At 43.7% G+C, this 72,089-nt stretch overlaps 1 protein-coding gene across 1 annotated transcript; it reads left to right on the forward strand.

The window, feature by feature from the left end:
- Window positions 1-20,106: 20,106 nt before the first annotated feature.
- LOC139202986 (uncharacterized) lies at window positions 20,107-28,673 on the forward strand. The gene is made up of 12 exons (XM_070832613.1): window positions 20,107-20,115; window positions 20,486-20,566; window positions 21,992-22,098; window positions 25,550-25,641; window positions 25,744-25,847; window positions 25,939-26,211; window positions 26,351-26,444; window positions 26,567-26,634; window positions 26,754-26,969; window positions 27,084-27,230; window positions 28,274-28,395; window positions 28,667-28,673. Exons 1-12 carry the CDS (start codon window positions 20,107-20,109, stop codon window positions 28,671-28,673), a joined length of 1,320 nt encoding a protein of 439 aa, XP_070688714.1.
- The last annotated feature ends 43,416 nt before the right edge of the window (window positions 28,674-72,089 follow it).

Genomic DNA, 72,089 nt, shown 5'->3' on the forward strand with positions numbered 1-72,089 from the left:
AATAATAATAATAATAATCCACACAGTTTCAACTATGTTTCGAGCCCCCTGGTTGGCTGGTTTTTTGCCATGTCGCGTATTTTTTCGAGGCCTACCTGCTCGGGGACTGTGAGGTCCGTACACCTCTTGGTTCTTGGGTACTTGCACGTTTCCTCCCTTTTCCCCCACGCAGTTACAATAGGGTCCTCGCACCGCTTGGTGCTCGGGCCCTAATAATAATAATAATCCACACAGTTTCAACTATGTTTCGAGCCCCCTGGTTGGCTGGTTTTTTGCCATGTCGCGTATTTTTTCGAGGCCTACCTGCTCGGGGACTGTGAGGTCCGTACACCTCTTGGTTCTTGGGTACTTGCACGTTTCCTCCCTTTTCCCCCACGCAGTTACAATAGGGTCCTCGCACCGCTTGGTGCTCGGGCCCTAATTAAAGCTGCAAGCAGCGTTGAAGGGCCCTCGCACCTCCACGCGCGTCGGGGCGTGCGGCGGCCCTGTCCCGTTGTTGGACTCCGACCCTTCCATGCGCTTTCAGAACGTTCATGTAGTTTGGACAGCGCGTGAAGGACTTACACGTCACTTCCTGCGTCCCCTATGTGGCGCTAGAGAACAGTCACTAATCACATCCTGTATTCCAGTATATGAAGTGTTGACTACACTGAAAATTTCATGCAAATCAAATGATCATTGCCATAGACGTGTTACTTCCTGTTGCCACCAGGTGGCGCAATGACTGTGGTCACTAATTGGCATCTAGATGTCTTCAGGCCGGGACTCTTATTAAGCGTGACAAGTTTGAAAGAGATTGGATAATGTACACTGAAGTTACAGCAATTTCCTGTTCCATGGCGAACAGCGTTGCCATGGTGACAGCGTCTGAGAATACGTCAAGAGCTTCATAACTTTGCATCATCCATGTAGTGGGAATGTTTGGATCAAATTTGAGGTGTCTGTGATCAACCTGCTGAGAGAGAAACGTCTGAGAATAAAACATGCACTTCCTCTTGCCACTAGGTGGCGCTATGACTTTGAATGAATATTGACATGTAGACGTCTTCAGGGCGGGACTCTCATCAGACATGTCAAGATTGGTGCTGATTGGATCACGTACAGTCAAGTTATTAACAATTTCCTGTTTGATGGCGAGTCATGGCGAGACACTGAACTTTACCAGCTCGCCACGCCCAAACCGTTAAAGATTATATCAAACCTTTGATAACTTTTCATCCTTGATATTGTTTGTACCAGCTGACCAAGTTTGAAGTCGATCGCTTGAACCCCCTCGGACTAGTTCGTTCATTTACGTCCCCTGTAAATCGCCAAAAATGTGTGAAAAATCCAATATGGCCGACGTCCTGTTGGGTTTAGGTCAATGCTCCAAGAGGCTTTTTTGTAGGTCCTATGGTCTCGCATATGTATACCGAATTTGGTACATGTAGGTAAAACGTAGACCCGGGGCTAGTTCGTCAAAGTTTTGTAGGGGGCGCCATAGAGCCATTTTGGCCCACCGAAACCCGTGAACTAAATAAGATTACTCATTTTAGGCCTCCTGACGTGCATGCCAAATTTGGTGAGTGTGCACGCATGCATAAGCTTTTAAATGATGTTCGATTTTCATGGCGAACAAGGCGTCGCCACGGTGACAGCGTTTGGCGAAACCTCAAGCCCTTCATAACTTTGCATCAACCACGTCTTGAGAATGTTTGGCTAAAATTTGAAGTGTCTGTGGTTAACCTGCTGAGAGAGAGACGTCCGAGAAAGAAGACATGTACCTCCTCTAGCCAGTAGGTGGCGCTATGACTATGGTTCAAAATGGCCACGTACATGTCTTCAGAGCCGGACAGTCATCAAACTGTATGAATTTGGTGAAGATAGGACCTTGTACAGTGGAGTTACAGCACTTTCAATTTTGATGCCGTAAAAAAAATTTCAATCGACAGTGTCTGCGTCGCCACGGCAACAGCTTTTGACGGAGACTCACGGCGTTCGCTCCAGACCAACACCAATATCTTCTGGCTTTCCTGACCAAATTTGAAGTGGATCCGATCAACTGGCTGGTCTTGAGCCATCATAGCGTAAAACATAAAGTTTCCTGTCACCACCAGGTGGCGCTGTGACTTACAATGAATATTGACACGTAGACGTGTTCAGGGCGGGACTCTCATCAGACATGTCAAGTTTGGTGCTGATTGGATCACGTACAGTCAAGTTATTAACAATTTCCTGTTTGATGGCGAGTCATGGCGAGACACTGAACTTTGCCAGCTCGCCACGCCCAAACCGTTAAAGTAATAACAAGACTTTTAATAACTTTTCATCATTGAGGCCTTCTCTACCAGCTGACCAAGTTTGAAGTCGATCGCTTGAACCCCCTCGGACGAGTTCGTTCATTTACGTCCCCTGTAAATCGCCAAAAATGCGTGAAAAATCCAATATGGCCGACTTCCTGTTGGTTTTAGGTCATTGGTCCAAATTAGTTTTTTGTGCGTCTTGAAGAGATACACGAACCCACCGAATTGCATACACGTGAAAAAATCGCAGTTCTGGGGCAGTGGGTTGAGGGCGCTATAGAGCCATTTTGCCACGCCCATTTGCGAAACCTTTAAAATACGTAATTTTTCACCACGACTGATGCGTGTGCAAATTTTGGTGAGTTTTCGTGCATGTTCAGGCCCCCAAATTAGCAATTCATTGTGGATAAGAATAATAATAATAATAATAATAATAATAATAATAATAATTCCTTCAGTTTCAACTATGTTTTCGGCCCCCTGGTCGGCTGGTTTTTTTCATTTGACGTATTTTTTCGAGGCCTACCTGCTCGGGGCCTGTGAGGTCCGTACACCTCTTGGTTCTTGGGTACTTGCACGTTTTCCTCCCTTGCTCGTTTTCCCCCACACAGTTACAATAGGGTCCTCGCACCGCTTGGTGCTCGGGCCCTAATTAAAGCTGCAAGCAGCGTTGGAGGGCCCTCGCACCTCCGCGCTCGTCGGGGGGTGCGGCGGCTCCGTCCCGCCGCCGGACTCCGACCCTTCCACGCGGCTCAGAACGTGCGTGTAGTTTGGACAGCGCGTGAAGGAGTTACACGTCACTTCCCGCGTCCCGTATGTTGCGCTAGAAAACGGCCACTAATGATGTCCTGTATTCCAGTATATGAAGTGTTGACTACACTGTGAAGGTCTTGAGGCTTTTCAGAGAAAACATGAGAAGTGTGAAACACACTGGAGAATCTACAGTCAACTTAGAAGAACTTTCGGTGCCATGGCGGGACACTGAACTTTGACAGCACGCCACGCCCAAACCGTAAAAGATTATATAAAGCTTTTGATAACTTTTCATCTTGAATAGTGTTTCCACCAGCTGACCGAGTTTGAAGTCGATCGCTTCGACCCCCTCGGACTAGTTCGCTCATTTACGACCCCTATAAATGGCTGAAATTTTGACACTTAATTCAAAATGGTCGACTTCCTGTTGGGTTTAGGTCAATGCTCCAAGAGGCTTTTTTGCAGGTCCGATCGTCCCGCATAAGCATCCCGAATTTGGTAGATGTAGGTAAAACGTAGCCCGGGGGCTAGTTCGTCAAAGTTTTGTAGGGGGCGCCGTAGAGCCATTTTGGCCCACCCAAACCTGTTAACCCAATAAGATTATTCATTTTAGGCCTCCTGACGTGTATGCCAAATTTGGTGAGTGTGCACGTATGCGTAAGTGTGGAAATTAAATTCGTGTTTCATGGCGAACAGGGCGTCGCCATGGCGACAGCGTTTGGCAAAACCTCAAGCCCTTCATAACTTTGCATCAACCACACCTTCAGAATGTTTGGCTCAAATTTGAGGTGTCTGCGGTTAACCTGCTGAGAGAGAGACGTGCGAGAAAGAAGACATGTACCTCCTCACGCCAGTAGGTGGCGCTATGACTATGGTTCAAAATGGCCACATACATGTCTTCAGAGCTGGACAGTCATCAAACTGTATGAATTTGGTGAAGATAGGACCTTGTACAGTGGAGTTACAGCACTTTTAATTCTGATGGCGAAAATAAAATTTCACTTGACAGTGTCTGCGTCGCCACAGCAACAGCTTTTGACGGAGACTCACGGCGTTCGCTCCAGACCAACATCAACATCTTCTGGCTTTCCTGACCAAATTTGAAGTGGATCCGATCAACTGGCTGGTCTTGAGCCATAATAGCGTAAAACATAATGTTTCCCGTCACCACCAGGTGGCGCTGTGACTTAGAATGAATATTGACACGTACACCTGTTCGGGGCGGGACTCTCATCAGACATGTGAAGTTTGGTGCATATTGGATCACGTGCAGTCAAGTTATTAACAACTTCCTGTTTGACGGCAAGGCTCAGAATTTTGAGAGCTCACCACGCCCAAACCGTTAAAGATTATACAAAACCTTTGATAACTTTTCATCCTTGATATTGTTTCTATCACCTGACCAAGTTTGAAGTTGATAGCTTCAACCACCTCGGACGAGTTCGTTCATTTACGACCCCTACTTTTCGCCATAAAATCCAAAATGGCTGACTTCCTGTTGGTTTTAAGGCATACCTCCAAGAGACTTTTCTATGCGTCTTGAAACCATACATATACCCTACAACTTTCGTACATGTACATTATACGCAGTTCCGGGGCTGAGTTTTGGTGGCGCTATAGAGCCATTTTTTCACGCCCGTTTACGAAACCCATGAAATACGAAAATTTTTCATGTGCTTGAATTTTGTGCAAATTTTCCTGAGTTTTCGTGCATGTTCAGGCACCCAAATTAGCCTTTGTAAATACACAAGAAAAATAATAATAATAATAATAATAATAATAATAATAATAATTCCTTCAGTTTCAACTATGTTTTCGGCCCCCTGGTCACCTGGTTTTTTCCATTTGACATATTTTTCCGAGGCCTACCTGCTCGAGGACTGTGAGGTCCGTACACCTCTCGGTTCTTGGGTTCTCGCCCGTTTTCCTCCCTTGCACGTTTTCCCCCTCGGGTTTCAATAGGGTCCTCGCACCGCTTGGTGCTCGGGCCCTAATTAAAGCTGCAAGCAGCGTTGAAGGGCCCTCGCACCTCCGCGCGCGTCGGGGCGTGCGGCAGCTCCGTCCCGTTGTTGGACTCCGACCCTTCCATGCGCTTTCAGAACGTTCATGTAGTTTGGACAGCGCGTGAAGGACTTACATGTCACTTCCTGTGTCCCCTATGTGGCGCTAGAGAACAGTCACTAATCACATCCTGTATTCCAGTATATGAAGTGTTGACTACACTGTGAAAATTTCATGCAAATCAAATGATCATTGCCATAGACGTGTTACTTCCTGTTGCCACCAGGTGGCGCAATGACTGTGGTCACTAATTGGCATCTAGATGTCTTCAGGCCGGGACTCTTATTAAGCGTGACAAGTTTGAAAGAGATTGGATAATGTACACTGAAGTTACAGCAATTTCCTGTTCCATGGCGAACAGCGTTGCCATGGTGACAGCGTCTGACAAAACATCAAGAGCTTCATAACTTTGCATCATCCATGTAGTGGGAATGTTTGGATCAAATTTGAGGTGTCTGTGATCAACCTGCTGAGAGAGAAACGTCTGAGAATAAAACATGCACTTCCTCTTGCCACTAGGTGGCGCTATGACTTTGAATGAATATTGACATGTAGACGTCTTCAGGGCGGGACTCTCATCAGACATGTCAAGATTGGTGCTGATTGGATCACGTACAGTCAAGTTATTAACAATTTCCTGTTTGATGGCGAGTCATGGCGACACACTGAACTTTACCAGCTCGCCACGCCCAAACCGTTAAAGATTATATCAAACCTTTGATAACTTTTCATCCTTGATATTGTTTGTACCAGCTGAACAACTTTGAAGTCGATCGCTTGAACCCCCTCGGACTAGTTCGTTCATTTACGTCCCCTGTAAATCGCCAAAAATGTGTGAAAAATCCAATATGGCCGACGTCCTGTTGGGTTTAGGTCAATGCTCCAAGAGGCTTTTTTGTAGGTCCTATGGTCTCGCATATGTATACCGAATTTGGTACATGTAGGTAAAACGTAGACCGGGGGCTAGTTCGTCAAAGTTTTGTAGGGGGCGCCATAGAGCCATTTTGGCCCACCGAAACCCGTGAACTAAATAAGATTACTCATTTTAGGCCTCCTGACGTGCATGCCAAATTTGGTGAGTGTGCACGCATGCATAAGCTTCAAAATTACGTTCGATTTTCATGGCGAACAAGGCGTCGCCACGGTGACAGCGTTTGGCGAAACCTCAAGCCCTTCATAACTTTGCATCAACCACGTTTTGAGAATGTTTGGCTAAAATTTGAAGTGTCTGTGGTTAACCTGCTGAGAGAGAGACGTCCGAGAAAGAAGACATGTACCTCCTCTAGCCAGTAGGTGGCGCTATGACTATGGTTCAAAATGGCCACGTACATGTCTTCAGAGCCGGACAGTCATCAAACTGTATGAATTTGGTGAAGATAGGACCTTGTACAGTGGAGTTACAGCACTTTCAATTTTGATGGCGTAAAAAAAATTTCAATCGACAGTGTCTGCGTCGCCACGGCAACAGCTTTTGACGGAGACTCACGGCGTTCGCTCCAGACCAACACCAACATCTTCTGGCTTTCCTGACCAAATTTGAAGTGGATCCGATCAACTGACTGGTCTTGAGCCATCATAGCGTAAAACATAAAGTTTCCTGTCACCACCAGGTGGCGCTGTGACTTAGAATGAATATTGACACGTAGACGTGTTCGGGGCGGGACTCTCATCAGACATGTCAAGTTTGGTGCTGATTGGATCACGTACAGTCAAGTTATTAACAATTTCCTGTTTGATGGCGAGTCATGGCGAGACACTGAACTTTGCCAGCTCGCCACACCCAAACCGTTAAAGATTATATCAAACCTTTGATAACTTTTCATCGTTGAGGCCTTCTCTACCAGCTGACCAAGTTTGAAGTCAATCGCTTGAACCCCCTCGGACTAGTTCGTTCATTTACGTCCCCTGTAAATCGCCAAAAATGCCTGAAAAATCCAATATGGCTGACTTCCTGTTGGGTTTAGGTCATCGCTCCAAGAGACTTTTTTGTTTGTCCTGAAGAGATACACGAACCCACCGAATTTGGTACATGTACATAAAACGCAGTTCCGGGGCTGAGTTTAGGTGGCGCTACAGAGCCATTTTGCCACGGCCATTTGCGAAACCTTTAAAATACGTAATTTTTCGCCATGTCTGAATTTTGTGCAAATTTTGGTGAGTTTTCGTGCATGTTCAGGCCCCCAAATTAGCGATTCATTGTTTATAAAAAGGAGAAGAAGAATAATAATAATTAAAGCTGCAAGCAGCGTTGGAGGGCCCTCGCACCTCCGCGCTCGTCGGGGGGTGCGGCGGCTCCGTCCCGCCGCCGGACTCCGACCCTTCCACGCGGCTCAGAACGTGCGTGTAGTTTGGACAGCGCGTGAAGGAGTTACACGTCACTTCCCGCGTCCCGTATGTTGCGCTAGAAAACGGCCACTAATGATGTCCTGTATTCCAGTATATGAAGTGTTGACTACACTGTGAAGGTCTTGAGGCTTTTCAGAGAAAACATGAGAAGTGTGAAACACACTGGAGAATCTACAGTCAACTTAGAAGAACTTTCGGTGCCATGGCGGGACACTGAACTTTGACAGCACGCCACGCCCAAACCGTAAAAGATTATATAAAGCTTTTGATAACTTTTCATCTTGAATAGTGTTTCCACCAGCTGACCGAGTTTGAAGTCGATCGCTTCGACCCCCTCGGACTAGTTCGCTCATTTACGACCCCTATAAATGGCTGAAATTTTGACACTTAATTCAAAATGGCCGACTTCCTGTTGGGTTTAGGTCAACGCTCCGAGAGGCTTTTTTGTAGGTCCTATCGTCCCTCATAAGTATACCGACTTTGGTAGATGTAGGTGAAACGTAGCCCGGGGGCTAGTTCGTCAAAGTTTTGTAGGGGGCGCCGTAGAGCCATTTTGGTCCACCCAAACCTGTTAACCCAATAACATTATTCATTGTAGGCCTCCTGACGTGTATGCCAAATTTGGTGAGTGTGCACGTATGCGTAAGTGTGGAAATTAAATTCGTGTTTCATGGCGAACAGGGCGTCGCCATGGCGACAGCGTTTGGCAAAACCTCAAGCCCTTCATAACTTTGCATCAACCACATCTTCAGAATGTTTGGCTCAAATTTGAGGTGTCTGCGGTTAACCTGCTGAGAGAGAGACGTGCGAGAAAGAAGACATGTACCTCCTCACGCCAGTAGGTGGCGCTATGACTATGGTTCAAAATGGCCACATACATGTCTTCAGAGCTGGACAGTCATCAAACTGTATGAATTTGGTGAAGATAGGACCTTGTACAGTGGAGTTACAGCACTTTTAATTCTGATGGCGAAAATAAAATTTCACTTGACAGTGTCTGCGTCGCCACAGCAACAGCTTTTGACGGAGACTCACGGCGTTCGCTCCAGACCAACATCAACATCTTCTGGCTTTCCTGACCAAATTTGAAGTGGATCCGATCAACTGGCTGGTCTTGAGCCATAATAGCGTAAAACATAATGTTTCCCGTCACCACCAGGTGGCGCTGTGACTTAGAATGAATATTGACACGTACACCTGTTCGGGGCGGGACTCTCATCAGACATGTGAAGTTTGGTGCATATTGGATCACGTGCAGTCAAGTTATTAACAACTTCCTGTTTGACGGCAAGGCTCAGAATTTTGAGAGCTCACCACGCCCAAACCGTTAAAGATTATACAAAACCTTTGATAACTTTTCATCCTTGATATTGTTTCTATCACCTGACCAAGTTTGAAGTTGATAGCTTCAACCACCTCGGACGAGTTCATTCATTTACGACCCCTACTTTTCGCCATAAAATCCAAAATGGCTGACTTCCTGTTGGTTTTAAGGCATACCTCCAAGAGACTTTTCTATGCGTCTTGAAACCATACATATACCCTACAACTTTCGTACATGTACATTATACGCAGTTCCGGGGCTGAGTTTTGGTGGCGCTATAGAGCCATTTTTTCACGCCCGTTTACGAAACCCATGAAATAGGAAAATTTTTGATGTGCTTGAATTTTGTGCAAATTTTCCTGAGTTTTCGTGCATGTTCAGGCACCCAAATTAGCCTTTGTAAATACACAAGAAAAATAATAATAATAATAATAATAATAATAATAATAATAATTCCTTCAGTTTCAACTATGTTTTCGGCTCCCTGGTCACCTGGTTTTTTCCATTTGACATATTTTTCCGAGGCCTACCTGCTCGAGGACTGTGAGGTCCGTACACCTCTCGGTTCTTGGGTTCTCGCCCGTTTTCCTCCCTTGCACGTTTTCCCCCTCGGGTTTCAATAGGGTCCTCGCACCGCTTGGTGCTCGGGCCCTAATTAAAGCTGCAAGCAGCGTTGGAGGGCCCTCGCACCTCCGTGCGCGTCGGGGCGTGCGGAGGCTTCGTCCCGTTGCTGGACTCCGACCCTTCCCTGCGCTTTCAGAACGTTCATGTAGTTTGGACAGCGCGTGAAGGACTTACATGTCACTTCCTGTGTCCCCTATGTGGCGCTAGAGAACAGTCACTAATCACATCCTGTATTCCACTATATGAAGTGTTGACTACACTGTGAAAATTTCGTGCAAATCAAATGATCATTGCCATAGACGTGTTACTTCCTGTTTCCACCAGGTGGCGCAATGACTGTGGTCACTAATTGGCATCTAGATGTCTTCAGGTTGGGACTCTTATTAAGCGTGACAAGTTTGAAAGAGATTGGATAATGTACACTGAAGTTACAGCAATTTCCTGTTCCATGGCGAACAGCGTTGCCATGGTGATAGCGTCTGACGAAACGTCACGAACTTCATAAATTTGCATCATCTACGTCTTGGGAATGTTTGGATGAAATTTGAGGTGTCTGTGATCAACCTGCTGAGAGAGAAACGTCCGAGAATAAAACATGCAATTCCTCTTGCCACTAGGTGGCGCTATGACTTTGAATGAATATTGACAAGTAGACGTCTTCAGGGCGGGACTCTCATCAGACATGTGAAGTGTGGTGCATATTGGATCACGTAAAGTCAACTTATTAACAACTTCCTGTTTGACGGTGAGGGACTGAATTTTGACAGCTCGCCACGCCCAAACCGTTAAAGTTTTGTAGAAACCTTTGATAACTTTTCATCCTTGATATTGTTTCTACCAGCTGACCAAGTTTGAACTCAATCGCTTCATTCCCCTCGGACTAGTTCGTTCATTTACAACCCCTATTTTTCACAAATTTTTGACACGCAATTCAAAATGGCCAACTTCCTGTTTGGCTTAGGGCAACGCTCCAAGAGACTTTTTTGTAGATCTCATCGTCCTGCATATATGTACCAAATTCTGTACATGTAGGTGAAACGCAGTCCCGGGGCTAGTCCGCTGAAATTTGCAGGGGGCGCTGTAGAGCCATTTTGCCACACCCATTTATGAGACCCATAAAATACGAAATTTTTCGCCAGGCCTGATGCGTGTGCAAATTTTCCTGCCTCTGCGTACATGTTAAGGCCCCCAAATTTACTTTTGTTCACGGAGAATAATAATAATAATAATAATAATAATAATAATAATAATTCCTTCAGTTTCAACTATGTTTTCGGCCCCCTGGTCACCTGGTTTTTTCCATTTGACATATTTTTCCCAGGCCTACCTGCTCGAGGACTGTGAGGTCCGTACACCTCTTGGTTCTTGGGTACTGGCCCGTTTTCCTCCCTTGCACGTTTTCCCCCACGCAGTTTCAATAGGGTCCTCGCACCGCTTGGTGCTCGGGCCCTAATAATAATTCCTTCAGTTTCAACTATGTTTTGGGCCCCCTGGTCGCCTGGTTTTTTTCATTTGACGTATTTTTTCGAGGCCTACCTGCTCGGGGACTGTGAACTCCGTACACTTCTTGGTTCTTGGGTACTTGCACGTTTTCCTCCCTTGCTCGTTTTCCCCCACACAGTTACAATAGGGTCCTCGCACCGCTTGGTGCTCGGGCCCTAATAATAATTAAAGCTGCAAGCAGCGTTGGAGGGCCCTCGCACCTCGGCGCGCGTCGGGGCGTGCGGCGGCCCCGTCCCGTTGTTGGACTCCGACCCTTCCATGCGCTTTCAGAACGTTCATGTAGTTTGGACAGCGCATGAAGGACTTACACGTCACTTCCTGCGTCCCCTATGTGGCGCTAGAGAACAGTCACTAATCACATCCTGTATTCCAGTATATGAAGTGTTGACTACACTGTGAAAATTTCATGCAAATCAAATGATCATTGCCATAGACGTGTTACTTCCTGTTGCCACCAGGTGGCGCAATGACTGTGGTCACTAATTGGAATCTAGATGTCTTCAGGCCGGGACTCTTATTAAGCGTGACAAGTTTGAAAGAGATTGGATAATGTACACTGAAGTTACAGCAATTTCCTGTTCCATGGCGAACAGCGTTGCCATGGTGACAGCGTCTGACAAAACGTCAAGAGCTTCATAACTTTGCATCATCCATGTAGTGGGAATGTTTGGATCAAATTTGAGGTGTCTGTGATCAACCTGCTGAGAGAGAAACGTCTGAGAATAAAACATGCACTTCCTCTTGCCACTAGGTGGCGCTATGACTTTGAATGAATATTGACATGTAGACGTCTTCAGGGCGGGACTCTCATCAGACATGTCAAGATTGGTGCTGATTGGATCACGTACAGTCAAGTTATTAACAATTTCCTGTTTGATGGCGAGTCATGGCGAGACACTGAACTTTACCAGCTCGCCACGCCCAAACCGTTAAAGATTATATCAAACCTTTGATAACTTTTCATCCTTGATATTGTTTGTACCAGCTGACCAAGTTTGAAGTCGATCGCTTGAACCCCCTCGGACTAGTTCGTTCATTTACATCCCCTGTAAATCGCCAAAAATGTGTGAAAAATCCAATATGGCCGACGTCCTGTTGGGTTTAGGTCAATGCTCCAAGAGGCTTTTTTGTAGGTCCTATGGTCTCGCATATGTATACCGAATTTGGTACATGTAGGTAAAACGTAGACCGGGGGCTAGTTCGTCAAAGTTTTGTAGGGGGCGCCATAGAGCCATTTTGGCCCACCGAAACCCGTGAACTAAATAAGATTACTCATTTTAGGCCTCCTGACGTGCATGCCAAATTTGGTGAGTGTGCACGCATGCATAAGCTTCAAAATTACGTTCGATTTTCATGGCGAACAAGGCGTCGCCACGGTGACAGCGTTTGGCGAAACCTCAAGCCCTTCATAACTTTGCATCAACCACGTTTTGAGAATGTTTGGCTAAAATTTGAAGTGTCTGTGGTTAACCTGCTGAGAGAGAGACGTCCGAGAAAGAAGACATGTACCTCCTCTAGCCAGTAGGTGGCGCTATGACTATGGTTCAAAATGGCCACGTACATGTCTTCAGAGCCGGACAGTCATCAAACTGTATGAATTTGGTGAAGATAGGACCTTGTACAGTGGAGTTACAGCACTTTCAATTTTGATGGCGTAAAAAAAATTTCAATCGACAGTGTCTGCGTCGCCACGGCAACAGCTTTTGACGGAGACTCACGGCGTTCGCTCCAGACCAACACCAACATCTTCTGGCTTTCCTGACCAAATTTGAAGTGGATCCGATCAACTGACTGGTCTTGAGCCATCATAGCGTAAAACATAAAGTTTCCTGTCACCACCAGGTGGCGCTGTGACTTAGAATGAATATTGACACGTAGACGTGTTCGGGGCGGGACTCTCATCAGACATGTCAAGTTTGGTGCTGATTGGATCACGTACAGTCAAGTTATTAACAATTTCCTGTTTGATGGCGAGTCATGGCGAGACACTGAACTTTGCCAGCTCGCCACACCCAAACCGTTAAAGATTATATCAAACCTTTGATAACTTTTCATCGTTGAGGCCTTCTCTACCAGCTGACCAAGTTTGAAGTCAATCGCTTGAACCCCCTCGGACTAGTTCGTTCATTTACGTCCCCTGTAAATCGCCAAAAATGCCTGAAAAATCCAATATGGCTGACTTCCTGTTGGGTTTAGGTCATCGCTCCAAGAGACTTTTTTGTTTGTCCTGAAGAGATACACGAACCCACCGAATTTGGTACATGTACATAAAACGCAGTTCCGGGGCTGAGTTTAGGTGGCGCTACAGAGCCATTTTGCCACGGCCATTTGCGAAACCTTTAAAATACGTAATTTTTCGCCATGTCTGAATTTTGTGCAAATTTTGGTGAGTTTTCGTGCATGTTCAGGCCCCCAAATTAGCGATTCATTGTTTATAAAAAGGAGAATAATAATAATAATAATAATAATAATAATAATAATAATAATTCCTTCAGTTTCAACTATGTTTTTGGCCCCCTGGTCGCCTGGTTTTTTTCATTTGACGTATTTTTTCAAGGCCTACCTGCTCGGGGCCTGTGAGGTCCGTACACCTCTTGGTTCTTGGGTACTTGCACGTTTTCCTCCCTTGCTCGTTTTCCCCCACACAGTTACAATAGGGTCCTCGCACCGCTTGGTGCTCGGGCCCTAATAATAATAATAATAATCCACACAGTTTCAACTATGTTTCGAGCCCCCTGGTTGGCTGGTTTTTTGCCATGTCGCGTATTTTTTCGAGGCCTACCTGCTCGGGGACTGTGAGGTCCGTACACCTCTTGGTTCTTGGGTACTGGCCCGTTTTCCTCCCTTGCACGTTTTTCCCCCACGCAGTTTCAATAGGGTCCTCGCACCGCTTGGTGCTCGGGCCCTAATTAAAGCTGCAAGCAGCGTTGAAGGGCCCTCGCACCTCCGCGCGCGTCGGGGCGTGCGGCGGCCCCGTCCCGTTGTTGGACTTTTACCCTTCCATGCGCTTTCAGAACGTTCATGTAGTTTGGACAGCGCGTGAAGGACTTACACGTCACTTCCTGCGTCCCCTATGTGGCGCTAGAGAACAGTCACTAATCACATCCTGTATTCCAGTATATGAAGTGTTGACTACACTGTGAAAATTTCATGCAAATCAAATGATCATTGCCATAAACGTGTTACTTCCTGTTGCCACCAGGTGGCGCAATGACTGTGGTCACTAATTGGCATCTAGATGTCTTCAGGCCGGGACTCTTATTAAGCGTGACAAGTTTGAAAGAGATTGGATAATGTACACTGAAGTTACAGCAATTTCCTGTTCCATGGCGAACAGCGTTGCCATGGTGACAGCGTCTGAGAATACGTCAAGAGCTTCATAACTTTGCATCATCCATGTAGTGGGAATGTTTGGATCAAATTTGAGGTGTCTGTGATCAACCTGCTGAGAGAGAAACGTCTGAGAATAAAACATGCACTTCCTCTTGCCACTAGGTGGCGCTATGACTTTGAATGAATATTAACATGTAGACGTCTTCAGGGCGGGACTCTCATCAGACATGTCAAGATTGGTGCTGATTGGATCACGTACAGTCAAGTTATTAACAATTTCCTGTTTGATGGCGAGTCATGGCGAGACACTGAACTTTACCAGCTCGCCACGCCCAAACCGTTAAAGATTATATCAAACCTTTGATAACTTTTCATCCTTGATATTGTTTGTACCAGCTGACCAAGTTTGAAGTCGATCGCTTGAACCCCCTCGGACTAGTTCGTTCATTTACGTCCCCTGTAAATCGCCAAAAATGTGTGAAAAATCCAATATGGCCGACGTCCTGTTGGGTTTTGGTCAATGCTCCAAGAGGCTTTTTTGTAGGTCCTATGGTCCCGCATATGTATACCGAATTTGGTACATGTAGGTAAAACGTAGACCGGGGGCTAGTTCGTCAAAGTTTTGTAGGGGGCGCCATAGAGCCATTTTGGCCCACCGAAACCCGTGAACTAAATAAGATTACTCATTTTAGGCCTCCTGACGTGCATGCCAAATTTGGTGAGTGTGCACGTATGCATAAGCTTCGAAATTACGTTCGATTTTCATGGCGAACAAGGCGTCGCCACGGTGACAGCGTTTGGCGAAACCTCAAGCCCTTCATAACTTTGCATCAACCACGTTTTGAGAATGTTTGGCTAAAATTTGAAGTGTCTGTGGTTAACCTGCTGAGAGAGAGACGTCCGAGAAAGAAGACATGTACCTCCTCTAGCCAGTAGGTGGCGCTATGACTATGGTTCAAAATGGCCACGTACATGTCTTCAGAGCCGGACAGTCATCAAACTGTATGAATTTGGTTAAGATAGGACCTTGTACAGTGGAGTTACAGCACTTTCAATTTTGATGGCCTAAAAAAAATTTCAATCGACAGTGTCTGCGTCGCCACGGCAACAGCTTTTGACGGAGACTCACGGCGTTCGCTCCAGACCAACACCAACATGTTCTGGCTTTCCTGACCAAATTTGAAGTGGATCCGATCAACTGGCTGGTCTTGAGCCATCATAGCGTAAAACATAAAGTTTCCTGTCAGCACCAGGTGGCGCTGTGACTTAAAATAAATATTGACATGTAGATGTGTTCGGGGCGGGACTCTCATCAGACATGTGAAATTTGGTGCATATTGGATCACGTACAGTCAAGTTATTAACAACTTCCTGTTTGACGGCGAGGCACAAACTTTTGACAGCTCGCCACGTCCAAACCGTTAAAGATTATACCAAACCTTTAATAACTTTTCATCCTTGATATTATTTCTAACAGCTGACCAAGTTTGAAGTCGATCGCTTCAACCCCCTCAAACTAGTTCGTTCATTTACGAACCCTACTTTTTAACATAAAATCCAAAATGGCCGACTTCCTGTTGGGTTTAGGTCATTGGTCCAAATTACTTTTTTGTGCGTCTTTAAGTGCTACATGAACCCACCAAATTGCGTACACGTACATAAATTGCAGTTCCGGGGGTAGGGGTTTTAGTGTTAGGGGGCGCTATAGAGCCATTATGCCACGCCCATTTGTGAGACCCATTAAATACGAAATTTTTCGCCAGGCCTGATGCGTGTGCAAATTTTCCTGACTTTTCGTGCATGTTCAGGCCCTCAAATTTGCGTTTGTTTTGACACCAGAAGAATAATAATAATAATTAAAGCTGCAAGCAGCGTTGGAGGGCCCTCGCACCTCCGTCCCATCGCCGGACTCCGACCCTTCCACGCGACTCAGAACGTTCATGTAGTTTGGACAGCGCGTGAAGGACTTGCACGTCACTTCCCGCGTCCCCTATGTTGCGCCAGAAAACGCCCGCTAATGACGTCCTATATTCCAGTATATGAAGTGTTGACTACACTGTGAAGGTCTTGAGGCTTCTCAGACAAAACATGAGAAGTGTGAAACACACTGGATAATCTACAGTGAACTTAGAAGAACTTTCGGTGCCATGGCGGGACACTGAACTTTGAAAGCTCGCCACGCCCAAACCGTAAAAGATTATATAAAGCTTTTGATAACTTTTCATCTTGAATAGTGTTTCCACCAGCTGACCGAGTTTGAAGTCGATCGCTTCGACACCCTCGGACTAGTTCGCTCATTTACGACCCCTATAAATGGCTGAAATTTTGACACTTAATTCAAAATGGTCGACTTCCTGTTGGGTTTAGGTCAATGCTCCAAGAGGCTTTTTTGCAGGTCCGATCGTCCCGCATAAGCATCCCGAATTTGGTAGATGTAGGTAAAACGTAGCCCGGGGGCTAGTTCGTCAAAGTTTTGTAGGGGGCGCCGTAGAGCCATTTTGGCCCACCCAAACCTGTTAACCCAATAAGATTATTCATTTTAGGCCTCCTGACGTGTATGCCAAATTTGGTGAGTGTGCACGTATGCGTAAGCGTGGAAATTAAATTCGTGTTTCATGGCGAACAGGGCGTCGCCATGGCGACAGCGTTTGGCAAAACCTCAAGCCCTTCATAACTTTGCATCAACCACATCTTCAGAATGTTTGGCTCAAATTTGAGGTGTCTGCGGTTAACCTGCTGAGAGAGAGACGTGCGAGAAAGAAGACATGTACCTCCTCACGCCAGTAGGTGGCGCTATGACTATGGTTCAAAATGGCCACATACATGTCTTCAGAGCTGGACAGTCATCAAACTGTATGAATTTGGTGAAGATAGGACCTTGTACAGTGGAGTTACAGCACTTTTAATTCTGATGGCGAAAATAAAATTTCACTTGACAGTGTCTGCGTCGCCACAGCAACAGCTTTTGACGGAGACTCACGGCGTTCGCTCCAGACCAACATCAACATCTTCTGGCTTTCCTGACCAAATTTGAAGTGGATCCGATCAACTGGCTGGTCTTGAGCCATAATAGCGTAAAACATAATGTTTCCCGTCACCACCAGGTGGCGCTGTGACTTAGAATGAATATTGACACGTACACCTGTTCGGGGCGGGACTCTCATCAGACATGTGAAGTTTGGTGCATATTGGATCACGTGCAGTCAAGTTATTAACAACTTCCTGTTTGACGGCAAGGCTCAGAATTTTGAGAGCTCACCACGCCCAAACCGTTAAAGATTATACAAAACCTTTGATAACTTTTCATCCTTGATATTGTTTCTATCACCTGACCAAGTTTGAAGTTGATAGCTTCAACCACCTCGGACGAGTTCGTTCATTTACGACCCCTACTTTTCGCCATAAAATCCAAAATGGCTGACTTCCTGTTGGTTTTAAGGCATACCTCCAAGAGACTTTTCTATGCGTCTTGAAACCATACATATACCCTACAACTTTCGTACATGTACATTATACGCAGTTCCGGGGCTGAGTTTTGGTGGCGCTATAGAGCCATTTTTTCACGCCCGTTTACGAAACCCATGAAATACGAAAATTTTTGATGTGCTTGAATTTTGTGCAAATTTTCCTGAGTTTTCGTGCATGTTCAGGCACCCAAATTAGCCTTTGTAAATACACAAGAAAAATAATAATAATAATAATAATAATAATAATAATAATAATAATAATAATAATAATTCCTTCAGTTTCAACTATGTTTTCGGCCCCCTGGTCACCTGGTTTTTTCCATTTGACATATTTTTCCGAGGCCTACCTGCTCGAGGACTGTGAGGTCCGTACACCTCTCGGTTCTTGGGTTCTCGCCCGTTTTCCTCCCTTGCACGTTTTCCCCCTCGGGTTTCAATAGGGTCCTCGCACCGCTTGGTGCTCGGGCCCTAATTAAAGCTGCAAGCAGCGTTGGAGGGCCCTCGCACCTGTGTGCTTGTTGGGGCGTGCTGCGGCTTTGTCCCGCTGCCGGACTTTGAGCCTTCCACGGGGGTCAGAACGTGCATGTAGTTTGAACAGCGCGTGAAGGACTTACACGTCAATTCCTGCGTCCCCTATGTTGCGCTAGAAAACGGCAGCTAATGATGTCCTGTATTCCAGTATATTAAGTGTTGACTACACTGTGAAGGTCTTGAGGCTTTTCTGACAAAACATGTGAAGTGTGAAACACAGTGGAGAGTGTACAGTGAACTTGGAAGAACTTTCGGTGTCATGGCGAGACACTGAACTGTGACAGCTTGCCATGGGCAAAATGTAAAAGATTATAGAAAGTTTTTGATAACTTTTCATCTTGAATACTGCTTCTACCAGCTGACCGAGTTTGAAGTCAATGGCTTGAACCCCCTCGGACAATTTCACTCATTTACGAGCCCTATAAGTTGGTGAAATATTGATATTTAATTCAAAATGGTTGACTTCCTGTTGGTTTTAGGTCAACGTTCCAAGATGCTCTTTTGTAGGTCCTATGGTCCTGTATTAGTATTTTGAATTCGAAGTGGTTGTTGCTAACCTGCTGGGATGGACACTGAAAGAATAGGTCTTCTCATATAAAGTTAGTCTTTCCTCATGAGAGGGAACGGAATATGTCAATCTGACCTCCACAGACGTGGCTTCTCCTGTATTGTTTTGTGAAGCAGGTAGACAGAATGCACCAGACAGACCTTGATTGTAGTGCTTTTGTTGTGCAAAACACATTCTGAAGTTTGATTATAGATACATGCCTTACAACCAACTTCCAACTGTTAGATTACCATAACATCACTACATGAACGTGCTATCTGTGACGCATGAACCTAAACAGTTAATCAGAAATGGTTACGTATTTTATGATATTCAACAAGCATTTAAACATGAGATGTTTGGAAACAGAGACGGGACAGGACACACCAGAGGGACACACACACGAGAGGGGGCTCCTTTGATTGGGCCTTTGGGGTTTGTCATGAGTCCAGTGATGTGAGTACTTTACCTGTGACCTGTGACCAGAATAAACTGTTTGTGAGACCAAACTGAAAAACCTCCGTTGAGTTCTTGAGCTGCCAATATAAGAACCTAACATGATCACACATGTTGAAGTTGTTAAAGATTGCACCTTGTTTGTATAATTCTATAAGGGCTGAATATGTTTAAGTTGCTTTATTTTGTGGCATAGTTGTAATATTTTATTTATTTTCTTTTATTTTTGTTTGTTGATACTACAATAAATATATAGTTTTGAAGAATACTTTCATGTTGAATTATTCTTGAAGGTATTTCCTCTAGTTTTAGGATTTATTTTTAGCTTTGTATTCTTGTACGGCTACTTTGATGGACTAAAGTGGAAGTTAGATCAGGTGTTCTGTGGTTATATAAAAGTGGATCACTGCCACTTTTCACCTGATACCATATTTGGTATTTATAGTTGAACATGCAAACCTGTATACAGGTAGGATATTGATATAGGATATCATAGGATATCGTATTCATAATTTTGAACAATGCTATAATTACTATGATTACTTTTAATAACATTATTTAAAACATTTGAACAGGCTGAGGGGTCAATTCTGCAAGGCAAGTTGCAAAGGAGTGTAAATGAGAGAGAGGTATAGAATAATAGAATATATATACAATAGAAATACTTTTATTGATTCCCTGAGGGAAATTACTCTTGTTACAGCTGCAAAAAAATGCAAAAGTGAGTAAAAGTGACCACCACCATGAACATAATCAACAAATAAACAAGCAGAGGAAAAGATACAAATGTGGGTAACAAAGTCATTTGGGTGCTGGTTCAGAGTTCTTGCCACAGTGGAGCGGATGGTGTCCATAGCAACACCAGCATCAGCAATAAGAATGGCGGAGGTGAACTCTCCAGGCAGGTAAAATGGGCCTCCTCCCAGCAGCAGTTCAATGTTAGGGCTATAGAGACGTGTCTCCCCCCCCTCCCCCCCCATCTGATCAGCTCGTGTTGTTTACTTCAAACAGCTGGTTCTACGAATCGGATCGTTCGCAACCGACACTTCACTAGTCCCGGCGTCATGACATCACGGCAGCGCAATGTAAATTTTGAGGAGGGTGGGACAACCTCAGTTCGGGACTTTGGCTTTTTGAGGTAAGCATGATTATTGAATTCATGTCTTTCGGTCTCAGTGTTAATTGTGTGGTTTTGCTGATTATTTAATAGTGTGAATGGTGTTAGTTGTAACTGAGTGTGTATTCTGTTGCTTTTCAGAAAATGACGAGTCCTTCTAAGCTCCCCAGGTTGGACAATGCTGTGGTAGAGGATGTCAGGAGAGATTGTCAGCTGCTCTGTGTAAGTTGTTTGTATAAGTTTGTATATGATTGATTGTAATTAGTATTTATAGCCACGTTTCATGCTTTTGTTTCATTTTGCACATGTTTGACTTTGTCACGGACAAATGGCTAAGCTAAAAGTGTTAGCTAGTAGAGTGTGCGCAGAAGTTACGGTTAGCTAGCGGTGTGAGTGCCAAATTTACGTAAGCTAGCAGAGTTAGCGTGAAAGTGATGGAGGAAAGAGTCTGCCATGATGGTGGACAGATGTGCAGCAGGTAGAGCTGGCTGAGTAGTATGAGCTCAGCCAGTAATGACACCATTATTGCAGCTAAAGTGTGTGTTTTAGTTTTACAATGGAATCGTTTGCAGCTGTAATTTATTTGTGTTTCATGTATAAAAATCAGCCATAGTCATTTGTCATGTGTATTAATAGTGTATAGAAGAGCTGTTTTGGAATATGATAATTGAATATCAGTTGAATGTAGTATTAATTGCCACATTGTAGTTTGAGTTTTTTTTCGCTAGATATTGTGTTTCCTCTTAACCTTGTGTGTACTATATATTAGTTTCAAGATGTTACACATACATATATATATATATATATGTATATATATGTGTGTGTGTGTGTGTATATATATATATATATATATAGTATTGTAGTATGTTTAATTTTGGGTTATTGTCTTGTATTTGCAGTATGCTTGTAATGATGAAGTTGTGCCGCGGGCACAACTTTATAAACAAGCTACAGAGACAGCTACAAAGACGGTTGGTTCCCTGGTTAGAGAGACCAGGAAGAGGAGGGCATCTGACCAAAGGGCCAATGTTCTTCAGGCAGAGGTCCAGAAATGGAAAAAGATTGCTCAGGATGCCCTCCAGAGGGTGGAGGAGCTGGAAGGCATAGTGTGCTTTCTGACTGATGGTAAGTTTGGTAGTCATGGTGTGTGTGTTGATAAAGAGATGCTAGATATTTTATTCATGTGTAATAATTTTAATGTGACATTGGTACTTTTTTTTTGCAGTAAAGCAAGGGTAGACATATAAATGTTAAATTTTGTATAGAGTCAGTTCATGAGACATGAATTTACATCGTTGGATGGAGTTTTGTCATGTTATTTCACATGTTGGTTTTCTATTATAATTGAAAAGGATATGAGATCATACCAGATACAAGTTAGTTTGCTCAAAGTAAGCATAATCATGTCATTGATTTGCTGTTTCATCATGGGTTAGGAATAATAACAGATAACAGCACAAAGATCTTGTTAGTAGAAATGGACATTATGGCTATAAGTCTGTATTCTCTTTAATTTTTGACCAGAATTAGCACATTGACTGTGTTAAGTGTCAGCGTAAGATTTATTATTGATGACAGTGTAATAGAATTTGTATATGAAAAAGGCATATAACATTATTGTGTTTGTTTTTATGATGTGTTTTGCAGAGATGGCACATGGTGATCCTGCTTCATGTGAAGCTGAAGCTGGATGTCAACTTGAAGGTGCAGGGCAAGCTGTACCAGGAGGAAAAGATGAAGCCGAACTTCAAGTTGTAGCTGGAGGAGAACCTGTGTCTGAAGGCCACGTTGTAGCTGGAGGAGACGGTGATTCTGAATGTCAAGTTGAAGATGGAGGAGAAGTTGATTCTGGAGGAGAAGCTGACGCTTTAAGCTTTAAGCTTTAATTACAGCAATATATTTCAGTTTTTGTACTTGTTTTATTATTAATAAATGTTCTATATTTTATTGGTATTGTGTTTGATTGGTTTTTATTTATATTTTTTATTATATGAATACATTTTTGTATGATAGATACATCCAATACATACATATAATAGATTATATAGAGAGAACAATATTAAACACTGAAATGTGTTTGGTAGCTTTTTCTGCTGGCATCATCATGAAATAAAGAATACAAAAAAGTAAAAAAAGAACACATAAAGGGAAAAATGCAACATTTATTAATTGCTGTTCAATTTAGTATTTTTGTATTTAATCACTGATTTTGGTTCAGAACATTTGTGTTATTTTTAAGGAAACAGTTTAATATAAATTACATTGGTTTTAATTAACGGCATTATTACATTGTGTATATTAATGTTTGTGATTATGTATACTGAAACGCATGATGACTTTTATTTTGATAAGTTCCGTTTTAGGGTTACTGGTACTTTCCATGAAACGCATGCGCGCTATATTAAGTTTTGCCATTGCGGTCCACAGGTATCTAGGTCTGAACTATTTTATGTTTTTATAGTGTTGGGAAATGCTATGTTATGATTTTTAGTAAAAGAAAAAAAAAAAAGGAAAAAGTAATGGATAAATATAATAAATTATTTTTGTTTTAAATCACAGAATAAACATTACATAAATGGCACTAAATAATAGCGTCAAATGTTTAATGAAGCATTTTGTTTTTGTGTTGTTTGTGCATGCCTTAGTATCGTCCCTCTTGTGCTGCGCTCTGATTGAGACATAGATTGTGAAGGACGCTGGGTATAAATTTCGAAGTTCAAATGGTCAATCTGTGTGTTTGTTTTTCGGAGCAAAGTCACTCTGACGTGTATTTGATTTTCCGGAGATTTCAATCGATTTTAAAGGAATATTTTTCTACAACACAATAGCAACTTGCAGTGCTTGTTTCATTGTGTCACTGGGTGAGTTAATTCAGCTTTATTTACTTTTAAATATATTTGGACCACATTGTCATCTGGGTTTGTGTTTAGTTTCTGCAGTTATGTATTAAAACCTCAATTATATTCTATCTGCACAAGTAAACCGGATTTATTACTTGTAAAGCTAGCGTTCATGAGTGTTCAAGTTCCATTGAGTGTTTATTTTATTTTGGTAACTTCCGTTTTAACGTTTCACGAGTGTGTTGAATTCACGCGAGTTTTTTGCCGCTGTACGTAACACTATGTAACCATAGTTATATCCAAGTATACATGGATTGTAGATTTATTGTGTAAAAGCGCATGCACAGTTATCACAATTGATTTGATGTTAGATTGATATTTTATTTTGGAACTTCCGTTTTAGAGTTACCAGATGTCTGTGTGAACCCACGCGAGATTCAGTGCTGGCGTGCGTCCTAACATGACGTGACTATTACTAACGTAATAGTAGGTTAATCATTGGTTTTTTGTAATCAATGCTACAAAACCATAATTATATGTAAGTAGTGATACAAAACAATAATTATATGTAAATATGCAAGGATTGTTGATTTTACTTTGTAAAAGCGTAACCAAATTTATTGGAAGTGTTTGTTAATTACAATAGTATTTTATTTTGTAACTTCCGTTTTTAGGTTACCGGAAGTCGGTGTGAATTCACGCGAGTTTGTTTTGCCCCGCCTATGGTAACGTGAACAGGTGAGGTTTATAAGACGGTGTACCGGCCAGATGATTCAGTTCTTCTTCTCGGAGAGGAACTTTCTGCTTTTTCGTTGAGGATTTCACGACTTGAGGACCAGTCTTCAAGAATCACTTTTCTTCAACGCTAGAGCAGTTCCACGTGTTTCCTCTGTGTTCTCTGGTAAGTAACTTGAACTTTATTCCTTTCTCTTTGTTTACAACGAAGCTGTTTGCGTCTCGCCGTGTTAAACAGCGTGTAGATGGTTAGCCCACCGTTAAGTTTGTAGTTGTTATGATAGTGTAGCCAAATTATTGTGAGTATATTGTGGTGTAGTCATGAAGTGTATTTATAAGTTTTGTCAGAAAGTTTCGGTTTGGAGATATTAGCGTTTTGTAATCACATACGTTTACTGTTAGCACGGCAGCATGCTAACCGGCCGGCTTTATTCGCTCACGTGGTTTTCTGGCATGGAAGACCATAACTGAGATGAGAGTTAAGATGATTGTATTTTAGATGTGAGTGTATTTGGTTAGCGGTCTGGATTTTGAAGATAGTACTGCTGACTGTTGTTAGAAAGTGGATTTAGAAATTAGAAATTATTAGCAAGCGATTTACTGTTGGCCCGGTAACCGGCGCCATTTTGTGTTGTTCACATCAGCTGGTTTTCCGGCGGTTTGTGAGACAAGAACTGAGATGATTTTAGTTCAGACTTTAATGAGCTGTTATATTATATTTATATAGTATTTATTTGGTCGGCTGGTTTCTATTTGTGAGAAATGTGTGTGTGTGTGAAAATGTACCGTGCTTTTGTTAGTCGCGGTGTATAGTTTCAGTCCAGGTATTCATTGTTTGATTTCGCGCGCTTTCTCATTGCTTTGTTTTGTGTGTGACCGGCACGTTCATGTCCACGGTCACTGTAGCCTATATGCATACACATGTTTAGAAAACGTGTTAGTTAGGCACAATAGGAAATTAATATCTTCAAGGTGCTTTGTTTTGACCGCGTGTCTTGCTCGGTTTCTTGTATTGTAATACAATAACATACATCGTGTTTGAACTGTGTGTGTGTGGACCGGGGATGGGGGGCGTTGTGTGTTTACATCACGTGGGTTTCCGCTCTCTCTTTCCGAAGACAATAACTTCTATGGTTGTAGTTTCGATGTGAGTTTATATGGTCAGTGTGATGGATATCCAAGATAGTAAAGATGACTGTTGGTGGAAAGTGTGCGTGTCTGTGTGTATCTTAAGGTGCTTCGTTTTGGACCGCGTGTCCTGATTGGCTTGTTTGTCATTTATTTGAACATATATACAAGCATATGGTGTGTGTAGAGAGGGTATGGGGGGCTTGTGTGTGGGTGAACGTGTCACTGTGAGTGTGTGAGAAAACTGATGTAGTTAAAGTTATCATTCAAGGATTAATGTTTGTTTTGGACATTAAAGGATGTCTATTTTTTCTTTTTCAGTTGAGCTTATCAACTGGGAAGCTAAACAGCGACACATTAGAAAGATCTGTACAACACCGTCCCTTATTGTAAACACAGTGAGTATATAAAATGTTTTATGTGTTGAAATCATATGGTTTCAGTGAGTAATGTCTCTAATGACACAATGTCAATGTTGTGTATTTTAGATGCCCCGTGGCAGGTCATACCGTCGCTCTGTGGCGGCCAAGCGCAGACTGGCTGAGCGAGTGACAGTGGATGTGACTTTCCAGCAGCCTGACGCAACTTCTGCACGTATGTAGCTGTCCTAGTTTTTCTCATGCATGTTTACATGTTGACAATTTTATAGTGTTGAAGTTATTAAATGTAATGTATTATGTCATTGATTGTAAACAGGCAGGGGTACAGGAAAGCGTCAACGTCCAAAGAAATGGCCAACTTCATTCCTGACTGGGCGCAGTCATAAGTTGGTCATTCCACCGGAGGTGCCAGGCAATAAGGTATTTACAATGTACATTTGTTGCAACAGGAATTTACTGTATGATTTTTTTACTGTCAATTAGTATTATAACATGTTTTCTGTTCTTGCAGTTTGTTCTTGTTGTTGGCGACTCCCATCTGCGAGCGATTGCGGATGGAATTGTGCCAATCCCAGGGAAGGACATGTCCTTCGGGATCATGTCTACACCTGGTGGTGCTGCACGTGACCTGAGGAAGGAGCTGGTCCACGCTGCTCTTCCTCGGTGTCCTGACGCTGTGTGTCTCCTGGCTCCCAGCAACAACCTCACGGCCAGCAAGACGGTGACTGAGGCTGGGGCTGACTTTGCAGACCTCATTGCTAGTGCCTGCAGTCGTTGGCCAAAGGTAAACTGATCGTTTATGTATTTTGGAATTATATTTGTATTGATACCATTGAAATATGACTTTGCATTGATTGTGTTTTATGAAACTGTATGTATTTCAGTTTTGTGCTTCTGGTGATGAAAGTGTACTATATTGTCAGGTGTTTGTGCTGGACTTTCCTCCGCGTCTGACCACAGAGCCTGCGCTGCAGGAAGTTCTCAGGAATGAGTTTTGTTCTGTGGCAAGACGAATGGGTATGTGTTCATGAAGATGCAGAAGGTTTTTTTTATAGCCACTTGCATATACAAATACTACAATGTAAAGTATACCTTCATGGCATGTTTATGTCTCATAGCATATTTACTTTTTTCTAAAGGTGTGAAGTACTTCTCTGCAGCTGAGCACTTTCCGTTGACCCATCTGAACATGTGGAGCAGAGATGGTGTAAGTTAAAAATAACGTTGCAATACTATGAGTGGTTGTTAATGCAAAGCTGTATTTATGTTATGTGCAATGAACGAAGAAGTTGATGTTAAGATGTATGTGATATTTTGTTTTGACAGGTCCACCTGAGCGACGATGTTGGGATGCCCATCCTGGCACAGCTGATGTGGTGGTCATCCTACACCACCCTTGATGAGACCTCATCGAAGCCAGTGACTCCTCCAAAGCCATGGGTGCCCAAGTTTTCTCCAAAGGTGGTTGTGAGGGGAGAGAAGCCTGCAGCACGTCCACCAGCTGACCCATTTGCGTGGACGATAGTTGGACGTGGCGAAAAGGTAAATGGAGAAATATGTGATGTTTTGTAGTTGAGATTGTGTAACTGAGTCGTGTATATTTATGATGTTTCTTGATATTGTTGCTTAATGAGTCATTCATGCTTGTTATTTCAGAGGTGTGAGCGTGGATCTCCTGTGGAGTCCTTCATCCCATCATCTCCTGTGTTGTTTTCTGCTGACATGTTGGACGCGATGGATGTGCTTGTTCCAGCAGACTGCACTTCTGCTGAGTCAGTGGACTCTGTTTCTTTTGCCACAAAGGTATGTTCAATATAAAATGTATTGGTTGTTTAAGTGATTTCTGTATGTAGTCATGAATGATAAGAGTGTCTTGATTTTAAAAGTTGGTTTTTGTTTTGTAGAAACTTAAGAGGGTCAAGCAGCAGAGATCAGCGGCGTCCAAGAAACGGCTTGCTAAGCAGCAGGTTTGCGTTTTTATTAATTTGATGTTTGAATAGAAACCCAACATTTTCCTAATGTGAATATTTTTGTAACATTTAGAGGATTTGTTAAATGTTGCAGTTCATGATTAGCTTGCGAACATTTATAAAGTGTGTGTGTGTGAACACATTTGATTGACTTTAGGTTAAAATAACTGATTTGTGTTGTAGGTGGAGGATTCAGTGGTCCATCCCAGACCACGAAGGCGTCCAGTTGTTTCAAAGGTTGTTACTCGGGGACGTGAGGAGGCTCCACATCCCCTAGCTGACATCTTTGAGTGGCCAGTAGTTGGACAAGATTTGAAGGTAAATTAATGGTGCTTTAATTGTGCAGTATAGATTTTTTTAAATGTGTTTTACATTGTCGATGTGTATAAGGTTGCTTTTCAGTTATATATATAATTTATGCTATTTTTTACAGAGGCCTGACCCTGCACCAACTCAGCTGCCTGCTGTTGTTTCTGAGAAGGAAGTGCTCACGGCACAGGTTTGTTGTTTTTTCAGCTATCATCTAATAACACACAATCTGCTAAGCAGCAAGTTTGTGTTTTATATTTTTGTTTGTTTGTAACTATATAATAGTTTGAGTAATTAACAGAAATTTCATATGAAATGCTGAATTCTATATATGCTAGAAATAAACAGTTGTGTTAAAATAACAAATTATGAACGGTTTTCTTTATTTTTAGATGGAGGCAGCAGTGCGTCTTTCCACTCAGGTGTCTTTTGGGAGTGGTGAGAGTCTTGCTGGATGCATAGAGGTTTGTTTGAAATATCCATAACTAAGTTGTCATTGCATCATATAAAAGTACTCTTTGCAAAGTCTTTGTTTATCCTAATAATTCAATTGTTCATTGTTTTCAGGTGGATGGAGCATCAGATGCTGTGGAGGCGCCTGCAGAGTTGTCCCCTGCGAGTCCTGCTGACATTGCTGTGGATGAGGATGCTTCCAACATGCAGTCTGCTCCTGTATCCACCGCAGCAGAGTCAGATGACAGTGTTTCTTGTATGGTTTGTATGAATGTAAGTGGTTCATATCACCAGGGTAAGGTTGACATATTTAGAAATCCAGGAGTTCAGTGCATGGCAGTAGGTCTGGCTAGTATAGCTGAACATTCACGTAACAGTGTATTCTGTTGGAAGACTAGAGATTTAGATAGAGCTCTGTATTTGGGTGACCAGCTGTACACGGATATTAAAAGTAGCAAGAGTATTCATGAATCTGGTCTGTTGAGTGTTCCTGATCTTCCTGAGCAGGCAGTAATTGATGGACAAACCTATCAGTTTAAGTTTGGTGACACTGCAAGTGGGTTTGCTAAGGGTGCTGATGAGAGGTTAATCAAAGCAGGTGTTCTTTATGATGTTGAAGGTGGACTCAATTACATCTTTAACAGATGTAACACATGCTTGTTTACTGTTAGTGAGAACACTTGTGCCATTATTCATCAAAATGGCCAGTTTGCAGTGGTGGACTCTCATTCACGTAATGCTGTTGGAATGTCAGTTGTTGGTGGAACTAGTGTTGTTGTATACTTGAGCTGTATTGAGGATTTAAAGGATCATCTTTCTACATTGATTGACTCACTTGATGGAAGTTATTCAATGTTTGAGATGTCTGCTGTTAGTGTTATAGGCTCACTTGAAAGCAGCAACAAATCTTCTTGTACAGGAGAGGGAAGCAGTGTAGACCCTGATAAGATGTGTCGATCCAGTGCTGTGGTTTTTGACTTAGTGGATAGCACGTTGAAAGGCTTTGAAGGTAGTGAGGGAGACATTTCTTTTGGGAGTTCTGACTCTGAGATGTTTGATACAAACGAGGTGATTGAAGATAATGCTGATGTTGTGTTTGTCAGTGACATGGTTACAAGACCGTTACAGTTTAATCCGATTAGTAAAGAAGTTGCACAGGTTTTATGTAGACAGTTAAATTTTGAGTGTGAGAAATTGGATTCACCCATGTCTGAAGTAGTTGGTTTATTGGGACATCCTTGTAAGAAAGAGAATATAGTGGCTGATGGTAACTGTTTCTTTCGGGCACTTTCTCAAGCTGTGAGTGGTACACAGAAGAACCACAGGAAAGTAAGGCTTGCTGTGGTTAAACAAATAGAAAACAATGCAGTAGATTATCAGAGTTTTTTGAGAAGTGAGTATTCCTCAGTGGTAGAGTACATTACCAAATCAAGAATGCGATATGTTGGCAGTTGGGCCACTGAGGTTGAAATACAAGCAGCAGCAGAGTGTTTAGGACTGAGTATTTATACGTATTGTGATGATCGTTGGCTGGAATATAGCAGCAAGGACAGATGTTTGACAAAACAGGGGATCTATTTACACAATTGTAATGGTAACCATTATGAAACCGTTGTTTGTGTTGTTCAGCCTGAACTGCAGAGGTGTTATGGTTATTGTAAAGGGAATACACTGTATTCTACAGCATACAATATTAGACAGCAAAGTGTAGAGAAAAGGACAGTTTCAAATTCAGGTTTAGTGAGTAATGGAGTATTTTGTATTGGTGATGTATCAGATGGACAAACACTGAGTAAAGCAAATGTTAGTAATTACTGTTTTTCTAAGTATTTGAAAAGGAAACTGAACTTCCAATTGAAAATGAGATATCTCACTGTGTGCCATAGGGAAACAATTAAAGCAATGGCAAAAAAGAAATATCAGGAGAATGTGTTAGTTAGGGAAAGGGTTAAAAAAATGGAGAGACAGAAATATCAGGAGAATGTATTAGTTAGGGAAAGGGTTAAAAAAATGAAGAGACAGAAATATCAGGAGAATGTATTAGTTAGGGAAAGGGTTAAAAAAATGAAGAGACAGAAATATCAGGAGAATGTATTAGTTAGGGAAAGAGTTAAAGAAATAAGAAAAAGGACATATTGGGAAAATGTGTTTCATAGACAGATGCGTAAGGAAACTAGTGCAATAAAATACCAGAGTAATGTGTTGCATAAGCAGAAAGTGAAGGAAATGAGTAAAATGAAATACCAGAGTAATGTGTTGCATAAGCAGAAAGTGAAGGAAATGAGTAAAATGAAATACCAGAGTAATGTGTTGCATAAGCAGAAAGTGAAGGAAATAAGTAAAATGAAATACCAGAGTAATGTGTTGCATAAGCAGAAAGTGAAGGAAATGAGTAAAATGAAATACCAGAGTAATGTGTTGCATAAGCAGAAAGTGAAGGAAATGAGTAAAATGAAATACCAGAGTAATGTGTTGCATAAGCAGAAAGTGAAGGAAATGAGTAAAATGAAATACCAGAGTAATGTGTTGCATAAGCAGAAAGTGAAGGAAATGAGTAAAATGAAATACCAGAGTAATGTGTTGCATAAGCAGAAAGTGAAGGAAATGAGTAAAAATAAATACCAGAGTAATGTGTTGCATAAGCTGAAAGTTAAAGAAATGAGTAAAAAGAAATATCATGGAAATCCACAGCTTAAGAAGCAGGTTCAAGTAGGTAACAAGTTAAAGATGCAACAAAGGAAAGAACAGTCACAGCAGTTTGATTTTGTAATGGAGCAGTTTTTGGATCAAGTAAAAGATGGGCCAGATTTTGTGTGTTGTGTTTGCCATCGACTGTTGTTTAGACATCAGGTTTTGAATTGTAAAAGGGGTGATTATTACCAGAGGAAACAAGTAGCTTTAGTGGCAAATAAGTGTATTACTGAGGAGTATTTACACAAATGTAGTGATGACTGTGTAATGCCGTGTCAGTGGTTGGAGTCAGCTAGAGGTCAGTTGTGGATTTGCTACACATGTCATTATAAGATCAATAGAGGTGAACTGCCACCAGAGTCTGCAGTGAATTTGGGAGTTGATTCCATCCCACCAGAACTGGCAAGTCTTAATAGCTTAGAACAGCATTTGATAGCTTTAAACATTCCGTTCATGAAAATGTTAGCATTACCTAAAGGTGGACAAAATGGAGTGCATGGGCCAGTGACGTGTGTGCCAGCAAATATTGTTCAAACTAATAATCTGCTGCCTCGTTCCAATATGGAAGGGTCTTTGTTGCGTGTTAAGTTAAAACGTAAGTTAACTTATAAAGGGCATTATGAATATCAGTTTGTAGACACCATGCATGTTAGGCAAGCATTGAAGTATTTGAAACAGAGAAATTTACACTATAAAGATGTACAATTTAATGAGGGTTGGCTGAATGAATTTTGTAGGGAACAGAATGAACAGGTTTTAGTGAAGGACAGTGATAGTAGTGTAACTGGTGAGGCTTCTACTGATGTTGTTGATGATGAGCTTCTCCATGACAGACAGCAGCATTGCATGTTCCAGGATACATGTTTAATGCCTGTTGACATTGGTCAGGAAGCTCTAGATCAATATTTTGATGGGATTTTGAATGTGGCACCAGCTGAAGGGAACAATCCTGTTAGACTCCTTGCTGATCCAACAAATGAAGCTAAATGCTTCCCTGTGTTGTTCCCACAGGGTCGGTTCACTTATCACAGTAGTCGACCAAATCGTCTGACGCTGTCACGGTACTTTAATAACAGGGTTCTACATGCTGATGGCAGGTTTGCTCAGAATGTAGAGTATATATTTTATGCACAGTATATGTCAGAGATAGAACAGGTGAAGTCAAGTGTATCGATAGCTTTAAGGAAAGGGAAAGGAGGTCATGCATCCCAAAAGTTCAGTGATAACTTGTTGACAGATGACCACTCTTTGAACCAGTTGTTAGAGTTTGACGATGGCTATCGTTTTTTGAAACCTGTTAGAGGGACTCCTGCTTTTTGGCAGACAGCACAACGTGACCTGTTGGCTTGTGTTCGTCAGCTTGGTGTTCCTACGTGGTTTTGTTCTTTTTCTTCAGCTGACATGAGGTGGACCAATCTCCTTCATAGTGTTTTGAAACAGGAAGGTAGGACTCAAACAGTTGAAGACCTGGAGTGGGCAGAGAGGTGTGAGTTGTTGCGTAGAAATCCTGTCACAGCAGCCAGAATGTTTGATTATCGATGGCATTGTTTTTTGAGGCTGGTGCTGATGTCTCCGTATAATCCCATTGGTAAAATTAAGGACTACTTTTATCGGGTTGAGTTTCAGCAGCGTGGTTCACCTCATGTACATTGTTTGTTTTGGGTAGAGAATGCTCCGCTGATTGATAAAAACACAGATGAGGAGGTTGTTGAGTTTATAGATCGGTATATCACTTGTGAATTGCCATCACAAGATGAGTCATTGTTGGATATTGTTTCATCTGTGCAGCAGCATTCTAAGCGTCACTCAAAAACGTGTAAAAAGAAAAAGACCGTTTGTCGCTTTAACTTTCCAAGGCCAGCGTCAGCTCGAACATTTATTTGTCGTGGTAAAAGTGATGAGGATAGAAAAGAGGTGTGTAAGTGTCAGGGAAATAAAAAAGAAAAGGTGATAAAGTGTACATGTGTAAATAGAGGTCAGACAGACTCCAGTATAATGAGGGCAGAGTATGCAGGACACATTCTGACAATGATAAAGAACGCTCTGTCAAATGAGGAGACTAGCTATGATAGTGTGGAACATTTATTTGAAAGTTTAGGGATCAATCAGGTTGTATTTGAGGCAGCTTATAGAAGTGTTGCTCGTAGTACTCATGTTGTGTTGAAAAGGCAGGTTAGTGAGGTCTGGGTAAACCAGTACAGTAAGTCTCTATTGAAGTGCTGGAATGCCAATATGGACATCCAATATGTTGTAGATGCGTACGCATGTGTTGTCTACATTATTTCTTACATTTCAAAGGCAGAGAGGGAGATAGGATTGTTGTTAGGAAATGCACAGAGAGAAGCCTCTAAAGACAAAAATGTTAGTGCTAAAGATGCTTTGAAACAGTTGGGCAGTGTGTATTTGCATAACAGAGATGTTAGTGCTCAAGAGGCAGTTTATAGGTTAACAAACATGCATTTAAAGGAGTGTTCCAGGAAAGTTGTGTTTGTGCCAACAGGGGACAATGTAGTTAGGATGAGTTTACCTCTGAATGTCTTGAGGCAGAAGGCAGCATCCACTGATCTTACTGCAGAAGACATGTGGATGACTAGTTCTGTAGATAGGTATAAGAACAGGCCAAATGATAGTACTTTTGATGACATGTGTTTGGCTACATTTGCTTCAGAATATCGTGTTTTGAGTAAAAATGAAAAATCCAGGAATCCAATCAAATTAAACCAGGATTGTGGTTTTGTGACTAAAAGAACACGAACACAACCAGCAGTTGTTCGTTATGCGCGATTTTCTGAGACAAAATGTCCAGAACAGTTTTATCAGAGTATTCTGCAGTTGTTTTGTCCTTATCGTTTGGATTTTCAGCTTAAACCTCAGAACTGTGAAACGTTTGAACAGTTTTATAAAAATGGTGAAGTTGTGCTTAGTGATGGAACAAGCCATTTAGTGAAGTCAGTAGTTGATTTGAACAGGAGTAAGTTTGAAATAGAAGCTGATGAATTGGATAATATTCAGAATGAGATTGATGATAACGGTGTACTTGAAGATGCCTGGTGTGAGCTGTGCCCAGAGCAGGAGTTGGAGCGCTTAGAATGTGTAAAAGAACGTAAAGAGACAGAACAGGTAGTGGAAGGACAGGAGGAAGACATTCCTGATTTAGCTGTTAGTAGTGCATGTGTAGAAAAGAGAGCTAATGTGATGAGTAGAAGTGATGGTTTGGGTTTAATTAGGTCTCTGAATGAGACACAGCTGTCTGTCTTCTATCAGGTTAGACAATGGTGTCTGGATAAGGTAGCAGGAAGAAAGGCAGAACCATTACATGTGTTTGTTACAGGTGGTGCAGGAACAGGAAAGAGCCATTTAATAAAGGCTATTCAATACGAGGCAGTGAGGTTGTTGTCAACAGTTTGTCGACAACCTGATAATATCTGTGTGTTGTTAACTGCTCCTACAGGGATTGCTGCATACAATTTGCATGCATCAACTATTCACAATACATTTAGCATTGGCACAGATGTCCGTCTTCCTTATACACCTTTGGGTGAGGAGAAGCTGAACTCTTTGCGTGCTAAATATAGTGATCTTAAAATTGTAATAATTGATGAGATATCCATGGTTGACCACAAGCTGTTGACATACATTCACAGCAGGCTTAGACAGATTAAACAGACATGTGATTTTTCTCCTTTTGGGAATGTCAGTGTAGTTGCTGTTGGAGACTTTTTCCAGTTGCCTCCAGTGAAAGGGAAACCTCTGTACATAGATGATGTAGGTGTAAATTTGTGGACTAGTCTGTTTAAAGTGGTTGAACTTAAACAGATAGTTAGACAGAAAGATGGTGTGTTTGCAGAATTGTTGAACAGGGTTAGAACACGGTCAAAGGACACTTTCATGTTAGACAGTGATGTACAGATTCTGAAAAGTCGGGAAACGGGTGAAGTCAGCTCAGCTTTACACATCTTTCCCACCAATAGACAAGTAAATGAGCATAATGTTTTGCAATTGTTGAACAGTTGTCCTGATTATGTTGAGATAGAGGCTCAAGATTTCATAAATAATAAGAAAACTGGTAAACTGGAGTTAAAGAGTGGTCATCATGCCAAAACATATAACACATGTTTGGCTGAACAGTTGTTATTGGGAAGGAATGCGCGTGTGATGCTGTGCAAAAATGTAGATGTTGCTGATGGTTTAGTTAACGGTGTTTGTGGCACAGTAACACACATAGTTGGTTCGGATAATGACTTTCCAAAGAAAGTGTATGTGAAGTTTGATGACTATCATGTTGGTGCACAGAGGAGGAAACAACGTGTGAGTGTTTCAGTAGATTTAGTTGATTCGACAGGAATTGAACCAGAGGAGGAAAAGGTGACCACTAAAGGTGGAATGCGTCGTCAGTTTCCTCTTAGACTAGCGTGGGCCTGTACTGTTCACAAAGTCCAAGGCATCAGTGTTGACAGTGCAGTTGTGTCTTTGAAGAAGGTGTTTTCTGCAGGCCAAGCATATGTTGGACTAAGTCGTGTTAGAAGTTTGGAAGGGTTAATTATTCAGGATTTTAACGTTAAGGCCATTTATTGTAGGGATGATATTAAGGATGCAATTCAGAGTATGCCACAGTTTTTGACAGAAAATGCAACAGGGCAGACATTAAATGAACCTAGTTTTAGTGTGTTTTTAATGAATGTGCATAATTTAATTAGTCATGTTTCTGATTTGGCATCATGTACACAGCATTTGCAGCTTAACTGTATTGCTGTGACTGAAACATGGCTACCTGATGCATCGTCGTTGGATGAAGTAAAGATTCGTGGTTTTAGTTTTCATAGTCATCCACGGAGTGTGTCATACAGTAGTATCAACCCGGCATTGATGGCTTTGCAAGACCAACAACATGGTGGTGTTGGCATGTATTGTACAGATGATGTGCCATGTAACATTGTCAAAGTAGCAAATGCTAATTTGGAGTGTTTGGTGTGTCATTATGTTGGTTTTAACATTTTAGTAGTTGTCATTTATCGGCCACCGTCTTATCCATTGTCGGCGTTTAAGGAGAATTTAGGAAAATTACTTGATTGGTTAGATCCACTCAGTAACACAATTGCTGTCATGGGAGATTTCAATGATGATATTTTGAAATCATCAACAATCTGCAAATTTATGACAGACAGGACATATGTCCAACTTGTCTTGCAGCCCACGACGGAGAGAGGCACACTGATAGATCATGTGTACGTTAAAACGACACAGTATGATGTAGACGCTACAGTGGTGCCGACATACTTTAGTGATCACGAGGGGATTGTTTGTGCTTTTAAATGTACAGCACTCCCAAGTGACAATTGAAGGGAACTGTTGCCGTACTGCTAGATTTAACTTGTGTGGGTGGCTTTGTTTAGTAAATGAAACGGACAGAAGAATCATTGTGGATTGTTTATCTGTAAGTAAAAGTTAATGGTAGTGCTTGTGTGATAGTTGTGATGTTTAGTATTCATGTTTTATTGGCAAAAGAGATTGTAAAGGTTAACAGCATTGACTGAAATGTCCTGTTCAATTTTAGAAGATTGTTCCCTGTGTTTTGGGTATTTTTCTTGCTTAAAAAATGAAAAACCCCAAAAAATTGTCATGTAATTCATATTGTCTGTGATTTAAGCTTATTTTTTTCACAGGTTCCCATAACTAATTTTGTTTTTCCACCAGGTGTTCAGTGTAATCCAGAGGCACGTTTGAATGTTTGCTTTGTGTTTTGTGTGTGGGGTGTCATCCATATAGCACTTGCTGCTTTATATGGAGAACATAGGTTTAATTTCCTGCATTACAATAGTTTTTAAAAGTAAATGTAAAACATCTAAATTAAAATTCAAACCATGTATTGTCAAATGTAGACATATCCACAATACTTCACATTTGGTGAATTAAATATAATAAATAATAATACTATAATATTAAATGCTTTTGCTGTTTTAATGCAGGTTTTGCTTTACCTTAATGTAGTGTCAAAAAGCAAAAGGCACTGGTAATGGTACTCCTGGTTGACTGGGATGGGGTTCGATTCCCTGCAGTGTCCTGCTGAGACTTTTGGCAATTACATGAAAGTTCAACAATTTAACACTATTGTGTGTAACACCTATGACTAACTTAAATTAATAAATAAAATAATAACACACCGATTTGTGATCTTTCATGTGTTGATTGATCAGTCATTCAACATTGAAAATAGCAGTGGAAAAAGTAAGTCAATCCTCAGAATTAATAACTAGTTGACCCCATCTTGGCAACAATAACCTCAACCAAGCACTTCCTGTTGCTGTGGATCAGACCTGCACATTGTTCAGGAGGGATTTTAGCCCATTCTTCCTGTCAGAACTGCTTTAGCTCAGTCATGTTCTGTGGACATCTCGTGTATATGGCTTACATCAAGTCATTCCATAGCATCTCTATTGGGTTGATGTCTTGGCTCGGACTTGGCCACTCCAAAAGGTGGATTTTGTTTTTCTGAAGCCAACCTTTTGTGGACTTGCTCTGGTGTTTTGGGTCATTGTCCCGTTACATCACCCAATTTCTACAGACTTTCAGCTGACATACAGACATTCTCACATTATACACTTGGGAATTCATCTTCTTGGGCTAAAGACCTTCCTTAGTGATGATGCTGGGTTCAGGGCTGGATCAGGCCTTGGACCAGCCCCTGGTTATGCTGCTATAGGCTCAAATTGCCAGAGGACTTCCATGATGCATTGGGCTTCTCTCTCCTCTTCTTCCTCTCCATCTGTATGCTTCATGTACCTTTTACACCCATATACGTCATGTGTGTTATGAACTTGGTATGTTTTTGAATTTGGTAATAGTAGGAGTTTGCAATAAACATTCACAGTGCTATAAGTTGATTCTACAAAGGATTGAAATTCACTATGCTGCTACATCAGCAGCTTTAGATAAAAAGCCAAATTTTTCACTATGAAATAACATCAATGTCTTCAGGCTTCAATGACCAAATTTCAGTAAGATTTAGTTATCTGGCTTGTGTTGACACATCACAGCATAATATCTTCACACATTTTGGTCAGTGCATGAACAGTTACATGTCACTTCCTGTGTCCCCTATGTGGCGCTAGAGAACAGCCACTAATGATGTCCTGTATTTCAGTAAATGAAGTGTTGACTACACTGTGAAAATTTCATGCAAATGAAATGATTATTGACATGGAGGTCACAGTTCCTGTTTCCACCAAGTGGTGCAATGCGTGTAGTTCTACATGTACGTGTTCAACAGACCCTCTTCTCACCACTGATCAAATGTGAGATGGCTGTGGTTAGCCTGATGAGAGAGAGACATCTGAGAAAAAACAATGCACTTCCTCTCGCCACTAGGTGGCGCTAAGACTATTGTTCAAAATTGGCATGTACATGTCTTCAGAGGTGGACAGTCATCAAACTGTATAAATTTGGTGAAGATAGGACCTTGTACAGTGGAGTTACAGCACTTTTAATTCTGATGGCAAAAAAACAATTTCAATCAACAGTGTCTGCATTGCCACAACAACAGCTTTCAACGGAGAGTCACGGCGTTCGCTCCAGACCAACATCAACATCTGGAGGCTTTCCTGACCAAATTTGAAGTGGATCCGATCAACTGGGTGGTCTTGAGCCATTGTAGCGTAAAGCATAAAGTTTCCTGTCATCACCAGGTGGAGCTGTGACTTAGAATGAATATTGACATGTAGACATCTTCAGGGCAGGACTCTCATCAGACATGTGAAGTTTGGTGCATATTGGATCAAATATAGTAAAGTTATTAACAATTTCCTGTTTGACTGCGAGTCATGGGCGAGACACTGAACTTTGGCAGCTCGCCACGCCCAAAGCGTTAAAGTTTTGTAGAAACCTTTAATTACTTTTCATTGTTGAGGCCTTCTCTACCAGCTGACCAAGTTTGAAGTCGATCAGTTGAACCCCCTCAGACGAGTTTGTTCATTTACATCCCCTGTAAAACGCCAAAAATGCGTGAAAAATCCAATATGGCCGACTTCCTGTTGGTTTTAGGTCATTGGTCCAAATTACTTTTTTGTGCGTCTTGAAGAGATACATGTATCCACCAAATTGCATACACGTGAAAAAATCGCACTTCTGGGGCAGTGGGTTGAGGGTGCTATAGAGCCATTTTGCCACACCCATTTATGAAACCTTTAAAATACATAGTTCTTCACCATGACTGATGCATGTGCAAATTTTGGTGAATTTTCGTGCATGTTCAAGCACTCAAATTTGCGTGTCTTTCGTCGGGATTCCTGTGTCCCCTATGTGGCGCTAGAGAACAGTCACTAATCACATCCTGTATTCCAGTATATGAAGTGTTGACTACACTGTGAAAATTTCATGCAAATCAAATGATCATTGCCATAGACATGTTACTTCCTGTTGCCACCAGGTGGCGCAATGACTGTGGTCACTAATTGGCATCTAGATGTCTTCAGGCCGGGACTCTTATTAAGCGTGACAAGTTTGAAAGAGATTGGATAATGTACACTGAAGTTACAGCAATTTCCTGTTCCATGGCGAACAACGTTGCCATGGTGACAGCGTCTGAGAAAACGTCAAGAGCTTCATAACTTTGCATCATCCATGTAGTGTGAATGTTTGGATCAAATTTGAGGTGTCTGTGATCAACCTGCTGAGAGAGAAACGTCGGAGAATAAAACATGCACTTCCTCTTGCCACTAGGTGGCGCTATGACTTTGAATGAATATTAACATGTAGACGTCTTCAGGGCGGGACTCTCATCAGACATGTCAAGATTGGTGCTGATTGGATCACGTACAGTCAAGTTATTAACAATTTCCTGTTTGATGGCGAGTCATGGCGAGACACTGAACTTTACCAGCTCGCCACGCCCAAACCGTTAAAGATTATATCAAACCTTTGATAACTTTTCATCCTTGATATTGTTTGTACCAGCTGACCAAGTTTGAAGTCGATCGCTTGAACCCCCTCGGAGTAGTTCGTTCATTTACGTCCCCTGTAAATCGCCAAAAATGTGTGAAAAATCCAATATGACCGACGTCCTGTTGTGTTTTGGTCAATGCTCCAAGAGGCTTTTTTGTACATCCTATGGTCCCGCATATGTATACTGAATTTGGTACATGTAGGTAAAACGTAGACCGGGGGCTAGTTCGTCAAAGTTTTGTAGGGGGCGCCATAGAGCCATTTTGGCCCACCGAAACCCGTGAACTAAATAAGATTACTCATTTTAGCCCTCCTGACGTGCATGCCAAATTTGGTGAGTGTGCACGCATGCATAAGCTTCGAAATTACGTTCGATTTTCATGGCGAACAAGGCGTCGCCACGGTGACAGCGTTTGGCGAAACCTCAAGCCCTTCATAACTTTGCATCAACCACGTCTTAAGAATGTTTGGCTAAAATTTGAAGTGTCTGTGGCTAACCTGCTGAGAGAGAGACGTCCAAGAAAGAAGACATGTACCTCCTCTAGCCAGTAGGTGGCGCTATGACTATGGTTCAAAATGGCCACGTACATGTCTTCAGAGGCGGACAGTCATCAAACTGTATGAATTTGGTGAAGATAGGACCTTGTACAGTGGAGTTACAGCACTTTCAATTTTGATGGCGTAAAAAAAATTTCAATCGACAGTGTCTGCGTCGCCACGGCAACAGCTTTTGACGGAGACTCACAACGTTCGCTCCAGACCAACACCAACATCTTCTGGCTTTCCTGACCAGATTTGAAGTGGATCCGATCAACTGGCTGGTCTTGAGCCATCATAGCGTAAAACATAAAGTTTCCTGTCACCACCAGGTGGCGCTATGACTTTGAATGAATATTGACATGTAGACGTCTTCAGGGCGGGACTCTCATCAGACATGTCAAGTTTGGTGCTGATTGGATCACGTACAGTCAAGTTATTAACAATTTCCTGTTTGATGGCGAGTCATGGCGAGACACTGAACTTTGCCAGCTCGCCACGGCCAAACCGTTAAAGTAATAACAAGACTTTTAATAACTTTTCATCATTGATGCCTTCTCTACCAGCTGACCAAGTTTGACGTCGATCGCTTGAACCCCCTCGGACTAGTTCGTTCATTTACGTCCCCTGTAAATCGCCAAAAATGCGTGAAAAATCCAATATGGCTGACTTCCTGTTGGGTTTAGGTCATCGCTCCAAGAGACTTTTTTGTTCGTCCTGAAGAGATACACGAACCCACCGAATTTCGTACATGTACATAAAACGCAGTTCCGGGGCTGAGTTTAGGTGGCGCTACAGAGCCATTTTGCCACGGCCATTTGCGAAACCTTTAAAATACGTAATTTTTCGCCATGTCTGAATTTTGTGCAAATTTTGGTGAGTTTTCGTGCATGTTCAGGCCCCCAAATTAGCGATTCATTGTTTATAAAAAGGAGGAGAAGAATAATAATAATAATTAAAGCTGCAAGCAGCGTTGGAGGGCCCTCGCACCTCCGTCCCATCGCCGGACTCCGACCCTTCCATGCGACTCAGAACGTTCATGTAGTTTGGACAGCGCGTGAAGGACTTGCACGTCACTTCCCGCGTCCCCTATGTTGCGCCAGAAAACGCCCGCTAATGACGTCCTATATTCCAGTATATGAAGTGTTGACTACACTGTGAAGGTCTTGAGGCTTCTCAGACAAAACATGAGAAGTGTGAAACACACTGGATAATCTACAGTGAACTTAGAAGAACTTTCGGTGCCATGGCGGGACACTGAACTTTGAAAGCTCGCCACGCCCAAACCGTAAAAGATTATATAAAGCTTTTGATAACTTTTCATCTTGAATAGTGTTTCCACCAGCTGACCGAGTTTGAAGTCGATCGCTTCGACACCCTCGGACTAGTTCGCTCATTTACGACCCCTATAAATGGCTGAAATTTTGACACTTAATTCAAAATGGTCGACTTCCTGTTGGGTTTAGGTCAATGCTCCAAGAGGCTTTTTTGCAGGTCCGATCGTCCCGCATAAGCATCCCGAATTTTGGTAGATGTAGGTAAAACGTAGCCCGGGGGCTAGTTCGTCAAAGTTTTGTAGGGGGCGCCGTAGAGCCATTTTGGCCCACCCAAACCTGTTAACCCAATAAGATTATTCATTTTAGGCCTCCTGACGTGTATGCCAAATTTGGTGAGTGTGCACGTATGCGTAAGTGTGGAAATTAAATTCGTGTTTCATGGCGAACAGGGCGTCGCCATGGCGACAGCGTTTGGCAAAACCTCAAGCCCTTCATAACTTTGCATCAACCACATCTTCAGAATGTTTGGCTCAAATTTGAGGTGTCTGCGGTTAACCTGCTGAGAGAGAGACGTGCGAGAAAGAAGACATGTACCTCCTCATGCCAGTAGGTGGCGCTATGACTATGGTTCAAAATGGCCACATACATGTCTTCAGAGCTGGACAGTCATCAAACTGTATGAATTTGGTGAAGATAGGACCTTGTACAGTGGAGTTACAGCACTTTTAATTCTGATGGCGAAAATAAAATTTCACTTGACAGTGTCTGCGTCGCCACAGCAACAGCTTTTGACGGAGACTCACGGCGTTCGCTCCAGACCAACATCAACATCTTCTGGCTTTCCTGACCAAATTTGAAGTGGATCCGATCAACTGGCTGGTCTTGAGCCATAATAGCGTAAAACATAATGTTTCCCGTCACCACCAGGTGGTGCTGTGACTTAGAATGAATATTGACACGTACACCTGTTCGGGGCGGGACTCTCATCAGACATGTGAAGTTTGGTGCATATTGGATCACGTGCAGTCAAGTTATTAACAACTTCCTGTTTGACGGCAAGGCTCAGAATTTTGAGAGCTCACCACGCCCAAACCGTTAAAGATTATACAAAACCTTTGATAACTTTTCATCCTTGATATTGTTTCTATCACCTGACCAAGTTTGAAGTTGATAGCTTCAACCACCTCGGACGAGTTCGTTCATTTACGACCCCTACTTTTTGCCATAAAATCCAAAATGGCTGACTTCCTGTTGGTTTTAAGGCATACCTCCAAGAGACTTTTCTATGCGTCTTGAAACCATACATATACCCTACAACTTTCGTACATGTACATTATACGCAGTTCCGGGGCTGAGTTTTGGTGGCGCTATAGAGCCATTTTTTCACGCCCGTTTACGAAACCCATGAAATACGAAAATTTTTGATGTGCTTGAATTTTGTGCAAATTTTCCTGAGTTTTCGTGCATGTTCAGGCACCCAAATTAGCCTTTGTAAATACACAAGAAAAATAATAATAATAATAATAATAATAATAATAATAATAATAATAATAATTCCTTCAGTTTCAACTATGTTTTCGGCCCCCTGGTCACCTGGTTTTTTCCATTTGACATATTTTTCCGAGGCCTACCTGCTCGAGGACTGTGAGGTCCGTACACCTCTCGGTTCTTGGGTTCTCGCCCGTTTTCCTCCCTTGCACGTTTTCCCCCTCGGGTTTCAATAGGGTCCTCGCACCGCTTGGTGCTCGGGCCCTAATAATTAAAGCTGCAAGCAGCGTTGAAGGGCCCTCGCACCTCCGCGCGCGTCGGGGCGTGCGGCGGCCCCGTCTTGTGTTGGACTCCGACCCTTCCATGCGCTTTCAGAACGTTCATGTAGTTTGGACAGCGCGTGAAGGACTTACACGTCACTTCCTGCGTCCCCTATGTGGCGCTAGAGAACAGTCACTAATCACATCCTGTATTCCAGTATATGAAGTGTTGACTACACTGTGAAAATTTCATGCAAATCAAATGATCATTGCCATAGACGTGTTACTTCCTGTTGCCACCAGGTGGCACAATGACTGTGGTCACTAATTGGCATCTAGATGTCTTCAGGCCGGGACTCTTATTAAGCGTGACAAGTTTGAAAGAGATTGGATAATGTACACTGAAGTTACAGCAATTTCCTGTTCCATGGCGAACAGCGTTGCCATGGTGACAGCGTTTGAGAAAACGTCAAGAGCTTCATAACTTTGCATCATCCATGTAGTGGGAATGTTTGGATGAAATTTGAGGTGTCTGTGATCAACCTGCTGAGAGAGAAACGTCTGAGAATAAAACATGCACTTCCTCTTGCCACTAGGTGGCGCTATGACTTTGAATGAATATTGACATGTAGACGTCTTCAGGGCGGGACTCTCATCAGACATGTCAAGATTGGTGCTGATTGGATCACGTACAGTCAAGTTATTAACAATTTCCTGTTTGATGGCGAGTCATGGCGAGACACTGAACTTTACCAGCTCGCCACGCCCAAACCGTTAAAGATTATATCAAACCTTTGATAACTTTTCATCCTTGATATTGTTTGTACCAGCTGACCAAGTTTGAAGTCGATCGCTTGAACCCCCTCGGACTAGTTCGTTCATTTACGTCCCCTGTAAATCGCCAAAAATGTGTGAAAAATCCAATATGGCCGACGTCCTGTTGGGTTTAGGTCAATGCTCCAAGAGGCTTTTTTGTAGGTCCTATGGTCTCGCATATGTATATCGAATTTGGGACATGTAGGTAAAACGTAGACCGGGGGCTAGTTCGTCAAAGTTTTATAGGGGGCGCCATAGAGCCATTTTGGCCCACCGAAACCCGTGAACTAAATAAGATTACTCATTTTAGGCCTCCTGACGTGCATGCCAAATTTGGTGAGTGTGCACGTATGCATAAGCTTCGAAATTACGTTCGATTTTCATGGCGAACAAGGCGTCGCCACGGTGACAGCGTTTGCCGAAACCTCAAGCCCTTCATAACTTTGCATCAACCACGTTTTGAGAATGTTTGGCTAAAATTTGAAGTGTCTGTGGTTAACCTGCTGAGAGAGAGACGTCCGAGAAAGAAGACATGTACCTCCTCTAGCCAGTAGGTGGCGCTATGACTATGGTTCAAAATGGCCACGTACATGTCTTCAGAGCCGGACAGTCATCAAACTGTATGAATTTGGTGAAGATAGGACCTTGTACAGTGGAGTTACAGCACTTTCAATTTTGATGGCGTAAAAAAAATTTCAATCGACAGTGTCTGCGTCGCCACGGCAACAGCTTTTGACGGAGACTCACGGCGTTCGCTCCAGACCAACACCAATATCTTCTGGCTTTCCTGACCAAATTTGAAGTGGATCCGATCAACTGGCTGGTCTTGAGCCATCATAGCGTAAAACATAAAGTTTCCTGTCACCACCAGGTGGCGCTGTGACTTAGAATGAATATTGACACGTAGACGTGTTCAGGGCGGGACTCTCATCAGACATGTCAAGTTTGGTGCTGATTGGATCACGTACAGTCAAGTTATTAACAATTTCCTGTTTGATGGCGAGTCATGGCGAGACACTGAACTTTGCCAGCTCGCCACGCCCAAACCGTTAAAGTAATAACAAGACTTTTAATAACTTTTCATCATTGAGGCCTTCTCTACCAGCTGACCAAGTTTGAAGTCGATCGCTTGAACCCCCTCGGACGAGTTCGTTCATTTACGTCCCCTGTAAATCGCCAAAAATGCGTGAAAAATCCAATATGGCCGACTTCCTGTTGGTTTTAGGTCATTGGTCCAAATTAGTTTTTTGTGCGTGTTGAAGAGATACACGAACCCACCGAATTGCATACACGTGAAAAAATCGCACTTCTGGGGCAGTGGGTTGAGGGCGCTATAGAGCCATTTTGCCACGCCCATTTGCGAAACCTTTAAAATACGTAATTTTTCACCACGACTGATGCGTGTGCAAATTTTGGTGAGTTTTCGTGCATGTTCAGGCCCCCAAATTAGCAATTCATTGTGGATAAGAAGAATAATAATAATAATAATAATTAAAGCTGCAAGCAGCGTTGAAGGGCCCTCGCACCTCCGCGCGCGTCGGGGCGTGCGGCGGCCCCGTCTTGTGTTGGACTCCGACCCTTCCATGCGCTTTCAGAACGTTCATGTAGTTTGGACAGCGCGTGAAGGACTTACACGTCACTTCCTGCGTCCCCTATGTGGCGCTAGAGAACAGTCACTAATCACATCCTGTATTCCAGTATATGAAGTGTTGACTACACTGTGAAAATTTCATGCAAATCAAATGATCATTGCCATAGACGTGTTACTTCCTGTTGCCACCAGGTGGCACAATGACTGTGGTCACTAATTGGCATCTAGATGTCTTCAGGCCGGGACTCTTATTAAGCGTGACAAGTTTGAAAGAGATTGGATAATGTACACTGAAGTTACAGCAATTTCCTGTTCCATGGCGAACAGCGTTGCCATGGTGACAGCGTTTGAGAAAACGTCAAGAGCTTCATAACTTTGCATCATCCATGTAGTGGGAATGTTTGGATGAAATTTGAGGTGTCTGTGATCAACCTGCTGAGAGAGAAACGTCTGAGAATAAAACATGCACTTCCTCTTGCCACTAGGTGGCGCTATGACTTTGAATGAATATTGACATGTAGACGTCTTCAGGGCGGGACTCTCATCAGACATGTCAAGATTGGTGCTGATTGGATCACGTACAGTCAAGTTATTAACAATTTCCTGTTTGATGGCGAGTCATGGCGAGACACTGAACTTTACCAGCTCGCCACGCCCAAACCGTTAAAGATTATATCAAACCTTTGATAACTTTTCATCCTTGATATTGTTTGTACCAGCTGACCAAGTTTGAAGTCGATCGCTTGAACCCCCTCGGACTAGTTCGTTCATTTACGTCCCCTGTAAATCGCCAAAAATGTGTGAAAAATCCAATATGGCCGACGTCCTGTTGGGTTTAGGTCAATGCTCCAAGAGGCTTTTTTGTAGGTCCTATGGTCTCGCATATGTATACCGAATTTGGGACATGTAGGTAAAACGTAGACCGGGGGCTAGTTCGTCAAAGTTTTATAGGGGGCGCCATAGAGCCATTTTGGCCCACCGAAACCCGTGAACTAAATAAGATTACTCATTTTAGGCCTCCTGACGTGCATGCCAAATTTGGTGAGTGTGCACGTATGCATAAGCTTCGAAATTACGTTCGATTTTCATGGCGAACAAGGCGTCGCCACGGTGACAGCGTTTGCCGAAACCTCAAGCCCTTCATAACTTTGCATCAACCACGTTTTGAGAATGTTTGGCTAAAATTTGAAGTGTCTGTGGTTAACCTGCTGAGAGAGAGACGTCCGAGAAAGAAGACATGTACCTCCTCTAGCCAGTAGGTGGCGCTATGACTATGGTTCAAAATGGCCACGTACATGTCTTCAGAGCCGGACAGTCATCAAACTGTATGAATTTGGTGAAGATAGGACCTTGTACAGTGGAGTTACAGCACTTTCAATTTTGATGGCGTAAAAAAAATTTCAATCGACAGTGTCTGCGTCGCCACGGCAACAGCTTTTGACGGAGACTCACGGCGTTCGCTCCAGACCAACACCAATATCTTCTGGCTTTCCTGACCAAATTTGAAGTGGATCCGATCAACTGGCTGGTCTTGAGCCATCATAGCGTAAAACATAAAGTTTCCTGTCACCACCAGGTGGCGCTGTGACTTAGAATGAATATTGACACGTAGACGTGTTCAGGGCGGGACTCTCATCAGACATGTCAAGTTTGGTGCTGATTGGATCACGTACAGTCAAGTTATTAACAATTTCCTGTTTGATGGCGAGTCATGGCGAGACACTGAACTTTGCCAGCTCGCCACGCCCAAACCGTTAAAGTAATAACAAGACTTTTAATAACTTTTCATCATTGAGGCCTTCTCTACCAGCTGACCAAGTTTGAAGTCGATCGCTTGAACCCCCTCGGACGAGTTCGTTCATTTACGTCCCCTGTAAATCGCCAAAAATGCGTGAAAAATCCAATATGGCCGACTTCCTGTTGGTTTTAGGTCATTGGTCCAAATTAGTTTTTTGTGCGTGTTGAAGAGATACACGAACCCACCGAATTGCATACACGTGAAAAAATCGCACTTCTGGGGCAGTGGGTTGAGGGCGCTATAGAGCCATTTTGCCACGCCCATTTGCGAAACCTTTAAAATACGTAATTTTTCACCACGACTGATGCGTGTGCAAATTTTGGTGAGTTTTCGTGCATGTTCAGGCCCCCAAATTAGCAATTCATTGTGGATAAGAAGAATAATAATAATAATTAAAGCTGCAAGCAGCGTTGAAGGGCCCTCGCACCTCCGCGCGCGTCGGGGCGTGCGGCGGCCCCGTCCCGTTGTTGGACTCTGACCCTTCCATGCGCTTTCAGAACGTTCATGTAGTTTGGACAGCGTGTGAAGGACTTACACGTCACTTCCTGCGTCCCCTATGTGGCGCTAGAGAACAGTCACTAATCACATCCTGTATTCCAGTATATGAAGTGTTGACTACACTGTGAAAATTTCATGCAAATCAAATGATCATTGCCATAGACGTGTTACTTCCTGTTGCCACCAGGTGGCGCAATGACTGTGGTCACTAATTGGCATCTAGATGTCTTCAGGCCGGGACTCTTATTAAGCGTGACAAGTTTGAAAGAGATTGGATAATGTACACTGAAGTTACAGCAATTTCCTGTTCCATGGCGAACAGCGTTGCCATGGTGACAGCGTCTGACAAAACGTCAAGAGCTTCATAACTTTGCATCATCCATGTAGTGGGAATGTTTGGATCAAATTTGAGGTGTCTGTGATCAACCTGCAGAGAGAGAAACGTCTGAGAATAAAACATGCACTTCCTCTTGCCACTAGGTGGCACTATGACTTTGAATGAATATTAACATGTAGACGTCTTCAGGGCGGAACTCTCATCAAACATGTCAAGATTGGTGCTGATTGGATCACGTACAGTCAAGTAATTAACAATTTCCTGTTTGATGACGAGTCATGGCGAGACACTGAACTTTACCAGCTCGCCACGCCCAAACCGTTAAAGATTATATCAAACCTTTGATAACTTTTCATCCTTGATATTGTTTGTACCAGCTGACCAAGTTTGAAGTCGATCGCTTGAACCCCCTCGGAGTAGTTTGTTCATTTACGTCCCCTGTAAATCGCCAAAAATGTGTGAAAAATCCAATATGGCCGACGTCCTGTTGGGTTTTGGTCAATGCTCCAAGAGGCTTTTTTGTAGGTCCTATGGTCCCGCATATGTATACCGAATTTGGTACATGTAGGTAAAACGTAGACCGGGGGCTAGTTCGTCAAAGTTTTGTAGGGGGCGCCATAGAGCCATTTTGGCCCACCGAAACCCGTGAACTAAATAAGATTACTCATTTTAGGCCTCCTGACGTGCATGCCAAATTTGGTGAGTGTGCACGCATGCATAAGCTTCGAAATTACGTTCGATTTTCATGGCGAACAAGGCGTCGCCACGGTGACAGCGTTTGGCGAAACCTCAAGCCCTTCATAACTTTGCATCAACCACGTCTTGAGAATGTTTGGCTAAAATTTGAAGTGTCTGTGGTTAACCTGCTGAGAGAGAGACGTCCGAGAAAGAAGACATGTACCTCCTCTAGCCAGTAGGTGGCGCTATGACTATGGTTCGAAATGGCCACGTACATGTCTTCAGAGCCGGACAGTCATCAAACTGTATGAATTTGGTGAAGATAGGATCTTGTACAGTGGAGTTACAGCACTTTCAATTTTGATGGCGTAAAAAAAATTTCAATCGACAGTGTCTGCGTCGCCACGGCAACAGCTTTTGACGGAGACTCACGGCGTTCACTCCAGACCAACACCAACATCTTCTGGCTTTCCTGACCAAATTTGAAGTGGATCCGATCAACTGACTGGTCTTGAGCCATCATAGCGTAAAACATAAAGTTTCCTGTCACCACCAGGTGGCGCTGTGACTTAGAATGAATATTGACACGTAGACGTGTTCGGGGCGGGACTCTCATCAGACATGTCAAGTTTGGTGCTGATTGGATCACGTACAGTCAAGTTATTAACAATTTCCTGTTTGATGGCGAGTCATGGCGAGACACTGAACTTTGCCAGCTCGCCACGGCCAAACCGTTAAAGTAATAACAAGACTTTTAATAACTTTTCATCGTTGATGCCTTCTCTACCAGCTGACCAAGTTTGACGTCGATCGCTTGAACCCCCTCTGACTAGTTCGTTCATTTACGTCCCCTGTAAATCGCCAAAAATGCGTGAAAAATCCAATATGGCTGACTTCCTGTTGGGTTTAGGTCATCGCTCCAAGAGGCTTTTTTGTTCGTCCTGAAGAGATACACGAACCCACCGAATTTCGTACATGTACATAAAACGCAGTTCCGGGGCTGAGTTTAGGTGGCGCTACAGAGCCATTTTGCCACGGCCATTTGCGAAACCTTTAAAATACGTAATTTTTCGCCATGTCTGAATTTTGTGCAAATTTTGGTGAGTTTTCGTGCATGTTCAGGCCCCCAAATTAGCGATTCATTGTTTATAAAAAGGAGGAGAAGAATAATAATAATAATAATAATAATAATAATAATTCCTTCAGTTTCAACTATGTTTTTGGCCCCCTGGTCGCCTGGTTTTTTTCATTTGACGTATTTTTTCGAGGCCTACCTGCTCGGGGACTGTGAGGTCCGTACACCTCTTGGTTCTTGGGTACTTGCACGTTTTCCTCCCTTGCTCGTTTTCCCCCACACAGTTACAATAGGGTCCTCGCACCGCTTGGTGCTCGGGCCCTAATAATAATAATTCCTTCAGTTTCAACTATGTTTTCGGCCCCCTGGTCGGCTGGTTTTTTTCATTTGACGTATTTTTTCGAGGCCTACCTGCTCGGGGCCTGTGAGGTCCGTACACCTCTTGGTTCTTGGGTACTTGCACGTTTTCCTCCCTTGCTCGTTTTCCCCCACACAGTTACAATAGGGTCCTCGCACCGCTTGGTGCTCGGGCCCTAATTAAAGCTGCAAGCAGCGTTGGAGGGCCCTCGCACCTCCGTCCCATCGCCGGACTCCGACCCTTCCACGCGACTCAGAACGTTCATGTAGTTTGGACAGCGCGTGAAGGACTTGCACGTCACTTCCTGCGTCCCCTATGTTGCGCCAGAAAACGCCCGCTAATGACGTCCTATATTCCAGTATATGAAGTGTTGACTACACTGTGAAGGTCTTGAGGCTTCTCAGACAAAACATGAGAAGTGTGAAACACACTGGATAATCTACAGTGAACTTAGAAGAACTTTCGGTGCCATGGCGGGACACTGAACTTTGAAAGCTCGCCACGCCCAAACCGTAAAAGATTATAGAAAGCTTTTGATAACTTTTCATCTTGAATAGTGTTTCCACCAGCTGACCGAGTTTGAAGTCGATCGCTTCGACACCCTCGGACTAGTTCGCTCATTTACGACCCCTATAAATGGCTGACATTTTGACACTTAATTCAAAATGGTCGACTTCCTGTTGGGTTTAGGTCAATGCTCCAAGAGGCTTTTTTGCAGGTCCGATCGTCCCGCATAAGCATCCCGAATTTGGTAGATGTAGGTAAAACGTAGCCCGGGGGCTAGTTCGTCAAAGTTTTGTAGGGGGCGCCGTAGAGCCATTTTGGCCCACCCAAACCTGTTAACCCAATAAGATTATTCATTTTAGGCCTCCTGACGTGTATGCCAAATTTGGTGAGTGTGCACGTATGCGTAAGTGTGGAAATTAAATTCGTGTTTCATGGCGAACAGGGCGTCGCCATGGCGACAGCGTTTGGCAAAACCTCAAGCCCTTCATAACTTTGCATCAACCACATCTTCAGAATGTTTGGCTCAAATTTGAGGTGTCTGCGGTTAACCTGCTGAGAGAGAGACGTGCGAGAAAGAAGACATGTACCTCCTCACGCCAGTAGGTGGCGCTATGACTATGGTTCAAAATGGCCACATACATGTCTTCAGAGCTGGACAGTCATCAAACTGTATGAATTTGGTGAAGATAGGACCTTGTACAGTGGAGTTACAGCACTTTTAATTCTGATGGCGAAAATAAAATTTCACTTGACAGTGTCTGCGTCGCCACAGCAACAGCTTTTGATGGAGACTCACGGCGTTCGCTCCAGACCAACATCAACATCTTCTGGCTTTCCTGACCAAATTTGAAGTGGATCCGATCAACTGGCTGGTCTTGAGCCATAATAGCGTAAAACATAATGTTTCCCGTCACCACCAGGTGGCGCTGTGACTTAGAATGAATATTGACACGTACAACTGTTCGGGGCGGGACTCTCATCAGACATGTGAAGTTTGGTGCATATTGGATCACGTGCAGTCAAGTTATTAACAACTTCCTGTTTGACGGCAAGGCTCAGAATTTTGAGAGCTCACCACGCCCAAACCGTTAAAGATTATACAAAACCTTTGATAACTTTTCATCCTTGATATTGTTTCTATCACCTGACCAAGTTTGAAGTTGATAGCTTCAACCACCTCGGACGAGTTCGTTCATTTACGACCCCTACTTTTCGCCATAAAATCCAAAATGGCTGACTTCCTGTTGGTTTTAAGGCATACCTCCAAGAGACTTTTCTATGCGTCTTGAAACCATACATATACCCTACAACTTTCGTACATGTACATTATACGCAGTTCCGGGGCTGAGTTTTGGTGGCGCTATAGAGCCATTTTTTCACGCCCGTTTACGAAACCCATGAAATACGAAAATTTTTCATGTGCTTGAATTTTGTGCAAATTTTCCTGAGTTTTCGTGCATGTTCAGGCACCCAAATTAGCCTTTGTAAATACACAAGAAAAATAATAATAATAATTAAAGCTGCAAGCAGCGTTGAAGGGCCCTCGCACCTCCGCGCGCGTCGGGGCGTGCGGCGGCCCCGTCTTGTGTTGGACTCCGACCCTTCCATGCGCTTTTAGAACGTTCATGTAGTTTGGACAGCGCGTGAAGGACTTACACGTCACTTCCTGCGTCCTCTATGTGGCGCTAGAGAACAGTCACTAATCACATCCTGTATTCCAGTATATGAAGTGTTGACTACACTGTGAAAATTTCATGCAAATCAAATGATCATTGCCATAGACGTGTTACTTCCTGTTGCCACCAGGTGGCGCAATGACTGTGGTCACTAATTGGCATCTAGATGTCTTCAGGCCGGGACTCTTATTAAGCGTGACAAGTTTGAAAGAGATTGGATAATGTACACTGAAGTTACAGCAATTTCCTGTTCCATGGCGAACAGCGTTGCCATGGTGACAGCGTCTGAGAAAACGTCAAGAGCTTCATAACTTTGCATCATCCATGTAGTGGGAATGTTTGGATCAAATTTGAGGTGTCTGTGATCAACCTGCTGAGAGAGAAACGTCTGAGAATAAAACATGCACTTCCTCTTGCCACTAGGTGGCACTATGACTTTGAATGAATATTAACATGTAGACGTCTTCAGGGCGGAACTCTCATCAGACATGTCAAGATTGGTGCTGATTGGATCACGTACAGTCAAGTTATTAACAATTTCCTGTTTGATGACGAGTCATGGCGAGACACTGAACTTTACCAGCTCGCCACGCCCAAACCGTTAAAGATTATATCAAACCTTTGATAACTTTTCATCCTTGATATTGTTTGTACCAGCTGACCAAGTTTGAAGTCGATCGCTTGAACCCCCTCGGACTAGTTCGTTCATTTACGTCCCCTGTAAATCGCCAAAAATGTGTGAAAAATCCAATATGGCCGACGTGCTGTTGGGTTTTGGTCAATGCTCCAAGAGGCTTTTTTGTAGGTCCTATGGTCCCGCATATGTATACCGAATTTGGTACATGTAGGTAAAACGTAGACCGGGGGCTAGTTCGTCAAAGTTTTGTAGGGGGCGCCATAGAGCCATTTTGGCCCACCGAAACCCGTGAACTAAATAAGATTACTCATTTTAGGCCTCCTGACGTGCATGCCAAATTTGGTGAGTGTACACGCATGCATAAGCTTCGAAATTACGTTCGATTTTCATGGCGAACAAGGCGTCGCCACGGTGACAGCGTTTGCCGAAACCTCAAGCCCTTCATAACTTTGCATCAACCACGTCTTGAGAATGTTTGGCTAAAATTTGAAGTGTCTGTGGTTAACCTGCTGAGAGAGAGACGTCCGAGAAAGAAGACATGTACCTCCTCTAGCCAGTAGGTGGCGCTATGACTATGGTTCAAAATGGCCACGTACATGTCTTCAGAGCCGGACAGTCATCAAACTGTATGAATTTGGTGAAGATAGGACCTTGTACAGTGGAGTTACAGCACTTTCAATTTTGATGGCGTAAAAAAAATTTCAATCGACAGTGTCTGCGTCGCCACGCCAACAGCTTTTGACGGAGACTCACGGCGTTCGCTCCAGACCAACACCAACATCTTCTGGCTTTCCTGACCAAATTTGAAGTGGATCCGATCAACTGACTGGTCTTGAGCCATCATAGCGTAAAACATAAAGTTTCCTGTCACCACCAGGTGGCGCTGTGACTTAGAATGAATATTGACACGTAGACGTGTTCGGGGCGGGACTCTCATCAGACATGTCAAGTTTGGTGCTGATTGGATCACGTACAGTCAAGTAATTAACAATTTCCTGTTTGATGGCGAGTCATGGCGAGACACTGAACTTTGCCAGCTCGCCACGCCCAAACCGTTAAAGATTATATCAAACCTTTGATAACTTTTCATCGTTGAGGCCTTCTCTACCAGCTGACCAAGTTTGAAGTCGATCGCTTGAACCCCCTCGGACTAGTTCGTTCATTTACGTCCCCTGTAAATCGCCAAAAATGCGTGAAAAATCCAATATGGCTGACTTCCTGTTGGGTTTAGGTCATCGCTCCAAGAGACTTTTTTGTTCATCCTGAAGAGATACACAAACCCACCGAATTTCATACATGTACATAAAACGCAGTTCCGGGGCTGAGTTTAGGTGGCGCTACAGAGCCATTTTGCCACGGCCATTTGCGAAACCTTTAAAATACGTAATTTTTCGCCATGTCTGAATTTTGTGCAAATTTTGGTGAGTTTTCGTGCATGTTCAGGCCCCCAAATTAGCGATTCATTGTTTATAAAAAGGAGGAAAAGAAGAAGAATAATAATAATAATAATAATAATAATTCCTTCAGTTTCAACTATGTTTTTGGCCCCCTGGTCGCCTGGTTTTTTTCATTTGACGTATTTTTTCGAGGCCTACCTGCTCGGGGCCTGTGAGGTCCGTACACCTCTTGGTTCTTGGGTACTTGCACGTTTTCCTCCCTTGCTCGTTTTCCCCCACGCAGTTACAATAGGGTCCTCGCACCGCTTGGTGCTCGGGCCCTAATAATAATAATAATAATAATAATAATAATAATAATAATAATAATTCCTTCAGTTTCAACTATGTTTTCGGCCCCCTGGTCACCTGGTTTTTTCCATTTGACATATTTTTCCGAGGCCTACCTGCTCGAGGACTGTGAGGTCCGTACACCTCTCGGTTCTTGGGTTCTCGCCCGTTTTCCTCCCTTGCACGTTTTCCCCCTCGGGTTTCAATAGGGTCCTCGCACCGCTTGGTGCTCGGGCCCTAATAATAATAATAATAATAATAATAATAATAATAATAATCCACACAGTTTCAACTATGTTTTCGGCCCCCTGGTCACCTGGTTTTTTCCATTCCACGTATTTTTCCCAGGCCTACCTGCTCGGGGCCTATGAGGTCCGTACACCTATTGGTTCTTGGGTACTTGCACGTTTCCTCCCTTGCTCGTTTTTCCCCCACGCAGTTTCAATAGGGTCCTCGCACCGCTTGGTGCTCGGGCCCTAATAATAATAATAATTCCTTCAGTTTCAACTATGTTTTGGGCCCCCTGGTCGCCTGGTTTTTTTCATTTGACGTATTTTTTCGAGGCCTACCTGCTCGGGGACTGTGAGGTCCGTACACCTCTTGGTTCTTGGGTACTTGCACGTTTTCCTCCCTTGCTCGTTTTCCCCCACACAGTTACAATAGGGTCCTCGCACCGCTTGGTGCTCGGGCCCTAATTAAAGCTGCAAGCAGCGTTGGAGGGCCCTCGCACCTCTGTGTGCGTCGGGGCGTGCGGAGACTCCGCCCCTTCCACGCGGCTCAGAACGTTCATGTAGTTTGGACAGCGCGTGAAGGACTTACACGTCACTTCCCGCGTCCCCTATGTTGCCCTAGAAAACGGCCGCTAATGACGTCCTATATTCCAGTATATGAAGTGTTGACTACACTGTGAAGGTCTTGAGGCTTTTGTGACTAAACAGGAGAAGTGTGAAACACACTGGGTAACCTACAGTGAACTTGGAAGAACTTTCGGTGCCATGGCGAGACACAGAACTTTGACAGCTCGCCACGCCCAAACCGTTAAAGATAATATAAAGCTTTTGATGAACTTTTCATCTTTAATATTTGTCCTGCCAGCTGACCAAGTTTGAAGTCGATCGCTTCAATCACCTCGGAGTAGTTCGCTCATTTACGACCCCTATAAACCGCTGAAATTTTGATAGTTAATTCATGTTACTTTCTGTTGCCACAAGGTGGCGCTGTGACTTAGAATGAATATTGATATGTAGACGTGTTCAGGGCAAGACTCTCATCAGACATGTGAAGTTTAGTGCATATTGGATCACGTACAGTCAAGTTATTAACAACTTCCTGTTTGACGGTGAGGCACCGAATTTTGAGAGCTCGCCACGCCCAAACCGTTAAAGATTACAGAAAGCCTTTGATAACTTTTCATCCTTGAGATTGTTTCTACCAGCTGACCAAGTTTGAAGTCGATGGCTTCAACCCCCTCGGACTAGTTCATTCATTTACGACCCCTATTTATCGCAGCAATTTTGACACTTAATTCAAAATGGCCGACTTCCTGTTGGGTTTAGGTCAATGCTCCAAGAGGCTTTTCTGTAGGTCCTATCGTCCCGCACAAGTGTACCGAATTTGGTACATGTAGGTAAAACGTACACCGGGGGCTAGTTCGTCAAAGTTTTCTAGGGGGCGCCGTAGAGCCATTTTGGCCCACCCAAACCTGTTAACCCAATAAGATTATTCATTTTAGGGCTCCTGACGTGTATGCCAAATTTGGTGAGTGTGCACGCATGCGTAAGCTTTGAAATTAAATTCGTTTTTCATGGCGAACAAGGCGTCGCCACGGTGACAGCATTTGGCGAAACCTTAAGCCCTTCATAAATTTGCATCGGCCACGTCTTGAGAATCTTTGGCCCAAATTTGAGGTGTCTGTGGTTAACCTGCTGAGAGAGAGACGTCCGAGAAAGAAGACATGTACCTCCTCCCGCCAGTAGGTGGCGCTATGACTATGGTTCGAAATGGCCACGTACATGTCTTCAGAGACAGACAGTCATCAAACTGTATGAATTTGGTGAAGATAGGACCTTGTACAGTGGAGTAACAGCACTTTTAATTCTGATGGCGAAAAAAAAAATTCAATCGACAGTGTCTGCGTCGCCACGGCAACAGCTTTTGACGGAGAGTCACGGCGTTCGCTCCAGACCAACATCAACATCTTGAGGCTTTCATGACCAAATTTGAAGTGGATCCGATCAACTGTCTGGTCTTGAGCCATCATAGCGCAAAACATAAAGTTTCCTGTCACCACCAGGTGGCGCTATGACTTAGAATGAATATTGACATGTAGACCTGTTCGGGGCGGGACTCTCATCAGACATGTGAAGTTTGGTGCATATTGGATCACGTACAGTCAAGTTATCAACAACTTCCTGTATGACAGCGCGGCACAAAGTTTTGACAGCTCGCCACGTCCAAACCGTTAAAGATTATACCAAACCTTTGATAACTTTTCATCCTTGATATTATTTCTAACAGCTGACCAAGTTTGAAGTCGATCGCTTCAACCCCCTCAAACTAGTTCGTTCATTTACGAACCCTACTTTTTAACATAAAATCCAAAATGGCCGACTTCCTGTTGGGTTTAGGTCATTGGTCCAAATTACTTTTTTGTGCGTCTTGAAGTGATACATGAACCCACCAAATTGCGTACACGTACATAAATTGCAGTTCCGGGGGTAGGGGTTTTAGTGTTAGGGGGCGCTATAGAGCCATTATGCCACGCCCATTTGTGAGACCCATTAAATACGAAATTTTTCGCCAGGCCTGATTCGTGTGCAAATTTTCCTGACTTTTCGTGCATGTTCAGGCCCTCAAATTTGCGTTTGTTTCGGCCCGAGAATAATAATAATAATAATAATAATAATTAAAGCTGCAAGCAGCGTTGGAGGGCCCTCGCACGTCCGCGCTCGTCAGGGCGTGCGGCGGCTCCGTCCCGCCGCCGGACTCCGACCCTTCCACGCGGCTCAGAACGTGCATGTAGTTTGGACAGCGCGTGAAGGACTTGCACGTCACTTCCCGCGTCCCCCATGTTGCGCTAGAAAACAGCTGCTAATGACGTCCTGTATTCCAGTATATTAAGTGTTGACTTCACTGTGAAGGTCTTGAGGCTTTTCAGACAAAACATGAAAAGTGTGAAACACACTGGAGAATCTACAGTGAACTTAGAAGAACTTTCGGTGCCATGGCGGGACACTGAACTTTGACAACTCGCCACGGGTAAATCGTAAAAGATTATATAAAGCTTTTGATAACTTTTCATCTTGAATAGTGTTTTCACCAGCTGACTGAGTTTGAAGTCGATCGCTTTGACCCCCTCGGACTAGTTCGCTCATTTACGACCCCTATAAATGGCTGAAATTTTGACACTTAATTCAAAATGGCCGACTTCCTGTTGGGTTTAGGTCAACGCTCCAAGAGGCTTTTTTGTAGGTCCTATCGTCCAGCATAAGTATACCGAATTTGGTACATGTAGGTAAAACGTACACCGGGGGCTAGTTTGTCAAAGTTTTGTAGGGGGCGCCGTAGAGCCATTTTGGCCCATCCAAATCTGTTAACCCAATAAGATTATTCATTGTAGGCCTCCTGACGTGTATGCCAAATTTCGTGAGTGTGCACGCATGTGTTAGCTCGGAAATTAAAGTCGTTTTTCATGGCGAACGAGGGGTCGCCACGGCGACAGCGTTTGGCGAAACCTCAAGCCCTTCATACCTTTGCATCAACCACATCTTGAGAATGTTTGGCTCAAATTTGAGGTGTCTGTGGATAACCTGCTGAGAGAGAGACGTCCGAGAAAGAAGACATGTACCTCCTCCCGCCAGTAGGTGGCGCTATGACCATGGTTCAAAATGGCCATGTACATGTCTTCAGAGCAGGACAGTCATCAAACTGTATGAATTTGGTGAAGATAGGACCTTGTACAGTGGAGTTACAGCAGTTTTAATTTTGATGGCGAAAAAAAATTTTCAATCGACAGTGTCTGCGTCGCCACGGCAACAGCTTTTGACACAGAGTCACGGCGTTCGCTCCAGACCAACATCAACATCTTGAGGCTTTCCTGACCAAATTTGAAGTGGATCCGATCAACTGGCTGGTCTTGAGCCATCATAGCGTAAAATATAAAGTTTCCTGTCACCACTAGGTGGCGCTGTGACTTAGAATGAATATTGACATGTAGACTTGTTCGGGGCGGGAGTCTCATCAGAAATCTGAAGTTTGGTGCATATTTGATCACGTACAGTCAAGTTATTAACAACTTCCTGTTTGACGGCAAGGCTCAGAATTTTGAGAGCTCGCCACGCCCAAACCGTTAAAGATTATACAAAACCTTTGATAACTTTTCATCCTTGATATTGTTTCTACCAGCTGACTGAGTTTTATTTCGATCGCTTCAACCCCCTCGGACTAGTTCGTTCATTTACGACCCCTACTTTTCGCCATAAAATCCAAAATGGCCGACTTCCTGTTGGTTTTAAGGCATACCTCCAAGAGACTTTTCTGTGCGTCTTGAAACCATACATATACCCTACAACTTTCGTACATGTACATTATACGCAGTTCCGGGGCTGAGTTTTGGTGGCGCTATAGAGCCATTTTTTCACGCCCGTTTACGAAACCCATGAAATACGAAAATTTTTGATGTGCTTGAATTTTGTGCAAATTTTCCTGACTTTTCGTGCATGTTCAGGCCCCCAAATTAGCCTTTGTTAATACACAAGAAAAATAATAATAATAATAATAATTCCTTCAGTTTCAACTATGTTTTCGGCCCCCTGGTCACCTGGTTTTTTCCATTTGACATATTTTTCCGAGGCCTACCTGCTCGAGGACTGTGAGGTCCGTACACCTCTTGGTTCTTGGGTACTGGCCCGTTTTCCTCCCTTGCACGTTTTCCCCCACGCAGTTTCAATAGGGTCCTCGCACCGCTTGGTGCTCGGGCCCTAATAATAATAATAATAATTAAAGCTGCAAGCAGCGTTGGAGGGCCCTCGCACCTCCGCGCGCGTCGGGGCGTGCGGCAGCTCCGTCCCGTCGCTGGACTCTGACCCTTCCACGCGACTTAGAATGTTCGTGTAGTTTGGACAGCGCGTGAAGGACTTGCACGTCACTTCCCGCGTCCCGTATGTTGCGCTAGAAAACGGCCACTAATGATGTCCTGTATTCCAGTATATGAAGTGTTGACTACACTGTGAAGGTCTTGAGGCTTTTCAGAGAAAACATGAGAAGTGTGAAACACACTGGATAATCTACAGTGAACTTGGAAGAACTTTCGGTGCCATGGCGGGACACTGAACTTTGACAGCACGCCACGCCCAAACCGTAAAAGATTATATAAAGCTTTTGATAACTTTTCATCTTGAATAGTGTTTCCACCAGCTGACCGAGTTTGAAGTCGATCGCTTCGACCCCCTCGGACTAGTTCGCTCATTTACGACCCCTATAAATGGCTGAAATTTTGACACTTAATTCAAAATGGCCGACTTCCTGTTGGGTTTAGGTCAATGCTCCAAGAGGCTTTTTTGTAGGTCCTATCGTCCCGCATAAGTATACCGAATTTGGTAGATGTAGGTAAAACGTAGCCCCGGGGCTAGTTCATCAAAGTTTTGTAGGGGGCGCCGTAGAGGCATTTTGCCCCACCCAAGCCTGTTAACCCAATAACATTATTCATTGTAGGCCTCCTGACGTGTATGCCAAATTTGGTGAGTGTGCACACATGTTCAAATTTTGATGGCGAAAAAATTTTTCAATTGAAGGTCGGTGCGTCGCCACGCCAACAGCTTTTGACGGAGACCCACGGCGTTCGCTCCAGACCAACATCAACATCTTCTGGCTTTCTTGACCAAATTTGAAGTGGATCTGATCAACTGGCTGGTCTTGAGCCATCATAGCGTAAAATATTAGCATTTCCTGTCACCACTAGGTGGCGCTGTGACTTAGAATGAATATTGACATGTAGACTTGTTCAGGGCGGGAGTCTCATCAGAAATGTGAAGTTTGGTGCATATTGGATCACGTACAATGAAGTTATTAACAACTTCCTGTTTGACGGCGAGGGACTGAATTTTGACAGCTCGCCACGCCCAAACCGTTAAAGATTATGGAAAGCCTTTGATAACTTTTCATTCTTGGTATTGTTTCTACCAGCTGACAAAGTTTGAAGTTGATGGCTTCAAACCCCTCGGACTAGTTCGTTCATTTACGACGCCTACCTTTCGCCATAAAATCAAAATAACCGACTTCCTGTTGGGTTCAGGTCATTGGTCCAAATTACTTTTTTGTGCGTCTTGAAGTGATACATGAACCCACCAAATTGCGTACACGTACATAAATTGCAGTTCCGGGGGTAGGGGCTTTAGCGTTTGGGGGCGCTGTAGAGCCATTTTGCCACGCCCATTTGTGAGACCCATAAAATACGAAATTTTTCGCCAGGCCTGATGCGTGTGCAAATTTTTTCTGACTTTTCGTGCATGTTCAGGCCCTCAAATTTGCGATTGTTTCTGCAGGAGAAAAATAATAATAATAATAATAATAATAATAATTCCTTCAATTTCAACTATGTTCCGAGCCCCCTGGTTGGCCGTTTTTTTGCCATGTCGCGTCTTTTTTCGAGGCCTACCTGCTCGGGGGCTGTGAGGTTCGTACACCTCTTGGTTCTTGGGTACTTGCACGTTTTCCTCCCTTGCTCGTTTTCCCCCACACAGTTACAATAGGGTCCTCGCACCGCTTGGTGCTCGGGCCCTAATAATTCCTTCAATTTCAACTATGTTCCGAGCCCCCTGGTTGGCCGTTTTTTTGCCATGTCGCGTCTTTTTTCGAGGCCTACCTGCTCGGGGGCTGTGAGGTCCGTACACCTCTTGGTTCTTGGGTACTTGCACGTTTTCCTCCCTTGCTCGTTTTCCCCCACACAGTTACAATAGGGTCCTCGCACCGCTTGGTGCTCGGGCCCTAATAATAATCCACACAGTTTCAACTATGTTTCGAGCCCCCTGGTTGGCTGGTTTTTTGCCATGTTGCGTATTTTTTCGAGGCCTACCTGCTCGGGGCCTATGAGGTCCGTACACTTCTTGGTTTCTGGGTACTGGCCCGTTTTCCTCCCTTGCACGTTTTTCCCCCACGCAGTTTCAATAGGGTCCTCGCACCGCTTGGTGCTCGGGCCCTAATTAAAGCTGCAAGCAGCGTTAGAGGGCCCTCGCACCTCCGCGCGCGTCGGGCTTGCGGCAGCTCCGTCCCGTTGCCGGACTCTGACCCTTCCACGCGACTTAGAACGTTCGTGTAGTTTGGACAGCGCGTGAAGGACTTGCACGTCACTTCCCGCGTCCCCTATGTTGTGCTAGAAAACGCCCGCTAATGACGTCCTATATTCCAGTATATGAAGTGTTGACTACACTGTGAAGGTCTTGAGGCTTCTCAGACAAAACATGAGAAGTGTGAAACACACTGGATAATCTACAGTGAACTTGGAAGAACTTTCGGTGCCATGGCGGGACACTGAATTTTGACAACTCGCCACGGGCAAACCGTAAAAGATTATATAAAGCTTTTGATAACTTTTCATCTTGAACAGTTTTTCTACCAGCTGACCGAGTTTGAAGTCGATCGCTTCAAACACCTCGGACTAGTTCGCTCATTTACGACCCCTATAAATGGCGGAAATTTTGACATTTAATTCAAAATGGCCGACTTCCTGATGGGTTTAGGTCAATGCTCCAAGAGGCTTTTTTGTAGGTCCTATGGTCCCGCATATGTATCCCGAATTTGGTACATGTAGGTAAAACGTAGACCGGGGGCTAGTTCGTCAAAGTTTTGTAGGGGGCGCCATAGAGCCATTTTGGCCCACTGAAACCGGTGAACCAAATAAGATTACTCATTTTAGGCCTCCTGACGTGCATGCCAAATTTGGTGAGTGTGCACGCATGCATAAGCTTCGAAATTCCGTTCGATTTTCATGGCGAACAAGGCGTCGCCACGGTGACAGCGTTTGGCGAAACCTCAAGCCCTTCATAACTTTGCATCAACCACGTTTTGAGAATGTTTGGCTAAAATTTGAAGTGTCTGTGGTTAACCTGCTGAGAGAGAGACGTCCGAGAAAGAAGACATGTACCTCCTCTAGCCAGTAGGTGGCGCTATGACTATGGTTCAAAATGGCCACGTACATGTCTTCAGAGCCGGACAGTCATCAAAATGTATGAATTTGGTGAAGATAGGACCTTGTACAGTGGAGTTACAGCACTTTCAATTTTGATGGCGTAAAAAAAATTTCAATCGACAGTGTCTGCGTCGCCACGGCAATAGCTTTTGACACAGAGCCACGGCGTTCGCTCCAGACCAACACCAACATCTTCTGGCTTTCCTGACCAAATTTGAAGTGGATCCGATCAACTGGCTGGTCTTGAGCCATCATAGCGTAAAACATAAAGTTTCCTGTCAGCACCAGGTGGCGCTGTGACTTAAAATAAATATTGACATGTAGATGTGTTCGGGGCGGGACTCTCATCAGACATGTGAAATTTGGTGCATATTGGATCACGTACAGTCAAGTTATTAACAACTTCCTGTTTGACGGCGAGGCACAAACTTTTGACAGCTCGCCACGTCCAAACCGTTAAGGATTATACCAAACCTTTAATAACTTTTCATCCTTGATATTATTTCTAACAGCTGACCAAGTTTGAAGTCGATCGCTTCAACCCCCTCAAACTAGTTCGTTCATTTACGAACCCTACTTTTTAACATAAAATCCAAAATGGCCGACTTCCTGTTGGGTTTAGGTCATTGGTCCAAATTACTTTTTTGTGCGTCTTTAAGTGCTACATGAACCCACCAAATTGCGTACACGTACATAAATTGCAGTTCCGGGGGTAGGGGTTTTAGTGTTAGGGGGCGCTATAGAGCCATTATGCCACGCCCATTTGTGAGACCCATTAAATACGAAATTTTTCGCCAGGCCTGATTCGTGTGCAAATTTTCCTGACTTTTCGTGCATGTTCAGGCCCTCAAATTTGCGTTTGTTTCGGCCCGAGAAGAATAATAATAATAATAATAATAATAATTAAAGCTGCAAGCAGCGTTGGAGGGCCCTCGCACCTCTGTGTGCGTCGGGGCGTGCGGAGACTCCGCCCCTTCCACGCGGCTCAGAACGTTCATGTAGTTTGGAAAGCGCGTGAAGGACTTACACGTCACTTCCCGCATCCCCTATGTTGCCCTAGAAAACGGCCGCTAATGACGTCCTATATTCCAGTATATGAAGTGTTGACTACACTGTGAAGGTCTTGAGGCTTTTGTGACTAAACAGGAGAAGTGTGAAACACACTGGGTAACCTACAGTGAACTTGGAAGAACTTTCGGTGCCATGGCGAGACACAGAACTTTGACAGCTCGCCACGCCCAAACCGTTAAAGATAATATAAAGCTTTTGATGAACTTTTCATCTTTAATATTTGTCCTCCCAGCTGACCAAGTTTGAAGTCAATCGCTTCAATCACCTCGGAGTAGTTCGCTCATTTACGACCCCTATAAACCGCTGAAATTTTGATAGTTAATTCATGTTACTTTCTGTTGCCACAAGGTGGCGCTGTGACTTAGAATGAATATTGATATGTAGACGTGTTCAGGGCAAGACTCTCATCAGACATGTGAAGTTTAGTGCATATTGGATCACGTACAGTCAAGTTATTAACAACTTCCTGTTTGACGGTGAGGCACCGAATTTTGAGAGCTCGCCACGCCCAAACCGTTAAAGATTACAGAAAGCCTTTGATAACTTTTCATCCTTGAGATTGTTTCTACCAGCTGACCAAGTTTGAAGTCGATGGCTTCAACCCCCTCGGACTAGTTCATTCATTTACGACCCCTATTTATCGCAGCAATTTTGACACTTAATTCAAAATGGCCGACTTCCTGTTGGGTTTAGGTCAATGCTCCAAGAGGCTTTTCTGTAGGTCCTATCGTCCCGCATAACTATACCGAATTTGGTAGATGTAGGTAAAACGTAGCTCGGGGGCTAGTTCATCAAAGTTTTGTAGGGGGCGCCGTAGAGCCATTTTGGCCCACCCAAACGTGTTAACCCAATAAGATGATTCATTTTAGGCCTCCTAACGTGTATGCCAAATTTGGTGAGTCTGCATGTATGCGTAAGTGTGGAAATCAAACTCGTGTTTCATGGCGAACAGGGCGTCGCCACGTCAACAGCGTTTGGCAAAAACTCAAGGGCCCCATAAGTTTGCATCAACCACATCTTGAGAATGTTTGGCTCAAATTTGAGGTGTCTGCAATTAACCTGCTGAGAGAGAGATGTCCAAGAAAGAAGACATGTACCTCCTCCCGCCAGTAGGTGGCGCTATGACTATGGTTCAAAATGGCCACGTACATGTCTTCAGAGCCGGACAGTCATCAAACTGTATGAATTTGGTGAAGATAGGACCTTGTACAGTTGAGTTACAGCACTTTTAATTCTGATGGCGAAAAAAAAATTTCACTCGACAGTGTCTGCGTCGCCATGGCAACAGCTTTTGACAGAGACTCACGTCGTTCGCTCCAGACCAACATCAACATCTTCTGGCTTTCCTGACCAAATTTGAAGTGGATCAGATCAACTGACTGGTCTTGAGCCATCGTAGCGTAAAACATAAATTTTCCTGTCACCACCAGGTGGCGCTGTGACTTAGAATGAACATTGACATGTAGACGTGTTCAGGGCGGGACTCTCATCAGACATGTGAAGTTTGGTGCATATTGGATCACGTGCAGTCAAGTTATTAACAACTTCCTGTTTGACGGCGAGGCACAGAATTTTGAGAGCTCGCCACGTCCAAACCGTTAAAGATTATACCAAACCTTTAATAACTTTTCATCCTTGATATTGTTTCCACCAGCTGACCAAGTTTGAAGTCGATCCCTTCAACCCCCTCAAACTAGTTCGTTCATTTACGAACCCTACTTTTTAACATAAAATCCAAAATGGCCGACTTCCTGTTGGGTTTAGGTCATTGGTCCAAATTACTTTTTTGTGCGTCTTTAAGTGATACATGAACCCACCAAATTGCGTACACGTACATAAATTGCAGTTCCAGGGGTAGGGGTTTTAGTGTTAGGGGGCGCTATAGAGCCATTTTGCCACGCCCATTTGTGAGACCCATTAAATACGAAATTTTTCGCCAGGCCTGATTCGTGTGCAAATTTTCCTGACTTTTCGTGCATGTTCAGGCCCTCAAATTTGCGTTTGTTTTGACACCAGAAGAATAATAATAATAATTAAAGCTGCAAGCAGCGTTGAAGGGCCCTCGCACCTCCGCGCGCGTCGGGGCGTGCGGCGGCCCCGTCTTGTGTTGGACTCCGACCCTTCCATGCGCTTTTAGAACGTTCATGTAGTTTGGACAGCGCGTGAAGGACTTACACGTCACTTCCTGCGTCCTCTATGTGGCGCTAGAGAACAGTCACTAATCACATCCTGTATTCCAGTATATGAAGTGTTGACTACACTGTGAAAATTTCATGCAAATCAAATGATCATTGCCATAGACGTGCTACTTCCTGTTGCCACCAGGTGGCGCAATGACTGTGGTCACTAATTGGCATCTAGATGTCTTCAGGCCGGGACTCTTATTAAGCGTGACAAGTTTGAAAGAGATTGGATAATGTACACTGAAGTTACAGCAATTTCCTGTTCCATGGCGAACAGCGTTGCCATGGTGACAGCGTCTGACAAAACGTCAAGAGCTTCATAACTTTGCATCATCCATGTAGTGGGAATGTTTGGATCAAATTTGAGGTGTCTGTGATCAACCTGCAGAGAGAGAAACGTCTGAGAATAAAACATGCACTTCCTCTTGCCACTAGGTGGCACTATGACTTTGAATGAATATTAACATGTAGACGTCTTCAGGGCGGAACTCTCATCAAACATGTCAAGATTGGTGCTGATTGGATCACGTACAGTCAAGTAATTAACAATTTCCTGTTTGATGACGAGTCATGGCGAGACACTGAACTTTACCAGCTCGCCACGCCCAAACCGTTAAAGATTATATCAAACCTTTGATAACTTTTCATCCTTGATATTGTTTGTACCAGCTGACCAAGTTTGAAGTCGATCGCTTGAACCCCCTCGGAGTAGTTTGTTCATTTACGTCCCCTGTAAATCGCCAAAAATGTGTGAAAAATCCAATATGGCCGACGTCCTGTTGGGTTTTGGTCAATGCTCCAAGAGGCTTTTTTGTAGGTCCTATGGTCCCGCATATGTATACCGAATTTGGTACATGTAGGTAAAACGTAGACCGGGGGCTAGTTCGTCAAAGTTTTGTAGGGGGCGCCATAGAGCCATTTTGGCCCACCGAAACCCGTGAACTAAATAAGATTACTCATTTTAGGCCTCCTGACGTGCATGCCAAATTTGGTGAGTGTGCACGCATGCATAAGCTTCGAAATTACGTTCGATTTTCATGGCGAACAAGGCGTCGCCACGGTGACAGCGTTTGGCGAAACCTCAAGCCCTTCATAACTTTGCATCAACCACGTCTTGAGAATGTTTGGCTAAAATTTGAAGTGTCTGTGGTTAACCTGCTGAGAGAGAGACGTCCGAGAAAGAAGACATGTACCTCCTCTAGCCAGTAGGTGGCGCTATGACTATGGTTCAAAATGGCCACGTACATGTCTTCAGAGCCGGACAGTCATCAAACTGTATGAATTTGGTGAAGATAGGACCTTGTACAGTGGAGTTACAGCACTTTCAATTTTGATGGCGTAAAAAAAATTTCAATCGACAGTGTCTGCATCGCCACGGCAACAGCTTTTGACGGAGACTCACGGCGTTCGCTCCAGACCAACACCAACATCTTCTGGCTTTCCTGACCAAATTTGAAGTGGATCCGATCAACTGGCTGGTCTTGAGCCATCATAGCGTAAAACATAAAGTTTCCTGTCACCACCAGGTGGCGCTGTGACTTAGAATGAATATTGACACGTAGACGTGTTCGGGGCGGGACTCTCATCAGACATGTCAAGTTTGGTGCTGATTGGATCACGTACAGTCAAGTTATTAACAATTTCCTGTTTGATGGCGAGTCATGGCGAGACACTGAACTTTGCCAGCTCGCCACGCCCAAACCGTTAAAGTAATAACAAGACTTTTAATAACTTTTCATCATTGATGCCTTCTCTACCAGCTGACCAAGTTTGAAGTCGATCGCTTGAACCCCCTCGGACTAGTTCGTTCATTTACGTCCCCTGTAAATCGCCAAAAATGCGTGAAAAATCCAATATGGCTGACTTCCTGTTGGGTTTAGGTCATCGCTCCAAGAGACTTTTTTGTTCGTCCTGAAGAGATACACGAACCCACAGAATTTGGTACATGTACATAAAACGCAGTTCCGGGGCTGAGTTTAGGTGGCGCTACAGAGCCATTTTGCCACGGCCATTTGCGAAACCTTTAAAATACGTAATTTTTCGCCATGTCTGAATTTTGTGCAAATTTTGGTGAGTTTTCGTGCATGTTCAGGCCCCCAAATTAGCGATTCATTGTTTATAAAAAGGAGGAAAAGAAGAAGAAGAAGAATAATAATAATAATAATAATAATAATAATTCCTTCAGTTTCAACTATGTTTTTGGCCCCCTGGTCGCCTGGTTTTTTTCATTTGACGTATTTTTTCGAGGCCTACCTGCTCGGGGCCTGTGAGGTCCGTACACCTCTTGGTTCTTGGGTACTTGCACGTTTTCCTCCCTTGCTCGTTTTCCCCCACGCAGTTACAATAGGGTCCTCGCACCGCTTGGTGCTCGGGCCCTAATAATAATAATAATAATCCACACAGTTTCAACTATGTTTCGAGCCCCCTGGTTGGCTGGTTTTTTGCCATGTTGCGTATTTTTTCGAGGCCTACCTGCTCGGGGCCTATGAGGTCCGTACACCTCTTGGTTTCTGGGTACTGGCCCGTTTTCCTCCCTTGCACGTTTTTCCCCCACGCAGTTTCAATAGGGTCCTCGCACCGCTTGGTGCTCGGGCCCTAATAATAATCCACACAGTTTCAACTATGTTTCGAGCCCCCTGGTTGGCTGGTTTTTTGCCATGTCGCGTATTTTTTCGAGGCCTACCTGCTGTGAGGTCTGTACACCTCTTGGTTCTTGGGTACTGGCCCGTTTTCCTCCCTTGCACGTTTTTCCCCCACGCAGTTTCAATAGGGTCCTCGCACCGCTTGGTGCTCGGGCCCTAATTAAAGCTGCAAGCAGCGTTGGAGGGCCCTCGCACCTCCGCGCGCGTCGGGCGTGCGGCAGCTCCGTCCCGTCGCCGGACTCTGACCCTTCCACGTGACTTAGAACGTTCGTGTAGTTTGGACAGCGCGTGAAGGACTTGCACGTCACTTCCCGCGTCCCCTATGTTGTGCTAGAAAACGCCCGCTAATGACGTCCTATATTCCAGTATATGAAGTGTTGACTACACTGTGAAGGTCTTGAGGCTTCTCAGACAAAACATGAGAAGTGTGAAACACACTGGATAATCTACAGTGAACTTGGAAGAACTTTCGGTGCCATTGCGGGACACTGAATTTTGACAACTCGCCACGGGCAAACCGTAAAAGATTATATAAAGCTTTTGATAACTTTTGATCTTGAACAGTTTTTCTACCAGCTGACCGTGTTTGAAGTCGATCGCTTCAACCCCCTCGGACTAGTTCGCTCATTTACGACCCCTATAAATGGCTGAAATTTTGACACTTAATTCAAAATGGCCGACTTCCTGTTGGGTTTAGGTCAATGCTCCAAGAGGCTTTTTTGTAGGTCCTATGGTCCCGCATATGTATACCGAATTTGGTACATGTAGGTAAAACGTAGACCGGGGGCTAGTTCGTCAAAGTTTTGTAGGGGGCGCCATAGAGCCATTTTGGCCCACTGAAACCTGTTAACCCAATAAGATTATTCATTTTAGGGCTCCTGACGTGTATGCCAAATTTGGTGAGTGTGCACGCATGCGTAAGCTTTGAAATTAAATTCGTTTTCCATGGCGTACAAGGCGTCGCCACGGTGACAGCGTTTGGCGAAACCTTAAGCCCTTCATAAATTTGCATCGGCCACGTCTTGAGAATCTTTGGCCCAAATTTGAGGTGTCTGTGGTTAACCTGCTGAGAGAGAGACGTCCGAGAAAGAAGACATGTACCTCCTCCCGCCAGTAGGTGGCGCTATGACTATGGTTCAAAATGGCCACGTACATGTCTTCAGAGACAGACAGTCATCAAACTGTATGAATTTGGTGAAGATAGGACCTTGTACAGTGGAGTAACAGCACTTTTAATTCTGATGGCGAAAAAAATAATTCAATCGACAGTGTCTGCGTCGCCACGGCAACAGCTTTTGACGGAGAGTCACGGCGTTCGCTCCAGACCAACATCAACATCTTGAGGCTTTCCTGACCAAATTTGAAGTGGATCCGATCAACTGTCTGGTCTTGAGCCATCATAGCGCAAAACATAAAGTTTCCTGTCACCACCAGGTGGCGCTATGACTTAGAATGAATATTGACATGTAGACCTGTTCGGGGCGGGACTCTCATCAGACATGTGAAGTTTGGTGCATATTGGATCACGTACAGTCAAGTTATTAACAACTTCCTGTTTGACGGCGAGGAACAAAGTTTTGACAGCTCGCCACGTCCAAACCGTTAAAGATTATACCAAACCTTTGATAACTTTTCATCCTTGATATTATTTCTAACAGCTGACCAAGTTTGAAGTCGATCGCTTCAACCCCCTCAAACTAGTTCGTTCATTTACGAACCCTACTTTTTAACATAAAATCCAAAATGGCCGACTTCCTGTTGGGTTTAGGTCATTGGTCCAAATTACTTTTTTGTGCGTCTTGAAGTGATACATGAACCCACCAAATTGCGTACACGTACATAAATTGCAGTTCTGGGGGTAGGGGTTTTAGTGTTAGGGGGCGCTATAGAGCCATTATGCCACGCCCATTTGTGAGACCCATTAAATACGAAATTTTTCGCCAGGCCTGATTCGTGTGCAAATTTTCCTGACTTTTCGTGCATGTTCAGGCCCTCAAATTTGCGTTTGTTTCGGCCCGAGAATAATAATAATAATAATTAAAGCTGCAAGCAGCGTTGAAGGGCCCTCGCACCTCCACGCGCGTCGGCGCGTGCGGCGGCCCCGTCCCGTTGTTGGACTCCGACCCTTCCATGCACTTTCATAACGTTCATGTAGTTTGGACAGCGCGTGAAGGACTTACACGTCACTTCCTGCGTCCCCTATGTGGCGCTAGAGAACAGTCACTAATCACATCCTGTATTCCAGTATATGAAGTGTTGACTACACTGTGAAAATTTCATGCAAATCAAATGATCATTGCCATAGACGTGTTACTTCCTGTTGCCACCAGGTGGCGCAATGACTGTGGTCACTAATTGGCATCTAGATGTCTTCAGGCCGGGACTCTTATTAAGCGTGACAAGTTTGAAAGAGATTGGATAATGTACACTGAAGTTACAGCAATTTCCTGTTCCATGGCGAACAGCGTTGCCATGGTGACAGCGTCTGACAAAACGTCAAGAGCTTCATAACTTTGCATCATCCATGTAGTGGGAATGTTTGGATCAAATTTGAGGTGTCTGTGATCAACCTGTTGAGAGAGAAACGTCTGAGAATAAAACATGCACTTCCTCTTGCCACTAGGTGGCGCTATGACTTTGAATGAATATTGACATGTAGACGTCTTCAGGGCGGGACTCTCATCAGACATGTCAAGATTGGTGCTGATTGGATCACGTACAGTCAAGTTATTAACAATTTCCTGTTTGATGGCGAGTCATGGCGAGACACTGAACTTTACCAGCTCGCCACGCCCAAACCGTTAAAGATTATATCAAACCTTTGATAACTTTTCATCCTTGATATTGTTTGTACCAGCTGACCAAGTTTGAAGTCGATCGCTTGAACCCCCTCGGACTAGTTCGTTCATTTACGTCCCCTGTAAATCGCCAAAAATGTGTGAAAAATCCAATATGGCCGACGTC

The sequence above is a fragment of the Pempheris klunzingeri genome, chromosome 1 (genome assembly GCF_042242105.1).
Source record: "Pempheris klunzingeri isolate RE-2024b chromosome 1, fPemKlu1.hap1, whole genome shotgun sequence".
NCBI lineage: Eukaryota > Metazoa > Chordata > Actinopteri > Acropomatiformes > Pempheridae > Pempheris > Pempheris klunzingeri.

Excerpts from the sequence above, each read along its gene's own strand:
- LOC139202986 (XM_070832613.1), top strand. Across the intron at positions 25,848-25,938 it reads CGGAGGTGCCAGGCAATAAG|TTTGTTCTTGTTGTTGGCGA; the intron begins GTATTTACAATG and ends CTGTTCTTGCAG. Across the intron at positions 26,445-26,566 it reads TTCTGTGGCAAGACGAATGG|GTGTGAAGTACTTCTCTGCA; the intron begins GTATGTGTTCAT and ends TTTTTTCTAAAG.